A 72,089-nucleotide genomic window follows, 5' to 3' on the forward strand; every position below is an offset into this window, starting at 1 on the left:
GAACCCCGAGAGAAAGTGAGGTCGGGTGTCGTGGGGCGTTGTGAGGCAATGCCCGCTCGAGTAGGAGAGCCAGGAGTATTAAGAAGGGTGAGGTGGCGTTCCTGGGCCAGACAGTGCAGGAGGCGGCCGGGTTTGAGGGTTTGTGGGTAGCCCCAGAGTGTGTGAGGGGCAATAAAGTCACCAACCACCAAAGAGGAGATGGGAGGTAGAAGGAAGAGAGTGAAGGAATTTGCTCAGAGCAGAGAATAAAGAGGAAGTGACACATCTCCGCGAACAAAAACCGTGTTGAAAACAACACGTCCTGTTGGCAGTGTCGGCAAAATGATCTGGGAATCCTTATCTTCACAGTCTTCAATCCTGTTTCCGCGGCCGCCGAAGGCCGCTGTCGCCGCTCCGCTGAAGCCCATGATACTGCGATCCGATCAGCTCGGCTGCCGGAATCAGAATGCGCTACCTCTACACAACGTATGGCATGGCTGCTGAAGTGTTTAAATTGGTATAAATGCTTTCTTTATGAGTTTCGCAGCCCTTCATGCAGATGTTTCGTGCACTTCTGTCGTTTAATTACAGTGTTCTAGAAGATTTTGTAGCGGCAAAAGCGGCGCTCTGCCCTTGAGGCTTTACAAGCGGTTGCCGCGGCGCGGCACTAGCGTAGACTCCTGGAGCAGAAACACCTCGTCGTCGGTACGCGCGCTGCGCGGCTACGCGGGGCCGATAGGACAGTAGTTAACCTCCCTGCCTTCCCATTTGCCTTTCTCTCTCTCTCTCCCTCTCTCTCTCTCTCTCTCTCTCTATATATATATATATATATATATATATATATATATATATATATATATATATATATATATATATATATATATATATATATATATATATATATATATATAAGTGAAAAAAAATCACTTGGTTCTGTCCTCAAAAAAAAACTCCCTAATATTTGTGAGATTTCAGGCCTCACCTTGTCTGGTGTGCTGCGTGAATTTAGACCTTTTTTTCTTTTTTTTTTTGGTATGCGCCAGTGTACCTCGACAGACATGGAGATACCCAACCACGGAATGCCTTGTTTTTCGTCCCCTCGTACCGGGACCTGCACAGTTAATGGTGTTACTGAGCGCCCTCCTCACACCGACGCCTTTAAGTCACCCTCTTTGTGAGGCTATACTGGGAATGTGAACGCGTCCATCAAGACCGGCGCCTTTGTGTGAAAGGCAAACACTGGCTGCCGATCCTCCTGGACTGCAGAAAGTGAAAAAAAGTAAATGAAAAACGCGAAAATATTATCGAAGAATACAAAGCACCAGTGCAAAAAAAATGAGAGAGAAAAGAAATAATGTCATTTCACAACTCCGGGTCTGTTGTTAAGCAATTCGATAGGCCAAAGGGCGCTTTATATTTCTTTGAAAATGTCGACTACGGATTGGCCAGTTGGTAATAAGTTGACCTTTCTCGTGGGAGTTTGGAGAGTGTGCATTCGCTGCTGCAGGCTTCCCAATGCCGCGCCATGGGCAGCGGCGCTATCAAAATTATAGAAAAGGTCTCCGTCGAGGATCAGTCTCGTATTCATTTCCCTTTCTTTGTTGCAGTATGTGTTGCGGATGTTCGGTTCAGTTTTGTCCTCATCGTTTTGAAAGGACGATGAGTTACTGCTGTTAGTAAACCCGTCTCACTTGGTGATCCTTTCAAGCAACTCAACACAAAAAGGAAAAACACGACTACATTTTTTTGTGTACAGTGCTGCCAGTAAAAAAGAAAGAAAAAATCAGCCCCCGGTACCTGCGTTTTTACACGCACGTTTTACGGTGTAAGGAATCGAACCGCTCAACTTTTAGTAAACCCGTCTCCCTTGGTGATCCTTTCAAGCAACTCAACACAAAAAGGAAAAACACGACTACATTTTTTGGTGTACATTGCTGCCAGTAAAAAAGAAAGAAAAAAATCAGCCCCCGGTACCTGCGTTTTTACACGCACGTATTACGGTGTGAGGAATCGAACCGCTCAACATTTAGTAAACCCGTCTCACTTGGTGATCCGTTCAAGCAACTACACATAAAAAGAAAAAACACAACAACATTTTTTTGTGTAGATTGCTGCCAGTAAAAAAAAAAAAAATCAGCCCCCGGTACCTGCGTTTTTACACGCCCGTTTTACGGTGTGAGGAATCGAACCGCTCAACATTTAGTAAACCCGTCTCACTTGGTGATCCGTTCAAGCAACTCAACACAAAAAGGAAAAACACAACAACATTTTTTTGTGTAGATTGCTGCCAGTAAAAAAAAAAAAATCAGCCCCCGGTACCTGCGTTTTTACACGCACGTTTTACGGTGTGAGGATTCGAACCGCTCAACTCTGAGTTGCAAGTCGGATGCGCTACCTCTACACAACGTATGGCATGGCTTCGATAGTGTTTAAATTAGTATAAATGCTTTCGTTATGAGTTTCGCAGCCCGTCATGCGTACGTTTTGTGCACTTCTGCCATTTCTTTAGAGTTTTCTAGAAGATTTTTGTAGCGGCAAAAGCGCCGCTCTGCCCTTGACGCTTTACAACCGGTTGCCGCGGCGCGGCACTGGCGTAGACTCCTGGGGCAGAAACATCGCGTCGTCGGTACGCGGGGCCGATAGGACAGTCGCGCTGTTTTTTATGGCGTTATCACACAAGTATCCCATTTTTGGAATTCATCACCGCTTGACTATCAATGAAGATGCAAAAAACGAATGGATAATTATTTTTAACCTTTCAAACGGAAATCAGTGTCTGTGTTTCAGTGACGGCGCCAACGGGAGGCAAGGGACGGCGGCAGCTAACTCAAAAATTGCCCTGCTCTTTCTGTCACCAGAGGAATTGATTTTGTTCGCTCATAAGCACCTAAGCAGCTTAATATTTGCGTTGCGTTATGTGAAACCAATGTATCGCTGCCTTAATGCCGCAATTTGTTCTTTTTATTTTGTCTTGAAGAGGAACAATGCCCAAAAATTGACGCCCCCTTTTTAATTTACCACCGTTCGGACTAAAGCTTCATTCGTGAAAATTTTGTAATGCTATTAAAGTATCGTGCACTCTAGGCATTCATATAACGCTACTAGGAAATTTTACAGCTACCCTCCCATTCTTGGACATTTCATGGCTGATGGAACGGGCGGATGTAGTATCCGCTGCCTGGGAGTACGACGCTCACTATTTAAAGAAGGCCTCATGCATTAATTCGTGCAAATCGTCTTGTAGTGCGCGATTTTCCACCCATTTGGTGTCAGTGCTTATTCTTTGTTCAAGTTCACTTAAATAGGTTGCGCCCTTAATTATAATGGCCAACCCATACTTTTACTGGTTCTTCTAATACTCGCTTCTCAAAGCTTTGTTTTTCACTACTAATTAATGCAGACCTTATAATTGAGTTCCATTTCACTCCTGCATAGTCTTAGAAATGACTGTTTTCCAAATTTAAGTTTAATGTCAACGTAACCACAAGCCAAATAAATGCAATTTTAGAATTTTAAAATTCTAATTTTGATGCAGTTAACAACACAACGAACTTCCGCTTTTAATAGAGCATTCATTTCGGGCTTGGACGTGCATTCTCAGATGGGACATATTCACTAACGAAATAACGGCTGATATGTTCACACTATAAATAGATGCTGAAAACTGCCCCGTTTCCACTTTGTACGCACTGGTGCTCAAGCGATTCAAAGAGTGATTCAAAGGTACCATGGCGGACGCCTCAACGGTGTCACTGCAGGGACTGCGGCTGCCTGCCAGTCTTTGAGAGCTGCTCAGTGATCACGAATAGCGGCCGCCTTACCAAATAAATAATTCTGAAACCGTTCAAATTACTTCTGCCGCATCAGCGAGTCCTCTCTCATTCTCACAGAAAGGGAAATGTTTCTGTCCACGTCGGCGGACGTAGGTCTCTAACTTGTTTTTCTCTTCGCATGGCCAGTTTTATTTATTGCCTTCTTTTTCCTGCTTAGTGAACACTTGCTTTATTGTATTTTATTTTCGCGCTTCCCTTTTCTTTCGCCACCGTGATGACTGATCAATGGCAGTAGTGCGCGCTTGGCTGCTGGCCCTATAGATTCGGGTTGGATCCCGGCCACAGCGGTCGCATTTAGAAGGAGGCGAAGTGCTATATAGACACGCGTGTACAGTCCGATGTCAGTGCACATTAAAGAACGTACCCCAGGGGCTCGAAATAATGCAGAGTGACTACGGCGTCCTTCGTAACCCGAGTCACTTGTCCCAAATAGTGACTCACGTTTCGAGGTTAAACCCCCGACTGAACCCCATAAACCTATCCAAACGTTTCACTTTATATTCTCCAACACCTCCGTTCGTTCCTTTTACTCTTCGTCCACACCCTTCAATTCTTGCTTTACCGTCGTTTCGTGCTATTGCCGAGTGGTTTCACCAGTGCATTTCGGTCATTTAGCCAGCCTTCTTACACCTTCTCCTCGAGCTTCACTGCTCATAGCTTGTAATTGTTCGTCAAGTTTGCCCGCGTTCGCTGGCCGCCTACTTGCTCTGCAGTGCACTTTCCAGGCCCCAGATGGTTTTTGCTCTATGTGCCTTTGGTTGGCAATGCATCCTCGGGGTGCCCAACTCAGGCCAAATGTTCGCGGTCGGCTGGGTGTGGAGTAGTACCCGCGTTTTGTAGAGTTTTTGCATATGTTTATGTCTCCGAGGGACAAGCTTACCCGCTTTTATTATCCCAACGAGCTTAAAGCGCCACCCTTTACCAACGGCGGCTGTATATTATAAGGGCTGGCTGCTTTGGGGTGCTTGTCGGGTATACGAGTGCTTGCAGACGCGTAAAGGATTTCCTTCATGCGAAGCGCATGAATGTTGCCATTTCAAGCGATATTCTCACTCTGGCGTCAGTGCAGCCGCAAAGTAATAACAAGGGACCAAGCTCCTCTTCGTCAACGAAAACGAATACACTGGGCTACGATAAGAAAGCCGATGCCTGTAAGACTGTCACGGCAGGAGTGTTTGTCCGCCACTTTAATGCAACTGGAGCTAATATATTGTATCATTTTGTCTGGTGATGTGAAATAACCATCAGCACTTGTCTTGCGTCGGTAGTACCAACATCCTTATTGTGATCGAAAGGCACATTTAAACTTCGCTTCGAGGAGAAACAACCTGCACTCACTCCACCCTCCCCCTTCCCCTTTTAATTTTGGAAACCATGGTGTCTGTCCGCTCCAGCACACTGTCATTAACGTCGAAATTAGTCATATTGGTTTTGCTTCTAAAGTGATTTTCTGTGAACAGCTTTATTCAGTGCCTGCTCAGCCAAAATTGAGAGATTTACGGCCACAATATTTGGTACAATGGAAACAATCTTCAGCAGGATGTTCTTGGGTGAGCTGATGCATATCCAATTGAGGGGTGACCCCCTGAAAAATGAGCGCCAAGGCTTGGTCGGATGACGTGGAATACAACACAAAGAGCCCAACGCAGCGAAATGAAGTTCAGCAGGATGCATTCTTGGGCGAATTCGGGCATATTGAAGATAAGCCATTTTATATCTTTTTATGTATCAGTTCAGACATACCTACAAAATGACATACGAACCCCGAACCCTAAATAAAAACGAAATTCGGTGAAAAATACCAAATGTTGTTTTGTTTCTCTATAGACAGCGCTGAATGAAACACAACTTTGAAAAGCAGCATGCTACTGGATTTGCTTGTTTGAAGAACAAAATGAATTTTTGTTATGTTTACCACATTTCGTAAGGGAAAAAAAGGTAGCAAAGAAAGAAGGCGAACGCAAGAAAAGAGTGCACGTTGTTGGGCGAGTCGGTCGTACATACTTAAAGAAGGGAATTGCGCTAAAAAAGACATGGACGCCCGTCCTTGTCTTTTCTCGTCCATGTCTTTTTTAGCGCAATTCCCTTCTTTAAGCAAGAAAAGAATTCACATGAGGACGACTGGGGGACGGTTCAGCAAGCCATGCTTCTTTAATTGTTCGCATCCTTTGCACTCGGCGATCAGCACGTACTAAACCATGATTTTTTTAGATAAACATGAAAAAAAACTGAGTATTGGCTTTGTCTACGGTGATGAAGATTGTTGTGCAGTGAGCCTTGCTGTGCTTGCACTTCGCAGTTTCAAAAATAAATCTTGGAAGCTCATAGTTGTTAGAATCTTCTTGAAAGTACTGTGAACATATTGAAGGTATTCAACCACACATGGCTGCTTATCATTGATATTTTATCCGGAGAATTTTTCCTTTTAAGGATATTTAGGATCCATCTTTCACTCTAAGAACTAAAGCTGAAGGAGTACCGGGAACGCCTTTCGATGGAGTATACGCTTGCCCCATATTCCACTCCTTTTTCCAGAGTCGCCGCACTCGTTCGAAGAGTAACGCCCTCTGCAGGCGTAGATTGCCGCTAGTAAAAAACAGAAGAAAAAAATCAGCCCCCGGATCTACGTTTTTACACGCACGTTTTACGGTGTGAGGAATCGAACCGCTCAACTCCGTGTTGCGAGTCGGATGGGCTACCTCTACACAACGTATGTTTTTTTTTCTTTATTGCCGGTGACCAATACATACGCAGGAATAAAAATCTCTAGCCATACTTTGGCCGAGACAATGGGTTAAAACATTTTCAAATCAATCAGTTCATCCATAACTGCCACCCAGTCCTGCGGCTGGGGTTGACTGCGGAGAACCTCTCTCAGGAAAACTGCACTTTCTATAAAGTTTTCCCTCACTGGTCGCACATTTGCGTCGGCGTGCCTGGCCGCCATTCTCGTTTTCCAGATGCTGTGGAGGCCCAGTAGCATAAACATGTCGTAAGGAACTTCCTCTCTTTCTATAGGTAGAAACCGGATGCCATAAGGAGTTACAGGTAGTTCTTTCTTTAATGTTCTTTCCAAGATGTCCCAGTGGAAAACCGGGTCCCAGCAGTCGATAAACACATGTTCGATGGTCTCGGGTTTTTTGCAGAGTATGCAGTCGATGGTCCAGGGCACAAAGATGCCTTCATCGTTTAGCCATGTTTTCACCGGAAGGGTACCAGTATGAAGTTTAAAGAAAAAGGATTTGACACTCGGTCTTACCAGCATCTTCTTAACCCGCTTTAGCACATATTTGCCTGGGCCTCCGCAGTAAAAGGAACGGTATAAGGGAGCAGGTATAAAGATACCAAGCAAATCTTTGTACAGTTTTTTCCTGGGTACAGCACATATATACTGTGTAGAAAAGTGAGCGCTCAAAGTGCGAAAAGCTGCCACAACTTCACGCAAAAAAACCTGTTACAGCGCGATTCGTGGCCGGGTAACTGGCTACAACAAATTCCGGCAACACGTTGCCTAAGCGCACCTGCAACATTGCGCGCAAAAAAAGGATCGGTTTGATCACGTAGAAACAAAAATCTTGAGACAACTTGTTTCAGAGACAAATTAGAAAGACCAAGGCCGCCCCTTTTGACCGGAAGGAACAGATTAACCCGACTTGTTCGCTCCCAATTTGAGCTCCACATAAAGACAGCAAACACTCTATGCAGCTTCTGCAGGTTTGCTCGGGTAATGAGCACGAACTGCAATAAATACCAAATTCTGGCTATTAAAATACTGATGCAGATTGCTGGTCACTGGCCAAAGTCAAAAAATGAAAAGACGTTTCGGGAGCACTACGGCTCCCTTGTTCACTATGAAGCAATCGGCGCACGGATTCGTCCTTTTGTAGCACCCAGTAGCGTTTTTAATGATTTAGCATAGATAGGATGTAGAGTTCCGTCGTTCCTGTTTAATGTGTTAGACGATGTCTGTATGATAAGGGACTCAAGATTCTGCCGTGCTGATGTGTTCTTTTCTGTTGTCAATATCTTTACTTGATCCCAGTTAATCTCGTGGCCGGATTCTTGCACATGCTCGGCGATGGCGTTAGATGCTGCTTTCCGGTTTCGGACGTCGTTCTGGTGCTCTCTCAGGCGTCTCCTGAAGTCCTTTGTTTCACCGATATATATTGATGAGCAATCGGCGCAGTCTATCTCATATACAACACCTGGAAATCTTTCACGAGGGAGCTTGTCCTTCACATTCACCAGTTCTGTTCGCACCTTGCCAGCGGGGACGTGCGCGATGTTGACGCCATGCTTGCGGAAAATACGTGCAAGCGCTTCGCTAATTCCCGCCACGTATGGGACAGCAGCTCGTTTTTCTTTTGCTTTTTCTGTGCTCTCGCGTTCTTCGGAGGTAGGCTGATTCGCTGTCATTCTTCTTTCGGCGTTCCTGATGAAGGAAAGAGGGTAGCCGTTTCTTCGAAGATCCGACTCTATTCTTTTCATTTCGCTCTTTAGATCGGCATCTTGACTGCAGACCTGTCTGGAACGGTTGATCAGGGAGACAACCACAGACCGTTTGTGAGCGACTGGGTGCACAGAACTGAAATTTAAATATCTTCCAGTGTGCGTAGGTTTGCGGTAAACATTAAATACGAGGCCAGTCGGAGTACGGGTTACCGTGGTGTCCAGGAATGGGAGGCAGCCGTCGGTTTCTTCCTCAAAAGTGAACTTGATTGAGGGTTCAATGGAGTTCAGGTGGTCTAGAAAAAGGGCCATGTGCTTGCGCTCTAGGACACAGAAACAGTCGTCCACATACCTTAGAAATATTTTTGGTCGCGGCTGGAAAGTGTTTAGGGCTTTGTTTTCGATTACTTCCATCGTGATGTTCGCCGCTGTCACCGAGATTGCTGCGCCCATTGCTGTTCCGAAGGTCTGTTGGTAAAAGGTGCCATTGTAAGTAAAATAGGTGTTAGCGAGAGAGAAGCGCAATAGCTCGCAAAGCTCTGCTGCGTCGAAAGGGGTCCGATCTTGCCACGAGTCCTCATCGAGACGTTGCCTGCAAGCTTACGGCCAGATTGACAGGAACGCTGGTGAACAGTGAACAGACGTCGAAAGACACGAGCATGTCGTTGTCTTCAGGGACAATGGCTTTTACCTTGTCGATGAAATCGGACGAGTTCTTGACGTTCGTTTCTGTCTTTCCAACCAGGGGAGCCAAAACACCGTGGAGGTACTGCGACAGAGAGTGCACAGGAGACCTTCTGAAGTCTACTATTGGGCGTAGAGGGGTGCCTTCTTTATGAACCTTTGGAAGCCCGTATATGGCGGGTGCCGAGCAGTTCGTGCAAAGCAGCTGATAGTAGAGGCGCTTCATGGATGGTGGAAGGCCCTCGAAGATTTTTGCGAGAAATTTTCTGAAGAGACGTCTGCACCTTTGACGTGGGGTCTTTTGGTAGTCGGCGATAGGTATTCTCGTCCTGTAGCAAGGCTTCCATTTTTTCTTGGTACGAAGAGCGGTCAAGGATTACCGTGACATTGCCTTTATCCGCAGGAAGGATTGCAATTTCATCATTAGCCTGTAGGCTACGAATTGCCTTGCGTTCGTCTTGAGGCAGGGAGTAGTCAAGTGACGTCTTCTTCATACCAGACAGCACACCTATCGCCTTCGTCCTTACTTCGTCTTGAACGTCTCGGTCCAGGAGTGGCACCGCTCCTTCGACGGCACAAGCAACCTTTCGTGGGTTCGGAACTTTCCCTTGGTTGAAGTTCAAACCTCGGCTGAGTAGCTTGGCCTCTGCAGGTTTCAGACTGTAGGATGACAGTCTGCCAGACAGGTCTGCAGTCAAGATGCCGATCTAAAGAGCGAAATGAAAAGAATAGAGTCGGATCTTCGAAGAAACGGCTACCCTCTTTCCTTCATCAGGAACACCGAAAGAAGAATGACAGCGAATCAGCCTACCTCCGAAGAACGCGAGAGCACAGAAAAAACAAAAGAAAAACGAGCTGCTGTCCCATACGTGGCGCGAATTAGCGAAGCGCTTGCACGTATTTTCCGCAAGCATGGCGTCAACATCGCGCACGTCCCCGCTGGCAAGGTGCGAACAGAACTGGTGAACGTGAAGGACAAGCTCCCTCGTGAAAGATTTCCAGGTGTTGTATATGAGATAGACTGCGCCGATTGCTCATCAATATATATCGGTGAAACAAAGGACTTCAGGAGACGCCTGAGAGAGCACCAGAACGACGTCCGAAACCGGAAAGCAGCATCTAACGCCATCGCCGAGCATGTGCAAGAATCCGGCCACGAGATTAACAGGGATCAAGTAAAAATATTGACAACAGAAAAGAACACATCAGCGCGGCAGAATCTTGAGTCCCTTATCATACAGACATCGTCTAACACATTAAACAGGAACGACGGAACTCTACATCCTATCTATGCTAAATCATTAAAAACGCTACTGGGTGCTACAAAAGGACGAATCCGTGCGCCGATTGCTTCATAGTGAACAAGGGAGCCGTAGTGCTCCCGAAACGTCTTTTCATCTTTTGACTTTGGCCAGTGACCAGCAATCTGCATCAACATGATTCCTGACCAGACGGTATGCCGTCAAACCCTCGACTACATCAATCTGCGCCATCAGTTTGGACAACCGGTCATCGCCGGAATTCGTCGTTTTGTAAGCATCTCCGGCAGCCTCGCTGCATTTCGCACGCATTTGCACTTCAACCTCAATTGCAAGTCTTCTCAAGTTATACCGAAATCATTGCGTCTGAAGAAACCCGTGAAAACCCGCTTCGGGATCCAGGTCGTCGCAAAGGCCGAACGTCAACTGCTCCAAGCACGGATAGAAGAATGCAAGCTAACAAAGAAACGCCTGGAGACGCACTTGTTCTTCGCGAAACGTCAGCTGGAGTTCATCGCTCCGGAAATTCTCGCCAGCGTTCAATTAGTCGCCAACCAGGAAATGCGCAGAAGAATGGATAAGCACTCGAAATCGCAAGAACAGAAGATGCAAGCGTTACTTGCTGAAAAAGAAACAGGCACTAGGTCAACAACGATCTTCGAAGTAAAGAACCTGTCATCCTACAGTCTGAAACCTGCTGAGGCCAAGCTACTCAGCCGAGGTTTGAACTTCAACCAAGGAAAGTTCCGAACCCACGAAAGGTTGCTTGTGCCGTCGAAGGAGCGGTGCGACTCCTGGACCGAGACGTTCAAGACGAAGTAAGGGACGAAGGCGATAGGTGTGCTGTCTAGTATGAAGAAGACGTCACCAGACTACTCCCTGCCTCAAGACGAACGCAAGGCAATTCGTAGCCTACAGGCTAATGATGAAATTGCAATCCTTCCTGCGGATAAAGGCAATGTCACGGTAATCCTTGACCGCTCTTCGTACCAAGAAAAAATGGAAGCCTTGTTACAGGACGAGAATACCTATCGCCGACTACCAAAAGACCCCACGTCAAAGGTGCAGACGTCTCTTCAGAAAATGCTCGCAAAAATCTTCGAGGGCCTTCCACCATCCATGAGGCGCCTCTACTATCAGCTGCTTTGCACGAACGGCTCGGCACCCGCCATATACAGGCTTCCAAAGGTTCATAAAGAAGGAACCCCTCTACGCCCAATAGTAGACTTCAGAAGGTCTCCTGTGCACTCTCTGTCGCAGTACCTCCACGGTGTTTTGGCTCCCCTGGTTGGAAAGACAGAAACGAACGTCAAGAACTCGTCCGATTTCATCGACAAGGTAAAAGCCATTGTCCCTGAAGACAACGACATGCTCGTGTCTTTCGACGTCTGTTCACTGTTCACCAGCGTTCCTGTCAATCTGGCCGTTGAAGCTTGCAGGCAACGTCTCGAAGATGAGGACTCATGGCAAGATCGGACCCCCTTTCGACGCAGCAGAGCTTTGCGAGCTATTGCGCTTCTGTCTCGCTAACACCAATTTTACTTACAATGGCACCTTTTACCAACAGACCTTCGGAACAGCAATGGCGCAGCAATCTCGGTGACAGCGGCGAACATCACGATGGAAGTCATCGAAAACAAAGCCTAAACACTTTCCAGCCGCGACCAAAAATATTTCTATGGTATGTGGACGACTGTTTCTGTGTCCTAGAGCGCAAGCACATGGCCCTTTTTCTAGACCACCTGAACTCCATTGAACCCTCAATCAAGTTCACTTTTGAGGAAGAAACCGACGGCTGCCTCCCATTCCTGGACACCACGGTAACCCCGTACTCCGACTGGCCTCGTATTTAATGTTTACCGCAAACCTACGCACACTGGAAGAAATTTAAATTTCAGTTCTGTGCACCCAGTCGCTCACAAACGGTCTGTGGTTGTCTCCCTGATCAACCGTTCCAGACAGGTCTGCAGTCAAGATGCCGATCTAAAGAGCGAAATGAAAAGAATAGAGTCGGATCTTCGAAGAAACGGCTACCCTCTTTCCTTCATCAGGAACACCGAAAGAAGAATGACAGCGAATCAGCCTACCTCCGAAGAACGCGAGAGCACAGAAAAAACAAAAGAAAAACGAGCTGCTGTCCCATACGTGGCGGGAATTAGCGAAGCGCTTGCACGTATTTTCCGCAAGCATGGCGTCAACATCGCGCACGTCCCCCGCTGGCAAGGTGCGAACAGAACTGGTGAATGTGAAGGACAAGCTCCCTCGTGAAAGATTTCCAGGTGTTGTATATGAGATAGACTGCGCCGATTGCTCATTCAACATATATCGGTGAAACAAAGGACTTCAGGAGACGCCTGAGAGAGCACCAGGACGACGTCCGAAACCGGAAAGCAGCATCTAACGCCATCGCCGAGCATGTGCAAGAATCCGGCCACGAGATTAACAGGGATCAAGTAAAGATATTGACAACAGAAAAGAACACATCAGCACGGCAGAATCTTGAGTCCCTTATCATACAGACATCGTCTAACACATTAAACAGGAACGACGGAACTCTACATCCTATCTATGCTAAATCATTAAAAACGCTACTGGGTGCTACAAAAGGACGAATCCGTGCGCCGATTGCTTCATAGTGAACAAGGGAGCCGTAGTGCTCCCGAAACGTCTTTTCATCTTTTGACTTTGGCCAGTGACCAGTAATCTGCATCAACATGATTCCTGACCAAGACGGTATGCCGTCAAACCCTCGACTATATTAAAAGTACATTGCACACATTTGCGCGAGCGAAAACCGAAAGGTCACGTCCTTTCCATCCATGCGCTTTTTTCCTTGCACTCTGCGTTATCTCACCCCACAACTCCGTACTGCTTTTATAGTGCTCCAAGGGTACCCCCAAGTACTTCGCAGGGGAGGTCGTCCATTTCATGTTAGCAAACACGGCAGGTGTGCTGTCCCAATCACCGTGCCAAAAACCTATGCACTTATCCCAGTTAATTTCGGACCCAGTCTTTTTGCAATATTCCCTCGCAACTTTCACAACTTCTTTAACGCTTTCTTGATCCGCACAAAAAATAGCAATATCATCAGCGTAAGCAAGCACTTTTACTTGCGCCGACAGAAGAGTGAAACCGCAGATCCCATCATTGTGTAACAGTGATAACAGAAAAGGCTCAAGGTAGATCGCAAAAAGCAGAGGCGAGAGCGGGCAACCCTGCCTGACCGAAGAACACACAGGTACAGGTTCAGTCAGCTGTTTGTTCACTATGATTCGGGTAACACAGCTTTCGTACGCCATCTGTACACCTTGTATTATAACAGAGCCTACGTTGGCATATTCTAGAATGGCGAAAAGAATATCGTGCGACACTCGATCGAAGGCCTTTGCAAGGTCAAGCTGCATCATGGCAACTCGGCCACCGAAGGCATCGCAGCATTCGAGAACAGTTCTAGCAATGTGCACATTTGTTCCAATGGTGCGACCTTTAATACCGCACGTTTGGTGGGGCCCTACAAGGTCCTTTATAACCTTTTGCAGTCTGTGGGCAAGAATCTTCATAAACACATTATAGTCAACGTTGGTTAGGCTTATCGGCCGATAAGCCCCAACGGACAGAAGTTTAGCCTGGTCCTCACTCTTGGGTATTAAAACCACGTGTGCTGTTTTAAATGACTGTGGCATTTTCTTTGTTTCATAAATTTCGGTGAAGACGCAGTGGAGAGCTTGGGTGAGTTCGGCTTTGAACTTCTTATGAAGATTACTACCTAGGCCATCAGGACCGGGAGATTTTCCGGCACTCAGCTCTTCGATTGCTCTTCCCACTTTGCTTACGCTGATTGGTACCCTCCAGCTCTTGTTTTATTTGGTCTCCTAGTTTTGGCATACGGGACAAGAACGTGTTTGCAAACCACTCTTCTTCAAGCCGTCGCCGCCCAAGCAATTCCCGATACTGCTCAACAAACGCCAACTGAATCACTTTGCTATCATTCGTTACCTCGTTTCTGTGCCTGATTTGTCTTACTTCATTCTGAGTCGCGTACTTCTTTTCGTCACTAAGCGAGCGTTTAGTAGGTACTTGGTCAAGTCAGAGACGTTCAGCACGGGCCCGTATCATGGCAGCTGTATACTTGTCTTTTTCGAAAATCTCAAGTTTACTTTTTGTATCTCATTTCTTTCTTATATCTTCTCGGCTGGGAACTTTCCAGGCTTACGAGCAAGTCAAGTTGGCAATGTAGTTCTTTTTCTTTAACACGTTTATCGTGGCATATAATGCTTGCCCTTTCAATCGCGTTTATTTTCACTTGCTGTTTGAAATCTCAATTAATTACCCAGTTCCCAGGCTCTGTTGATAGCAATGCTTTAATGCATTCATTAACTTTAATGCCAAAGCGTTCATCCTCGAGTAACTGTGCATTAAACTTCCACAGGTCCCATGAGAAACGAGATTTCTTGTCTTTTTTTTCCAAGGGTAAACGTAACTAAGCTGTGGTCGGTAAATGACATGTGTTTCACCTCGTAGCTATTGCACAAAGGAATCAGATCAAGCGACACATACGCTCTGTCAAGTCTCGCGTGACTTTCACCCTGGAAGTGAGTAAAATGCGGCGCTACCGAAAGAACTTCAGCAACATCATCTAATCCATTTTCTTGCCCAATCGAATCCAACAATTCCGCACTTTTGTCACGAAGGAGTCTTTTGGTAATTCTATCCTGTGCTTTAAAAACGCAGTTAAAGTCTCCCAAAAGCACAATTAACCGCTCACAGCACACATATTGTTCAAGGCGCTCAAAAAATTCCTTCGCTCGTTCTCTCTGTTAGGGGCATACACGCATATGACCGTCCATAGCAAAGTGCAATAAAAAAAAATTCCACTACAACGAAACGGCCGGTTTGACACACAGTAAAATTCTGCTCGACAGTCCCCTGAGAATTCCTAATAAATACAGCACAACCGCCCGATGTGCCAGAAGAATGACACACACAAACATTGTAGCGTGCCGTAAAAGGCTGCACCATACGGTCCGCCTGTTCCTGTCTTTCGACTTTCGTCTCCTGTACGGCTATTATGCCTAGGTCATTATCAACGAATAGCCGGCTTAGTTGGTACTGACGCTTCTCGGAAGCCAGTCCCCTGAAATTAATTGTTGCAATGCGCAACGCTCTAAGAGGTGTAGAAGCCATCTAGTTTAGGTACAGGAGCCATATGGTGCATACCTCGGGACACAAGGCGACGGTGCGGGTGACTTGCCTAGTCTAAGATGTTCGATGGGTGCGGTGGCAGTAATCCAGCGTCTTTTGCACAAGTGCCTCTTGCGTATGGACTGGAAAATCAGCCCATGCAGTCCGTCATCGAAAAAGGCCATCTCACGCCCACAGAAACCACTCACAGGGCACTCACTCCAACTAAGGCGGTGGCTTAGCCGCCGCTCGTTGATCGGCCTGTACATTCGGCCGCGGTTTCAACGTCGTTCGCCTGACACCAACAGTCTTCTGCGGTGGCTCGTCGCCTTGGCTCACTTTGGGCTCTCCATTCGCACTGTGCTCGTGCGGTCGCTTCCCTGCTTGGTTGCTGGTTGATGCATGTGACACTTCCATCACCATGCTATCACCATGCTGGGGGACGGGAGCTGACGTCCCACTGCTCAAGACTTCGTCCGTTGGCGCCTTAACTTCTGCAGGCTGCGCTGCATGTTGCTGCCGCTTACTGCTGGGCTCCTCTGCGCTTGTGGATATTTCCGGAGGGGGCACAGCTGGGGCCTTCTTCTCCACCCTGTCCCCATGGCCTCTGCTGCAGCGTGTTCCGCGTCAGCCTCGTTCATGACAAGTTCGGAAGAAATGTCACTGTTGACTGGGACGGCAGCACTCGCGTACGTGCGTACGCAGCTGCCTTCTTCGTGCCCGTAGCGACGACAGGCGCCGCATCGTGGAACCTTGCACTCACGGCGAATGTGCCCAGTACCGTGGCAGCGCAGACACAGCGGAGCTCTGCCCGGTACAACCACGAGAGCCAGCTCACCGCCAACGCTGACTTCGTGAGGGAGGTCTTCCAGCTTCACGTCAGGATTCATTTTCAATGAAACCAAGCGTGTCGTCGACCCCTTGCTGGCGACACCCTGGACGCGCCACCGCTCCTTGGTGACTTCGCTCACCTTGCCGTACGGAGCAAAGGCTACCCTCACGTCTTCGTCGGGCACGTTGTGCAGCAGCCAGTGCAGCTTGACGCGGACGTCCTGGTTTGCCGGCTCGATGACGAGACAGCGGCGGTCCTTGACTTTCAGTTCGCCGGCAGAAAGAATTTTCGTCACCGCCTCAGCACTCGCGAAAGTAACAGCCCATACATGGCTCATGCGATACGCCCCCAAGGCGATAACCTCGGGGAGCAGCATCAGCTGAGCCAGCGCATCCCTGAAATCTTCGACCCGATAAGGACGGGCCCGCACGTCAGCGTGCAAAAAAACTGTTTAACACAACACGTCCTGTGGGAATGGAAGGCAGAACCACCTGATACTCTTCATCCGAGGCAAAAGCCCTGTTTCCGCGCCCAGACATGGCCGCTGTAGCTGCTCCAACGGAGCCCGTCATCGCACGTCCGTCACGCTCGGTGGCCGGAAGTCCCACTCTTTACACAACGTATGGCATGGCTGCTGAAGTGCTTAAATTAGTATAAATGCTTTCTTTATGAGTTTCGCAGCCCCGCATGCATACGTTTCACGCACTTCTGTCGTTTAATTACAATGTTCTAGAAGATTTTGTAGCGGCAAAAGCGGCGCTCTGCCCTTGAGGCTTTACAAGCGGTTGCCGCGGCGCGGCACTAGCGTAGACTCCTGGAGCAGAAACACCGCGTCGGCGTTACGCGCGCTGCGCGGCTACGCGGGGCCGATAGGACAGTAGTTAACCTCCCTGCCTTCCCATTTGCCTTTCTCTCTCTCTCTCTCTCTCTCTCTCTCTCTCTCTCTCTATATATATATATATATATATATATATATATATATATATATATATATATATATATATTTATATATATATATATATATATATATATATATATATATATATATATATATATATATATATATATATATATAAGTGAAAAAAATTACTTGGTTCTGTCGTCAAAAAAAAAAGCTCCCTAAAATTTGTGAGATTTCAGGCCTTACCTTGCCTGGTGTGCTGCGTGTATTTAGACATTTTTTCTTTTTTTTTGGTATGCGCCAGTGTACCTCGACAGACATGGAGATACCCAACCATGGAATAGCTTGTTTCTCATCCCCTCGTACCGGGACCTGCACAGTTAATGGTGTTACTGAGCACCCTCCTCACACATACGCCTTTAAGTCACCATCTTTGTTAGGCTATACTGGGAATGTGAACGCGTCCATCAAGACCGGCGCCTCTGTGTGAAAGGCAAACACTGGCTGCCGATCCTCCTGGACTGCAGAAAGTGAAAAAAAGTGAATGAAAAACGCGAAAATATTATTGAAGAATACAAAGCACCAGTGCAAAAAAAAAAAAAGAAGAGAGAAAAGGAATAATGTCATTTCACAACTCCGGGTCTGTTGTTAAGCAATTCGATAGGGCAAAGGGCGCTTTATATTTCTTTGAAAATGTCGACTACGGATTGGCCACTTGGTAATAAGTTGACCTTTCTCGTGGAAGTTTGTAGAGTGTACATTCGCTGCTGCAGGCTTCCCAATGCCGCGTCATGGGCAGCGGCGCTATCAAAATGATAGAAAAGGTCTCCGTCGAGGATCAGTCTCGTATTCATTTCACTTTCTTTGTTGCAGTATGTGTTGCGGATGTTCGGTTCAGTTTTGTCCTCGTCGTTTTGAAAGGACGATGAGTTACTGCTGTTAGTAAACCCGTCTCACTTGGCGATCCTTTCAAGCAACTCAACACAAAAAGGAAAAACACGACTATATTTTTTGTGTACATTGATGCCAGTAAAAAAAAAAAAGAAAAAATCAGCCCCCGGTACCTGCGTTTTTACACGCACGTTTTACGGTGTGAGGAATCGAACCGCTCAACTTTTAGTAAACCCGTCTCACTTGGTGATCCTTTCAAGCAACTCAACACAAAAAGGAAAAACACGACTACATTTTTTTGTGTATATTGCTGCCAGTAAAAAAAAAAAAAAGAAAAATGCAGCTCCCGGTACCTGCGTCTTTACACGCACGTTTTACGGTGTGAGGAATCGAACCGCTCAACTTTTAGTAAACACGTCTCACTTGGTGATCCTGTAAAGCAACTCAATACAAGAAGAAAAAACCCGACTACATTTTTTGTGTAAATTGCTGCCAGTAAAAAAAGAAAAAAAAACAGCCCCTGGTACCTGCGTTTTTACACGCACGTTTTACGGTGTGAGGATTCGAACCGCTCAACTCTGAGTTGCAAGTCGGATGCGCTACCTCTACACAACGTTTGGCATGGGTTCCGCAGTGTTTAAACTGGTATAAATGCTTTCGTTATGAGTTTCGCAGCCCGTCATGCGTACGTTTTGCGCACTTGTGTCGTTTAATTGCAGTTTTCTAGAAGATTTTGTAGCGGCAGAAGCGCCGCTCTGCCCTTGACGCTTTACAAACGGTTGCCGCGGCGCGGCACTGGCGTAGAGTCCTGGAGCAGAAACACCGCGTCGTCGGTACGCGCGCTGCGTGGCTACGCAGGGCCGATAGGACAGTCGCGCTGTTTTTTATGGCGTTATCACACAAGTATCCCATTTTTGGAATTCATCACCGCTTGGCTATCAATGAAGATGCAAAAAACGAATGGATAATTATTTTTAACCTTTCAAACGGAAATCAGTGGCTGTGTTTCAGTGACGGCGCCAACGGGAGGCAAGGGACGGCGGCAGCTAACTCAAAAAAATTGCCCTGCTCTTTCTGTCACCAGAGGGATCGATTTTGTTCGCTCATAAGCACCTAAGCAGCTTAGTCTTTGCGTTGCGTTATGTGAACCAATGTATCGCTGCCTTAATGCCACGATTTGTTCTTTTTATTTTGTCTTGAAGAGGAACAATGCCCAAAAATTGACGCCCCCTTTTTAATTTACCCCCGTTCGGACTAAAGCTTCATTCGTGAAAATTTTGTAATGCTATTAAAGTATCGTGCACTCTAGGCATTCATATAACGCTATTAGGAAATTTTACAGCTACCCTTCCATTCTTGGACATTTCATGGCTGATGGAACGGGCGGATGTAGTATCAGCTGCATGGGAGTACGACGCCCACTATTTAATGAAGGCCTCATGCATTAATTCGTGCAAATCGTCTTGTAGTGCGCGATTTTCTACCCATTTGGTGTCAGTGCTTATTCTTTGTTCAAGTTCACCTAAATAGGTTGCGCCCTTAATTATAATGACCAACCCATACTTTTACTGGTTCTTCTAATACTCGCTTCTCAATGCTTTGTTTTTCACTACTAATTAATTAATGAAGACCTTATAATTGAGTTACATTTCACTCCTGCATAATCATAGAAATGACTGCTTTCCAAGTTTAAGTTTAATGTTAACGTAACCACAAGCCAAATAAATGCAATTTTAGAATTTGAAAATTCTAATTTTGATGCAGTTAACAACACAACGAACTTCCACTTTTAATACAGCATTCATTTCGGGCTTGGACGTGCATTCTCAGATGGGACATATTCACTAACGAAATAACAGCTGATATGTTCACACCATAAATAGATGCTGAAAACTGCCCCGTTTCCACTTTGTACGCACTGGTGCTCAAGCGATGCAAATAGTGATTCAAATGTACCGTGGGGGACGCCTCAACGGTGTCACTGCAGGGACTGCGGCTGCCTGCCAGTCTTTGAGAGCTGCTCAGTGATCACGAATAGTGGCCGCCTTACCAAATAAATAATTCTGAAACCATTCAAATTACTTCTGCCGCATCAGCGAGTCCTCTCTCATTCTCACAGAAAGGGAAATGTTTCTGTCCACGTCGGCGGACGTAGGTCTCTAACTTGTTTTTCTCTTCGCATAGACAGTTTTATTTATTGCCTTCTTTTTCCTGCTTAGTGAACACTTGCTTTATTGTATTTTATCTTCGCGCTTCTCTTTTCTTTCGCCGCCGTGATGACTGATCAATGGCAGTAGTGCGCGCTTGGCTGCTGGCCCGATAGATTCGGGTTGGATCCCGGCCACAGCAGTCGCATTTAGATGGAGGCGAAGTGCTATAAACGCACGCATGTGCTTTGCGATGTCAGTGCACATTAAAAAAACGTACCCCAGGGGTTCGAAATCATCCAGAGTGGCTACGGCGTCCTTCGTAACCCGAGTCACTTGTCCCAATAGCGACTCAAGTTTCGAGGTTAAACCCCATCCAACCGATTCAAGCGTTTCAGTAGTTTATCTTCTCCAACACCTCCGTTCGTTCCTTTTACTCTTCGTCCACACCCTTTCATTCTTGCTTTACCGTCGTTTCGTGCTATTGCCGAGTGGTATCACCTCCATTTCATTTAGCCTGTCATCTTTCACCTCCTCCTCAAGCTTCACTGCTCATAGCTTGTAATTGTTCGTCAAGTTTGCCCGCGTTCGCTGGCCGCCTACTTGCTCTGCAGTGCACTTTTCCTGCCCCAGATGGTTTTTTGCTCTATGTGCCTTTGGTTGGCAATGCATCCTCGGGGTGCCCAACTAAGGGGAAATGTTCGCGGTCGGCTGGGTGTGGAGCAGTACCCGCGCTTTGTAGAGTTTTTGCATATGTTTATGTCTCCGAGGGCCGCGCTTACCCGCTTTTATTATCCCAACGAGCTTAAAGCGCCACTCTTTAGCAACGACAACGCTCAAACTCGCTGAAAGCGACGACGCAGCAACCCAGACAGCCGGCTTTCCCTTACAGTATTCGACGGCAGCGCCGCGCCCGGCCAACCGTTTTTTTTTTTTTTACTCCAGCGCCTCCCATCGAAACCCGCTTCGCTCTTGCCACTACAACTCCTTCTAGAACAGAGAAGCACAGCCGTCGGCGCCATGACAGCGCAAACGATGCGTCGCGTTTCGTACTATTTGCGACTTTGAGGCATTGCTTGAGTGCTTGTACGGCGGACACGTCTGAAGAAGAGCCCTTTCAATAGGAAGGCGAACAGGAGTGTGTTTTGGAAGCCAACGACAAGAATTACGGCCCGTCATCAATGGCGAGTTTCAACGGGTAAGCCATGAAAAAAGCAGTGCTGCCACGTCTTGTCATCTGGAAATGCAACGAAGACTCCTGCGCGGTTTTACTAAGCCTGGATGAATCGCGTGACCGGTGAGTCCTGCTCTGCGTTTCATTGCTACTGATCTGTATTCACATGCGCTATTTGTATGCGGCTATATAGGGATATGAGTGGAGGCAGTCTGCATGCGGTTGCCGCAGCTATAATGCGGCGCCGAAAAAGGAAGTATTGTTCTCATCGTCTTTATGTGCGTTTAGCACTCGTGTGCCGTTGTAAATAAAAATCGCACCAGATATCACAACATAGTTTCGCTGTCGCTTGCCAGCGCTGCGACACTCAGTGCGAAAGCATGGATTTACACTGCGTAAAAGACGTTGAGCGAGAAGCGCCGCGCGACGGAGCGCTCGCGCTAGGCCTGCTGCGATCGGTCAGCGCACTATTTTGCTCAGGGTTCGTATATCGGATTAGTGCTTTCGCCTTTATATTCGTCATACTAAATTGTTCTGAGACAGGGATCGCATGTGAAAGACTGCTGCATGTTCCTCGCCTTGTCATTTGTAAACCTATCTGCAGTGCTTCCCTAATGGAACAGGATTGGAGGCAGTGTTATGTCAGTTAGATCAATCTTGCGTCCTTCCTGAGCTGTAAGCGTCGATGCATCCTCTCCTTCTGAGCACTGCGAGCTGTCGGGGATGCAACTGCACACTATTTAGGATTTCTGCCCTTTTGCTATATCCCTCGCTTGAGCGGCCCGCATTCAAGTCGTTCGCCATTGTGGATGTTTTTGTTACTTATTTTCACTTTGTTATTTATTCTTGGTTGCGCGCCATCAGCTGTGCTGCCGGCGATTCTGCGAGCTCGGAACTCTTCCCAGGCACGGGATCCCACTCACAGACCTCGCTTCACTGCACTCACCAGTGTTCTTTGGTATTTTTTGTTTCTCTTGCCCTTGCTTGCATTGCCAGTCGACAAATTTGTGCAGTTTTTAAATGTATGCAGATTTGTTAAATGTGCTACCAATTTTTGTATGATGCTAAGCTGTGCTGTGAGATATCAAGCTTCCCGCTTCTTAAGGCATGCTTTTTTCCGTTCTCTCTTCTCATTTATCCAAGGTAGACTGGTCACAACGTTCAATTTATTGCCTAGACATTGGTGCAAGGCACCATGATAGGAATTAATGAAAACCTGCACATCCTATATTCAAATTGGTGTGCGGTATTTCAGCCAGCTCATCTTTTAGTGTGGTTATGACAGTCATTGTGACTCTTCTCAAAGAATGTATATGGCTGCATTACATAAAATCTGTTCATTTCTTTTGTCATGGGCTAGCTCATCGGTTTTTTATTTTTATTACGTCTCATTTTAGTTTTTAAAGCAGTAGACAATTTCCTCTCGTCATTTATGACATTGGTACAGCCACTAACAGCTGCTGCTCTGGATGTATTTATTTGCAGCTTCCAGCTGCCAGCATCTATTGGGCCATGCGTGCTTCCTGCCTTCGACTGTGTCATCCCTCTTGAGCCGTTCATGGTAGTTATTCTTTTTCAGTGATGCATATCTTGCCTGCCTATTTAGAAAAATATTTTCAACATAGGCTTGCAGCTAGGTTTAGAAATGCATGCAAACTCTACATGCACTTCACAGGAGTACCTCAGCTTATAATTACAGGAACTGTGGACTTCTACAAAAATATAGTCGCTCATGTAGCTCTTGACACAGCTGCTTTTATAAAGGAGTTGAGCCTGCTTCAGGTGCTTTGAGATTGCACACCTGTTGCCCGTCATGCATATGTGTCTTCGAAAAGGCCCTATATGTTCATTTATCCCTTTAAAAACATTGTGCTCTACAATGATGGTTTACCAGTATTTCCGATACAGAGACCAAAATGTCTGTCAGCAATGTAACATTTCATGATGACACCAATCCTTGTATGGAAGAGCATCCTTCCAATGCACTGGGCAAGCTGCTGGCAGGTAGGTATGTAGGTAAACTCTTTTATTGCGCCCAAAAACAGGAGACCAGTCAAAGGACCGGTTGCGCTGACTTAGAGGAGGTCGGCGGGGATCCTTTGGGATGCCGCGGCCTCCACCGCGCGCTGGATAAGCCAGCGTTGGTCTGCTGGCTTGGAAGTACACAGGAGAGACTCCCACGTCTCTGGGGTGTTTGCGTTGTCTGTGTTGTAATGTGTACAAGTCCACACCATGTGTATGAGTGTGGCCGGAGTTGAGCAGTGTTTACACATGGGGGCTATCTGTTCCGGAAAAATCCTGCTGTATAAGAGGGGGTGTGGGAAGCTGCCAGTTTGTAGTTTGCGCCATTGGACGGCCTCGCGTCTTGTTAGATCGCGGTGTGCGGGAGGATATGTGCACCTTTGGAGTCGGTAGTGCTGGAGTATGTCCGTGTAAGTGGTGAGTAGAGAAGCGCGTGGGATATTAGTGTCAGCGGAAGCAGGGTGGCTGATCATACTCTCGGCTCGGCAGCTGAGATCTCGAGCGAGAGTGTGTGCCTGGGCGTTTCCGCTGAGCGACTCGTGGGCTGGAGCCCAAAGAAGTAAGCGAGATGTGGAAGAGGGTGCTGTAGAACGTAGAATGTGTAACGCCTGGCAGCAGATTTATTGCTGGTTTATTGCCACGGCATATGGTTGTGCTGCACAGTTTGTACCTCTACCTTCTTAATACTGCATCCTTGAAAAAGTTTAAATTATTTGAAGCAAAATCCAAAGGTCTAGAAAAAATAATATGCCAGCGAATCACCAGTTTCTGTGATAAGCACAAGCTTTTATCTCCACAGCAATTCGGGTTCCGTCGAGGTATGTCCACTGAATTAGCTTTGTTGACGCAGAAGGAATTAATACTTAGAGGGTTTGAAAATAACAAAATGACCCTAGGTATTCTGATCGATTTCTCGAAAGCATTTGACAGAATTGACCACAAAATTTTATCTGCAAAGTTAGAGCATTATGGATTTCGAGGAGTTTCTGGTAACCTTCTCAAGTCATATTTAAACCACCGTAAACAATGCGTCGTGATTAACAAAGCTCACTCTTCCCTATTAAATGTCACGTCAGGTGTGCCGCAAGGCAGTATACTCGGACCGGTTTTATTTAATATTTACATAAATGATATAGTAAACACCAGCACACTTGCATCTTACATCATTTATGCAGACGACACAAGCATTTTTTTCCAGTCAGCCAGTATTGAAGAACTCACTGATTTCGCAAATGTTACACTTGAAAAATTCTCTCAATGGACTCAAATAAATAGTTTACAAATTAACGTTGCTAAAACAAGAGCCATATTATTTACTCCTGTACAAAAGGTTATCAGTCGGGATATCGACATAAAACTCGGTTCCGAACAAATAAAAGTCGTTAAAGAAATAAAAACATTGGGTGTGACGTTCAATCAACATCTAAACTGGAATTCCCACGTGGAACGCGTGGCGGGAAACCTGGCAAGAGCTTGTGGCGTACTGTGTAAGTTTAGAACGATGCTTCCGACTAAAATTAAGTTAATCCTTTATAATTCAATTTTCGCTCCCCATATTAACTACTGCAGTCTTGTATGGACGGACACAACTCAATCCAACCTTACCAAATTGATGCTATTACAAAAGAAAGCAATTCGTCATGTAGCAAATGCCTCATATGACGCCCATACAAGAGAACTTTTTGCTTCGTTTAATGTACTCCCCATACACCACATACATAAACTTAACCTCATTATGAAGTACAAACACAGTGTTCAAACTAACAACGAAACTTTCCTCAACTTATGTAATTTACATCGACCTTTAGAAGTGCCCTACATATTCAGAAACAGAGAACACTGGTCTATACCTTCTTCCCGCACTAATCAGGGTCGGCACATGCTGCAGTACCACATGCCTACATATTTGAATTTCCTACAAAATAAAAATATAGATATACATAACCTTAGCAAATACAAGTGGCAGAAATACCTTATTCTTGAAGACATATGAGTTTAATTATGTTTCTCCGACACAAACTGCTTTTGTATTGCGGATGTATTGTGTCTTTTTATCATCGTCTATTTTCCTGCTTCTATTATGTGAACTTGTGTACACCCGATTATATTTGACCCTTTGGAGCTGTTGACGCGATTTTTTTTTGTTTTCCTGCTAGATATGTTTCTTTCATTTTCTGTGCGTTGAATTGTAATCTTCATATGTATAAATAGTCTGCGACGAGTTAACACAGATACATGTTCATTTCTCACATCAAAACTATTTCAGATATAGCACCTGTCTTACTGCACATTCCATTGCATACTTTTTTTTTTCTCGCTAGTTCTAAGTCCTGCATGTATATATGTATATATATATATGTGTGTATGTGTGTGTGTATATATATATGTAATAACGTGACAGTCTGTTGGCCTTGTCAATTAGGGGTGGGAGCCTCGTCAAGCTACTGAGTTTGTGGCTTTTTGCTCCTACCCTAGCATTTTTTTTTCTGTTCTTCAGGGCAAAAAATGCTGAATAAAGTTGATTGATTGATTGATTGAAATGTCACAGTAACTGACTCACATTTTGGTGGACACTTAAACAGTGATGTAAGGGAGGGATATAGGAGGGAATTAGAGATGTGCCATAAAGGAGGGCTGACGCCCTTGTTAGAAGCCTCCTCTTTAGTTAAACTTACCTCGCAATTAACAGATTTGGTGCAAAACAAACATGAGACTTGCACGCTCACGAGGACCCTCATGTCAGTAAAACAAAAAGTGCCAATGCTGCCATACTTTAGAGCTTTGCACTTAAAAGCGCAGCTGACTGCCGCTCAAAGTTGAGCGCAAAAATGTCTCCTTTTCCTCGTGCAGTCCGCGGTGCTGGTGCTATTTGCAATGGTGATTGATATTGAGTCGCATGATGCTTAGCTCGTTCCTGGAGTTGGTGATTTTGTCTGTCGTGTGAATCTGCCGTTAAAATTAATGCAGAACAATGGTTCTCCAGTTGATCTTAGGCACCTGTATCCTGTGCCACCTGCTACCACCCTTTTTCCTCAAATTTCCTAATCTCATTTGGCCACCTGATTGCCACCCATTCATGCATTCACGTACTCTTGGAATCCTCCCAGTGTTTTAGTGTGGTATTGCTTATATCTTCTCTGCATTACACATGCATTGCGCTTCCTCTTTTTTGATTTATTCAAGGTATCTCTTTTCCTGTTTATTGCATAAGCAGCTGTGCTCGTGCTGTTTAGAGGGGAGGGGTACAGAATTTTAAACACTAACAATTAAAATTTTTTTTACTGGTCATAAACAGGCACATTCTTGCAAGTTTCAATCACAGGTACTGAGTGCAGCATAATATTGGCCTACCTAGAAGTCACTTCAACCTTCCATCCACATTAAGTGAAAGCAAGGGGCACAGCCTCAAATATTGGAACGTCGCTGATATCGCCTCTCAACAGTCACTGCTTGCTAGTGATGCTGATGAGGTCCTGTGGGCTAGCTAGCAGAACGTGTTGACATAGCACCAGTCGGTCATGCACATAAAACCTCTGTGGTCACTCTAGAATGACTACAGCAGCACTAACGATGGCCAGATATTCAGTGGTGTGAAAGGCCTTGTAACGAGCGATGCGGACGAGACTATGACAGTCGCCAAGCCAGGCCTTGGCAGAAAGCTGGTGAGCAAAAACTTGTCACCGACGAGACAACAAACTGAGTATCCTCTCTCGTCTTTGTCAGTATGTCGAGCGGAAACAGTAACGAAATGCACTGCATGTGTTCATGTGTGAACACTGACGAGATAAACACCACACCACAGTGCCAGCCTCCTTCTGTGATGAGAAAGCCTCATATGTTTGTGTGATGATGATTTTAGAAAGCGAATTCTTAAGTCCTAGCGTACGAAGTTTGTCATAAGTGTAGTTTCGGCAGCAGTGGCCTGAAATCAATGGTTGCTTACTGTGTAGAACACATAGAGTAAATGAGATGTGGCAATGCTAGATGAGCTGACCCTCTCTGTCTAACAATGGATTGGTTTGGGAAACGCAGACTTGTGGAGAACGGCTTAGTTACATCTGATTTCGTGATGCTATTGCTGTAGTATCAGTGATGAGGAATTGTAGTTCATCATTGAGCAAATAAATACTCAGTGTGCAAATGAAGAGAGCTAAAATACTGAACAATCTGGAAAGAGAACATTTTACGATAGGCAGTGAGGTACTGGAAGTGATAACAGAGTACATCTAGGCCAGGTCATCCGCACACCTAAGCCAGGTCGTGCACAAATGCACAGCATTTGAGAGAAATGGTTGCGAGTAGATTGGGGTTTAAGGCCTTTGGCATTCATGAAGAAATTAGGAACAGCACCTTGCAGTATGCTGAAAAAGAAAAATTTTAAACTCTTGCTGCTACAAATCTGCCGGCCAAAAGTGGTACGTAAAAGGTTTAAAATTGTGAACAGTGCAGTGAACCACTGAAAGAAAGATCACAGGGTTAATGCTAAGAAATGGAGGTGAGATCTGCGTCAGTTGGCGATAAATGCGAATCAAAACCTGAGCTGGAATCTCTAATAGACATAGGCAGGACATGCGTTTTTTTTAAAAGCTGACTGCCTCTTTTTTTTTGTACTGGAGTGGTTGCTGGCAGCAAGAAACTCTGCTCTTGCTTTCATTTTATGGTCATGTCGCTTTTTGCTTTAGGTCCCAGAGCCTGTCATAGGCAGCATATACTTGTAATGAATTATCTGTGCAAATATATGGCATTGGCAGACTAGACAAACTCTAAAACCTCATCAATGTTTACTCTCTCTGTAGAGAGCTTTGTAAAGCCTGTTATTCACCACTTTGTTGCATGTCACCCCTTCACAACAACGTCCCTCATAGCCTGAGTTGCTTTGGGATGTTAAACCCAAATAAACTAAACAAAGCATGTCACCCTAAATGGGAGCTGCGGCTATGGTACTCGGCTGCTGACCCGAAAGATGCAGGTTCAATTCAAGCTTCAGTGGCCGCATTTTGATGGAGACGAAATGCTAGAGGTGAGGTGCAGGAACCCTGTGATGTTAGCACACATAAAGATTTATTCATTTCTCTAATATCTAACATAGCCTTCACCACTTTGTGGTGTTAAACCTCATAAAACCAAGCAAAATTAGTGGCTGCATCATTTCTGAAAATTTCTTTAATAATTATTTTCTAAACATTAACAATTTTCTACACCTCTTTTCCTTCATGTTTGCTTCTCTTATTCCCTTCCTCGCTGAGTAGCAGATCAGTGGTTTTGAATGCCAGCTAAATATTCTGTTTTTCATTTCATTAGAAAAACCCTCTCGCTCTATTGCTTTGTTAGTTGTATCTGCAGTATAGTTTTATGCAGAAATATGGGAAGCTTAGATCCAAGAGCTATGGCCTGGATAGTAAGTTCTATATTCAAGGATAGTCAGTTTTATATTCAACCATGCTTGCATTACTTATTACACTATCTATGCAGACTTCTTTTGTAATGGGCTACCTGGCACAGAAGTGCTGTGACCTGCAGCGGTAAACATTTTTTCAAGGCAAATTTCTCTTTTACATACATAAATAGATTGGGCAAGCTCATGCACTTGTGAAGCTCATAAACTTGCATTTGTTTTCATAACCTTCGCTGTGATACACTGACTCACTGGAATACACTGCAATTCGGTCTGCCTAATATAGTGAGACATTCATGTACTCAAGTTTGGCTTGAGTGCACGGCAACTTGTCTTTACGAACCAAAGTATTTGCAGGTGGTTTTTGGAGTTTGTTAGCTGGCAAAGGTAACACAGTGTTTTGTAATGTCCACAGGGTATTCTTGCAAACTCCAGTATGCGTGTCATTTCTTTCTTTTCATGCAACATAAGCAGTATTCCCTTCACACTCATGTTTGAAACAAAATGCTGCACACTTCACCACTGTAAAATTGAAGGCCATTGTGCTGTTCCACAAAATGATATCTGGCTGCAGCTGTAATTGTGGCATGGAAAATTGGCTAGCCTATATTTACACCTATTCGTCATGTTACAAGCCACCTGCACACCACAAAAACGTGTTGATAGTACAATATCCAGCCGTTTTGCTATGGAGAGTGCAGTGCTAAAACGAGAATAATGATGGAAAAAGCAGACAATATATTTTGGAAGAGGCATCAAGAATGCTAAAATTTTTGGAAAGGAATTTTTGGGACGCTCCTCAGAAGGTTAAGGTGCTTCTATACTTCACTAATATCACACCAATTATGGAGTATGCCTATGCAGTCTGGGACCCTCTCGTCAGAACCTATTGTGATATGCTGGAACGTGTTTAAAATCGTGCGGCGTGGTTTGTTACCAACAAATATATTTTTAATTATCGAAGTAACAGTATCAAGCAGGACCTGAACTGGGACACTCTGGAGGAGTGCCATTTACAAATAAATTTAGAATTCCTTTACTGCATTTATTTCAAGGAAACTACTATTAACCCCGAAACTTATTTGCTGCCACCTCATTATGTATCCAGAAGGCACAACCACGACTAGATAATACATGAGATAAAATGCTGTACTAATGTGTTCAAACGGTTTTTCTTTCCGCATGCCATCAATGAATGTTGTAGGCTGCCTCAATGTATTGTTGAATCCCAGTCCAAGGCAAACTTCCGAGCACTGTTGTCGGAATTGTGATGTGCACGCATGCTCAGCTGCTGTTTTTCTGCTTTTCCTCTTCTTGTCCTTCCCTGAACAATTGACTGATGTGAATGTGCTGTTGATGCTGCAGAAATATAAATAAAAAAGAAACAGCTGATGATCTGCTAGGGCTGCAGGATTCCAAGAGTGAGAAAAGCAGTGGGAGGCCCTGAGCCAGGTAGTATAGTGAAATTTGACTAGTAGCAGACAGGGATCATGCAGCTTGTGGAGGACAGGAAAATTGGAGACTTATGGAAGAGGCTGTAGAGTCAAATGCACCATCTGGGCTTGTGATGCAATGTGTAGGGCCCTTCGTTTTTGGGTGAAAGCTGGTTTCTCCCTACTGTTGCACCCCAAAAACATTCTTGAAGATCACGCTCAACCCAATTTCTGTGCAAATGTGCTCGTAAGAAAGTGTGGTTTGATGGTGCACAAAGCTAAAGAACTGCTGGAGTATAGTGGATGTCACATAATTCTTCTGACAGATTTTTAAACAATTCTGGTTATTTTATTTCTTTTTAATGTTTATTGTTTGTCGAGTTGCTTATAATTTTAGGATAAATTGAAAACTACATATGCTGACTGGTATTTCATTGCAATAATTATACCCATAATTATGAAGCTATGTTTGAAGGTAGGTGTGCATTTAGTATGCGCACTTTGAATTTCAGTGACTGTTTCTGCACTGCAAAATGGAGGACAAGTCTCTGCTGTGCGAGTTTTTTGCAATGGAGTGAAAGTAGCTGTAGCAGCGTCTGTTACTGTGTCACCCAGCCAAAAGTTCTCCCAAAGTACCACCGAGCTTCTGAATACCTATGGCTCAAAGCTCGAAGCTCTGATTGCCCTTTCCGAGGTTTTCTGCATTAACCAGTGCAAGACCAAGTGCTCAGAGCTAACAAGCATTTGAAATCATAGAACTATACACAGTAGTGCTGGGACCATGCAGCAAGTCAGTGTTAAAGAGGTCGCCTGAAACGTGATGTACTGTCGAAAGCTTGTGTGAAAAAATAGTTGCGCTCACGGAAAACGCCGTTTTTCCTTAGTCGGTCATTGAAACAAAGCAATGCATATAAAATTTGATATCTCGCTGATCCCTCAATTTTTTTCCAGCTAAAGACCAAGAGTTGCTTGGAAGTTTTGCAAGCCACCAAGTTGCGTGCGATTTGCGCCAGCGACCTGGAGCAGGATGAGAAATTTGTGAATGGCCAGTGGTATTCACTCAGTAAAGCAAGCTTTTTATGTAAACACATTTTTTGGCATGGCATTGTTTAGGGATGCACGCATTAAACTGACTACTCTGCAGTGCCCATGCTTCAAGGACAATGAAGTACATAAAAAATTGATTTCCGAAAAAAATTTTCCGCTCCTGGTATGTTTTTTCAGGAAAGTATTTGCCATTTAAAGGGCTCAGTATGCTGTGAAAACCTTAAAATAATTATGTGCTTGTTGTGGCCTTTTGTCAAATTTCTCCTTCCACGTCTTTGTTGGCCTGACCTTGTAGCTTGTCTGCGTGAGATTGCATGAGATTGGCTGCTACCTACAGTTCGCTTTATTGTTGCTTTTTTATTGGTTGTCACGTTCTTTGTGTGGCGCTGTCATGTGGTTTGGGAAGTAATCTGATCTGATTTCTGCGTTGGCCTGAAGTGCAAGCTTTTGGATGTTGGGGGCAGGTTTACGGTGCCCCCCTTGTTCGCTGTAACTGCAGTTTGGCCATGAGGATTAGTCCTTTTTTATTGTGATGCGGTGTCATTTACTTCATGCATAAATTAATAAAGTAAGTTATTTTTGTAATAAATGAGCATTCATTATAATTGCGGCAATTATGAGTGCACTTGACTCTAAAACGGCTGTCTTCCGGCATTCAGTATTACATCTTAAAACCAGCCGGAAGACACAACACAGGAGAAGAGATGAGCACAAGACGAGACCGGTCGGACAACTGAAATTTTATTGAAGGAAAGCAGCAAAGGAAGACCTGCAAAGAGATGCACGCATGCAAACCCCAAAGCAGTGAGAGGGCAAAAAACAACCGAAAGGCACTGCTCGGCAGCATGCCAGCAATGGCCTGTGCTTACTTTCCCCGCTTCTTCTTGGTGCAGTTCGTCGGACTTTGGGGCTTGCAGCTGTTGGATCCCTCCAGCCACTGTGTCCCGTGCCAAGCATGCACCTTCGAGTCGGGTCCTGGTGCTACACTGCTGCTTTCTGGGTGTTCTGCGGTGGAGCCTTTCCGGTCTTCAAATCAGCAGTTCGGCGACAGCGCACCTCGTCCCGTGCAGCTTGTGCTACACCACCGACCGTATCTTCAAGCATCATGGCTTTCCCTGAGCCATCTGTACACCGTAACAACCCCTGCACATTCTGCGCATGCGTAGAATTCTGTTGAAAAGCCAGCGCGGAACGGTGCGCCCTTCAGTGGGCTCGGCAGCACGACAGCGATGGCCTGTGCTTACTTTCCCCGCTTCTTCTTGGCGCAGGTAATGAACCCTTATTCCCTTTACTCTAAGCCAAGTAGCCACCGTGCGATCTTGGTGCTGCCGGGCCCACGGCATTTTTGCTCTATTTTGTGTGACTGTGCGCATATGCTGTTAAAGCTTCTCATGCTAGCCGGTGAGGTTGAATTAAATCTCGGTCCTAACGAACAGAATCTTAGTGTTTTGAAAGAGCTGCAATCTGGGCAGACGGTAATGCTAGAGAGACTAAAGTGAATTGAAATGAAACTGGCCGATCATGATAAAACATTTGAGAAAATTAAGGCACGACTAGATCAAATTGAGACAGCTTGTGCTGGTATTGATGACATGAAGAATGAATTAGGAAAACTGCATGAGATAAGCACTGAAAATGCCGCACAGATCAGTGTACTGTCTGCCCGGATAAATGATGCAGAGAACCGATCTAGAAGAAACAATCTTGTGTTCTATGGCATCGAAGATAATGATAAACATGGCTTGGTTCTTAGAACGTCATCATATCACATTGCAATCAGTATTTACATATCCAAATACAACCCTGCGAAATTGAGCGTGCGCATCGTATTGGGTCTTTCCATACTGGCAAACACAGGCCTATAATCGTGAGGTTTGCTCACTTTAAAGACAAAGCGCAAGTCCTGTCTTCTTTTCGGAAATTTAAAGATACAGGATACGCCGCTGCTCAAAATCTCGCTCCAAGCACGCGCCTTGCCCAGAAACGCCTCATTGAGTTTGGAAAGGACCAAAAACTGCGTTACAAGTTACGACATGAAAAGCTTGTCACAAGTGAAAAATCAAACTATTTCGACCACACTTCCAACCAGGTCGTTGAGGAATGCTTGTAGCCATTATTAAAACCAAAATGTAGACCGCATTCACCAAACCGTCACCCTTTATCATTTCTGCTTGCTAACATTCGAAGTGTTATCCTCAAGCGTAATTCCTTGTGCAGTCTAATAGGTTCATCTTCATGCATTGTCTTGCTACTAGCTGAAACATGGCTTAACACATCCATTCACGATACCGAGATTCTTCCGTTCCTCTCAGATTTCGACATATTCCGAAGGGATAGACCCGATCATGTCCGCAGTGGGGGTATACCAGTCGCCACTAAACGAGATCTGCTTTGCTCGCTTATCAACCTTTCATCACAACTGTAAATGATTTGGCTTCGATGCGATGCTACACACCCGACCACCCTCATTGGCATTTGCTATAGGCCCCCTAGCGCTGATAGTACTTTCGCCCCATTATTCCATGACTCCCTGAATACTTTAACAAAAACATTTCCAAACAGTCCTGTTCTTCTGTTTGGTGATTTTAATTTTCCTACCATAGATTGGTTTGATCCTGCCTCTTCATTGTCTAAATGTAGCCTGGCTAGCGATTTCTTAAACACATGTATAACATTTGGCTTGACGCAGCTCGTCACTGATCCCACGCGCGTTACTAATCACTCGTCTAACATTCTAGATCTCGTATTAGCTACGCATCCTGATAAATTTACTCCTATCACACCATGTTACGTGGTTTGAGCGACCATCTGACTATACATACTTGTTTTCTTTGCAACGAACTAACGAAACAAAAAAATCTATAAACACTAACACTTTATGATAAAGGGGGCTACGTCAGCATGAATCACGAATTGTCAGAATACTTCGACAGATTCGCAGCTAACTTTTCACTAAATTCTCTCGAGTCCAACTGGTTGCGCTTCAAAACAGAGATGCATCGACTTATACGTATGTACAGTCCCACCATTACAATAACTGAAAGAATAAAGTCATCATAGCATAATGTAACACTAAAGCGACTAAATAAGAAAAAACGCCTGTTTCGGTTGGCCAAAGCAACTAACGCTCATTACACTTGACAAAAGTATTACGCAGCCGCGAAAGAATATGACAGACTTACCGCGCAAACTAAATAGAAGTTTTTTTCTACTACTCTACCATCCATGCTGCAGAATAACCCACAGCGATTCTTGAAAACTATCAGCCCTTATCAATGTAATGAGATCACACTTAATAATAGTTCTGAAATGCCGATTCCTAGCACTGACATTGCAGATTGTCTAAACGCAGCATTTAGTTCGGTTTTTACTAATGAACCACTTGACAGCTTTCCTGATCCACCATACATAATGCATCCTCTCATGCAAAACATCACATTTGATCCCATTGGCATTGTCGAAATAATTGAATCACTGAAAAACTCGTCATCCACTAGTGTGGACGGTATAAACGCGAAAGTGTTGAAAAATACTAAACATATGTGTAGCCTTTTCTTATCACTTATATTTCAGGAATCAATCAACACCGGTTCACTTCCACATGACTGGCAAGTGGGCAAGGTCATCCCAGTCTTCAAGAAAGGAAGCCGATCATCACTGAGTAACTACCGCCCCATTTCCATAACAAGCATCTCTTGTAAAATAATGGTACATGTATTATACACGCATATTGCTAACTTCCTAACATCCGTCAATTTTTTCACCCAAGTCAGCATGGTTTTCACAAAAATCATTCCTGTGACACTCAACTTGCTCTTTTCCTGCACGACTTACATTTAAACCTAGATAGCAACATCCCGACTGACGCATTATTTTTAGACTTCGAAAAGCGTTCGATAAGGTCCCCCATGGTCATCTCCTGTTAAAGTTATCACGTCTTAATCTTTATCCATGCATTCTTAACTGGATTCGAGGGTTTTTAACTAACCGCCAGCAATTCGTATATGCCAACTCACACCCCTCGTCGGTAACACCGGTGTTATCAGGCGTACCGCAAGGTACCGTACTTGGGCCGCTCCTATTCCTAATATATATTAATGACCTACCTTGTAATATTTCTTCTATCTGACTCTTCTATCTGATGACTGTGTCATTTACCGAGCAATTACTAACTCTGCCGGCCAATTGGCATTACAAACTGACCTTACTCACATACAGGACTGGTGTAGATCTTGGCTGATGTCGTTAAATGTTTCTGGAGCTGGAGTATGCTAATGCTATTTTTTACCTGCACTACAATATTCTTAAGCCTTCGAGTAGGTTCAGTATCGCGCGACACGCTTCATTCTGTCTAATTATTCCTACAATGCCAGCAGCATCTCCGCACTAAAAGCGCAAATAAAACTACCCCCCTAGCTGAGCAACGTAGAATAGCACGTCTTAACTTTTTTCATAAATTTTTCCATTCCTTGCCTTTTGCTAACCCCTACATAAAAAGAACCCATCGCATTGTCCGCTTTCACCATCAAATACAGTGTATCCCCCAAAAGCCCATACCGTCACCTTTCGGCAATCATTTTTCCTACGTACAGCAGGAGACTGGAATGACCTGCCCACCAAAGTTGCCACTATCATCAACCCACAAGCATTCAAGTGGCTCATCGAAAACCTCTCATCATAATTTATTTCCTTTGTTTGCCATAACCACCCACTCCCTCATGTTTTGTCTCGATTGAGACCTTTAAGGAAATAAATGAATGAATGAATACTAGTAAACCATCTAAAAAAATTCCTTAAGGTGAAGGTTTACCGATGGCTTAGCCACACACATGTCCTTAGCCTTACTGATGTAGTAAGCCTCAGCTATATCCAGACAGATTTATCACTTCCGTAAACCACTGATGTGCCACGGAAATCAGGCGTGCAAAGAGACAGGTCTTCCTCCAATTGCATTCACGAGATTGAACTTGCAGTCCAAGGTAAGAATTCGCCTTCTCCCCTATACAGTGAAAGTGCTCTCAGTCAGGCGCACATTCAGACATCTGCCTGTCTGCTCGTAGTAGTTTCAGCCACAAGGCAGTAGAATGCAAAAAAACCTTTTACTTTTGCAAGTGGCGAACAATTTTTATCTGCCACTGTGCATAGCGGACGATTACCCTAGTTGTATCAAGCCTAGTTTGAACGGTGGCACAAAGGGCTCCTAACTCGCTTTTAGCGGTCAAGACAACAGCAACATCATACTTTGATGCAACTTTCTTGAGATGGTGCGAAATGCCATGGAGATAAGGTATAGAGGCCGCCATTTGTGCTGCTCCACTACGTCAGCATCATTCATGTGGTGTTCCTTTCCCTCCAGTAAGTGAAAACACACTCTAACAGGGGCGCGAGATGGGCGAATGGGAACCCAGGTGCCATTGCCTTGGAAACCTGCTCCGAGAATGCATTCTCAACGCTGTAATGGCATGACTTCTATGTAGCGGCCGTGATGCATGCGACTGCCAACTCGTCTTTCACCAGCCTCGAGTGGTTCTTCTCATAGCTAAGAGGCTTTCCTGATCTTGGGCTGTGGCGCCGACACACGTGGCCATCCGCAAAGTTTAGGTATAAATCAAACTGCAAATGGTTCTGCTTAGTGAAAGTCGGACGTAAAAGATAGGCTTTGACCGCATGCCTTAAAGATTTCTAAAACATCTTGTGCCAACTTATCTGAGCCCTCCTTGTCCAAGAAAATTAGGTAGCCATTAACATAATGAAATGCTACTATGCGGAGGTCTTCCAAACGGCTTTGATGCCGTTTCGACTCTGGACAGAAAAATGTCTTGGAGTAACGGTGTGACCTGGGACCCTCTGCATACGCCTGATTTGTGATGTAAATACCGCCCTGCCAACTCACAAAAGTGGAGTTCTGTGTAGTTCTAGTTTGTTATGGACAGCAACCTGAGCAGGTGCTCTGCAGTGAGCATCGACATGGAGGACCTGTACTATTCATTGTCACATAATAGACTTCTGAGGCGTCTGCAATGACTGCTTCAGGGTGGACAATGAACAGCCTTTTACAGCCGATTGCGTGATTTCGGTTGCCAGCTTCATGGGGCTGTTATCCTTTTACTGCCAATCCGCATTTGTCAGATGGCAGGACGGTATATACACCCAGGTCGTACCTTTGCTCAGCAACATTTTTTTGTCTAGAGTCGATAAGGAATTAGAGCCCTGTTTGGAAGACCTTGGCATAGTAGCAATTTCGTTATGTTCATGACTACTTAATTTTCCTGGACATGGAGGGCTCAGATAAGTTGGCACAAGATGTTTTAGGAGCCTTTAAGGCGTGTGGTGAAGGCCTTTCTTTTACGTCAGAATTGTCTAAGCAGAACCGTTAGCAGTTTCTTGATTCAGACCTGCGCTTTGTGGATGACCATGTTTGCTGGGGCTACAGCCTAAGATCGGGGAAGCATCTTTTTAGCTACGAGTCGGACCACTCGTGGCTGGGGAAGGATGGTGAAGAGGTGTACTGGTCGCTGGCTAAGGTCTGTAAAGATGGAAACACTTCATGGGTGTCCAATCGCGTGCATGACGTCAGCTTTACTTAAGTCACGCCATCACTGTGCTGAGGACGCATTCTGATAGTAGGTTTCCAAGCTAATGGCAGCTTGGTTCCCACTTGCCCATCTCACCAACCTGTCAGAGCGTATTTTCGCTCGCTCGAGGGACGGAAACACGTACTCGGATGATATTGATATACCTTACCTCCACAGTATTTCACATAGTGTCAAGGAAGTTGCGGCAAAGTATAATGTTGCTGTTGTCTTATTGGCTAAGTGCGAGATAAGAAGCCTTTGTGCGCCATTCAAAAAAGCTTGATAAAACTATCTGTAATCGTCCACAATGGACAGTGTCACATAAAAAAAAGGTTCACCGCTTGCAAAAGTAATGGAGTTTATTGCATTCCACTGCCTTATGGTTGCAACTACTATGGACATACAGACAGATGTCTGAATTTGCACCTGACTGAGCACTTTCACTCTATAGGGGGAAGGAAAATTCTGATCTGGCACTGCACGCTCAATCTTGTGAATGCAAATCTGTCTCTATGCACGCCTAATAACGGAAGGGAGAAATCTGTCGGTAGATAGTTGAGGCTTACTACATGGCTAAGGACACGTGTGGCTAAGCCGTCGGTAAACCTTCACTTTGAGGAATTTGCTTTTTTAGATGATTCATTAGTATGCCAGTGACTTTCGATTGCATTTTGCCCTTCACTGCTTTGGGGTATTGTGTGCACGCATCTCTTTGGGGGCTTCTTTTGCGGCTTTCCTTCAATAAAGTTTCGGTTGCTAGTTCAGCCTCTTCTTGAGCTCATGTCTTTTCCTGTTTTGTTCTGGCTGGTTTTAAGGTGAGTCAGTACCAACTCGCCCAGTCGTGAGCCTTGTTCAGTATTACATTCTAAATAAAGCGAGAACTTTACTAGGCTATGTGCCGGGGATTATGTCTGCAGCAGTTGTGGGCAACTCAGAAGAGATAGTGTTAAATGAGTGGTTGTAATTGGAAGAGGATGATATGTGAGGATGCTGTGCGGAAAAAATATTTTCAAAACCGGATAATTATTTAGAGCCAAAAATGTCCAGAATGTGGCTGGGCCAGAGCAAAAGTGCCGCGAAATTTTAATACGCCGGAGCTACAGCATAGTGCCAAATTTGAAAAACCGGAAGTGTAGACGGAGCCAAAGCATGGCGCCAAGTTTGAAAACTCGAAACGGGCAATCACGTGACCAGTGATAAGTGATGGATACGTAACCAGGAGATAGAAAAAATATATAAATTAGAGGCAATTGGGTAATTAATGAGAAGCAAAAGGTAAATAGACTGGGCGGGTACTTAGTGAGTGGGCGGGAACGATGCATGGCGGGAAATTTGAAAACTCGAAATGGTTGCTGGGATGAAATAAGGGTAAATTAAGTTAATCGATAGCCAATCAAGTGAACGAGAAAACAACCATGGCGCCAAATTTGAAAGGCGACCAGTGTCGAGGAGGCGTCAATGCTTCCACATTCCTTTTGTGTGGGTAGCTGCAGTGATCTATTTTTTTTTCTTGTTTCAGCCGAGACAAAAGACCACTTTTCTTACCTCATGGGCGATGTAGCTAGGAACCTGCAGCCAGGACAATGCTGGACAACGCGCATCAGCAAGCTTTAAAAAAAGCACATAACTGTAAATAAAAACTGATCATTTTCATTTCAATTCTAGGGGATTTGTGCATGAATTACTCTGGAATGCACAAGGTTTGTGTTAATTGATAAGCGACCATTAACAAGCTGTGCATTCTGGTGCATTGCCTACTCCAGAATACACAAAGCCTGTGTTAATTGACAGGTGACACAGTAACGACTGCGACACAGTGTATGAGCACTACACAGGACACACATTGTAGAAGACATGACAAACTACAGAAGACAAGACAGACTACAGAAGATAGACTACAAAAGACAAGAAAGACTACACAAAATACAAGGCTACAGAGTATAGAAATTTTCTGTCTTAGAATCTTGTAATGTGCTTTGTCTGGGTTCAGATGCTGTTAACTGAATTCCTAACAAAAAAGGAAACCATCCCGCGAATAGCGATAGCATGAACTCATTATCTAGCATTTTAGCAACAAAGCTAATGTCAGCCCGTCATGAACTCACGATGGCTCGGTGGACTTGACAAGCTCGTCAGACATGCGGTCGAACACTCTCAAACAAGTAGAACCACCAGCTAGTAATCGACTGTGCCTGGAACAACGCAAGCATAGCTGCTTGACCGAGCAAGTGCGCCCGCCCATTGTGATTCAAAATACCGTCGCAGCGAGAAAGAGGTAGCGTGGCTGCGGTCAAAGGATGGCACCACCGTGAACGGCGGCGCTGGCATCGACGCACCCTAGTCTCGACTGTTTCATCGTTTACTTAGCTGTGCCAACTAAACCGGCAGCGATTTGTGAAGTTAAACTACAGTGTTCTAGAAGGAGTTGTATTGGCAAGAGCGAAGCGGGTTTCGATGGGAGGCGCTGGAGCAAAAAAAGCGGTTGGCCGCGCGCGGCGCTGCCGTCGAATACTGGAGGGGAAAGCCGGCCGTCTGCGTTGCTGCGTCGTTTCGTTCAGCGAGTTTGAGCGTTGTCGTTGGGAAAGGGTGGCGCTTTAAGCTCGTTGGGATAATAAAAGCGGGTAAGCACGTCCCTCGGAGACATAAACATACGGAAAAAGTCTACAAAACGCGGGTACTACTGCACACACAGCGGACCGAACATTTGGCCTAAGTTGGGCACCCCGAGGATGCATTGCCAACCAAAGGCACATAGAGCAAAAACCATCTGGGGCCGTGAAAGTGCAGCGCAGGGAAAGTAGGCGGCCAGCGAAAGCGGGCAAACTTGACGAACAATTACAAGCTATGAGCAGTGAAGCTCGAGGAGAAGGTGAAAGAAGATTGGCTAAATGACCGAAATGCACTCGTGAAACCACTCGGCAACAGCACGAAACGACGGTAAAGCAAGTATGAAAGGGTGTGGACGAAGAGTAAAAGGAACGAACGGAGGTGTTGGAGAATATAAAGTGAAACGTTTGGATAGGTTTTATGCGGTTTAGTCGGGGGTTTAACCTCGAAACTTGAGTCACTATTTGGGACAAGTGACTCGGGTTACGAAGGACGCCGTAGCCATTCTGGATAATTTCGATCCCCTGGGGTACGTTCTTTAATGGGCACTGACATCGCAAAGCACATGCGTGCATTTATAGCACTTCGCCTCCATCTAAATGCGACCGCTGTGGCCGGGATCCAACCCGAATATATCGGGCCAGCAGCCAAGCGCGCACTACTGCCAATGATCAGTCATCACGGCGGCGAAAGAAAAGGGAAGCGTGAAAATAAAATACAATAAAGCAAGTGTTCACTAAGCAGGAAAAAGAAGGCAATAAATAAAACTAGCTATGCGAAGAGACAAACAAGTTAGAGACCTACATCCGCCGACGTGGACAGAAACATTTCCCTTTCTATGAGAAAAAGAGAGGGCTCGCTGATGCGGTAAGAGTAATTTGAACAGTTTCAGAATTATTTCTTTGGTAAGGCGGACACAATTCGTGATCATATCAAGAATTTTAAAATTCTAAACTTGCATTTATTTGGCTTGTGGTTACGTTAACATTAAACTTAAATTTGAAAAACAGTCATTTCTAAGATTAGGCGGGAGTGAAATGGAACTCAATTGTAAGTTCTGCATTAATTAATTAGTAGTGAAAAACAACAAAGCTTTGAGAATCGAGTATTAGAAGAACCAGTAAGGGTATGGGTCGGCCATTATAATTAAGGGCGCAACCTATTTAAGTGAACTTGAACAAAGAAGAAGCATTGACACCATATGGGTAGAAAATCGCGCACTATAAGACTAGTTGCATGAATTAATGCATGAGGCCTTCATTAAATATTAGGCGTCGTGCTCCCATGCAACTGATACTACATCCTCCCGTTGCATCAGCCATGAAATGTCCAACATTGGAAGGGTAGTTGTAAAATTTCCTAGTAACGTTATATGAATGCCTATAGTGCACGATAGTTTAATAGCATTACAAAATTTTCACGAATGAAGCTACAGTCCGAACGGTGGTAAATTATTGCATAAGAAAAAAATCAAGGATCCGGTGTTCTGTGTTGTGAATCTCAACGAGCGAGCGAAACAGTAAAAGGCACTTGCAAACTGATCATTCAAGCGCTATCCTATTTCGTCTGGAAGATATTCCGCCTGACATTTTGAAAAACAAAATAATGAGACAAAACCCTGGAAAACAAAGCTTAGCAGTTGCTTTCTTTTTTCAAATACAACAAACTTGCAGCCAAAAGTTGTAGGTTATGGTTTTACCATTTCAAGGGCTGCGCAGGATATGCTACGGGGATGGCGTACGTCGAAAGGGGCGTCAGTGTTTGGGCATTGTTCCTCTTCAAGACAAAATAAAAAGAACAAATAGCGCCATTAAGGCAGCGATACATTGGTTTCACATAACGCAACGCAAAGATTAAGCTGCTTAGGTGCTTATGAGCGAACAAAATCGATTCCTCTGGTGACAGAAAGAGCAGGGAAATTTTTTGAGTTAGCTGCCGCCGTCCCTTGCCTCCCGTTGGCGCCGTCACTGAAACACAACCACTGATTTCCGTTTGAAAGGTTAAAAATAATTATCCATTCGTTTTTTGCATCTTCATTGATAGTCAAGCGGTGATGAATTCCAAAAATGGGATACTTGTGTGATAACGCCATAAAAAACAGCGCGACTGTCCTATCGGCCCCGCGTAGCCGCGCAGCGCGCGTACCGACGACGCGGTGTTTCTGCCCCAGGACTCTACGCTAGTGCCGCGCCGCGGCAACCGGTTGTAAAGCGTCAAGGGCAGAGCTGCGCTTCTGCCGCTACAAAATCTTCTAGAAAACTCTAAATAAATGACAGAAGTGCGCAAAACGTACGCATGACGGGCTGCGAAACTCATAACGCAAGCATTTATACTATTTTAAACTCCACCGAAGCTATGCCATACGTTGTGTAGAGGTAGCGCATCCGACTTGCAACTCAGAGTTGAGCGGTTCGAATCCTCACACCGTAAAACGTGCGTGTAAAAACGCAGGTACCGGGGGCTGATTTTTTCGTTTTTTTTTTTACTGGCAGCAATGTACACAAAAAAATGTAGTCGTGTTTTTCCTTTTTGTGTTGAGTTGCTTGAAAGGATGGCCAAGTGAGACGGGTTTACTAACAGCAGTAACTCATCGTCCTTTCAAAACGATGAGGACAAAACTGAACCGAACATCCGCAACACATACTGCAACAAAGAAAGTGAAATGAATACGAGACTGATCCTCGACGGAGACCTTTTCTATCATTTTGATAGCGCCGCTGCCCATGACGCGGCATTGGGAAGCCTGCAGCAGCGAATGCACACTCTCCAAACTCCCACGAGGAAGGTCAACTTATTATCAAGTGGCCAATCCGTAGTCGACATTTTCAAAGAAATATAAAGCGCCCTTTGCCCTATCGAATTGCTTAACAACAGACCCGGAGTTGTGAAATGACATTATTTCTTTTCTCTCTCCTTTTTTTTTGCACTGGTGCTTTGTATTCTTCGATAATATTTTCGCGTTTTTCATTTACTTTTTTTCACTTTCTGCAGTCCAGGAGGATCGGCAGCCAGTGTTTACCTTTCACACAGAGGCGCCGGTCTTGATGGACGCGTTCACATTCCCAGTATAGCCTCACAAAGAGGGTGACGTAAAGGCGTCTGTGTGAGGAGGGCGCTCAGTAACACCATTAACTGTGCAGGTCCCGGTACGAGGGGATGAGAAACAAGCCATTCCGTGGTTGGGTATCTCCATGTCTGTCGAGGTACACTGGCGCATACCAAAAAAAAAAAGAAAAAAAGGGTCTAAATACACGCAGCACACCAGGCAATGGGAGGGCTGAAATCTCACAAATTTTAGGGAGTTTTTTTTTTGAGGACAGAACCAAGTAATATATATATATATATATATATATATATATATATATATATATATATATATATATATATATATATATATATATATATATATATATATATATATAGAGAGAGAGAGAGAGAGAGAGAGAGAGAGAGAGAGAGAGAGAGAGAGAGAGAGAGAGAAAGGCAAATGGGAAGGCAGGGAGGTTAACAACTGTCCTATCGGCCCCGCGTAGCCGCGCAGCGCGCGTACCGACGACGAGGTGTTTCTGCTCCAGGAGTCTACGCTAGTGCCGCGCCGCGGCAACCGCTTGTAAAGCCTCAAGGGCAGAGCGCCGCTGTTGCCGCTAGAAAAATCTTCTAGAACATTGTATTTCGCGTCGTTGCAAAATTCCAACCCACAAAAAAGTCTGTTTTTTAGACCACGAATATTTATATTAAGTTCACAACAAAGGCGCTGCGTTTTTGTAATTTGTATTTGCATTATAAATATGAATATCAAAGCACTTTGAGTTACTTTTTCTGGCATGTCGTTTGCAGAAGCTGCGATCCTGGGATCCCCTGAAGTGACCCGGATGTTCAAGCAGACGACGGAGCAGACGATCGACGCTGTTGACGGAATGCAATTTCGTTTGATTCCAGATAAAATCACTAAGTTGCGACAAAAACAGCGAAGAAATGCGCCGTATCTCAAGCTGGTGGATATCGTGGATATGTTGAACGCGAGTGGCACGATGCAGAACAGCTGCGATGCATTAATTTGCGCGGCACTGGCACGCTCACCGGAGATCGTGAATCTTAACAGCTTAATGTGTGACCAGTACAAGCGGTTTGCTCTGATATCAACTGCGTTACGAAACTACGTCGATACTTGCGTCACAGTTTAGCTAATATGCAACAGCGAATCGCACTCGCCGCATCTTCTTCGCGTGTAATTTCGCAAGCAAGAGCCCACCAGCGCATCGGAGCACCCGTGTTTTCGAGTTCATATCGTTCCGATAAATACGAGGTGTTTTGGCACGTACTGGAATTGAAGTTATCAGCCTGTGCGTCATGAACGGTGACGATGGCATCGCGGAAGATTTTAATTAAGACTCGTCGCAACGCAGCCCATACCCCAAGCATTGGGCGTTAAAAGTTGTTCACTAGTACTGGAAACGTGGGCATAAAGTATCGCTCAGTCGCAGGCCAGTCGCTCGCTGCTCGATTTTCCAGCCTTCCTAGTGCAAGTCGCAAGCTGCTGAGACAATCAGTGAGCGAGCCGCAGTGAGCGAGCCGAGCTTTCGGCAACGACGCCGCCCGCGGGCGCGCCGGGCATTGAACTACGCGCTGCTCCCTGGCTGCCCTAGTCGTCGCTAAGCCTAGCCGGTTTCACATTGATGCAGCAGCTAATTCGCTTCGGAATTTGCTAGCGCTGAGGTGCTGCTCTCGTCATAGTTTTACTGTGAATCTCGTCTCATAGTAAAATAAAGATATGCTCGGTTTCCGCAACACCTTCAGGAGCGGAGCCAGCTGAGGCCAGGCGAGCCGCAATTGAGAAGCAGCAATTAAAGGCGCTATGGGAAGACATTTGTTTGTATTCCCGTTATCGCTTCTACCAATAACTCAATATTGGCCAACGATACTCCATCCGACGGCTTAGTATGGAGTTGAACAAACATTACTATCGCATTTTTCTGACGCTGACGGCCGGCATCCAGGCTGGCATGCCGGCCCCAAGAAGGGCGCCCTTACGTTATCATGACGCTTGATTTTATGGCCGTGGTGCACATCAAAACCACCAGAAATCCTCTTGTTCGCTCAGGTTGTCGTAGCACACAGTCACACTGGGCCTATGTTCTACTGTGACTGAACATGTGCATAGATGGTGATTTCTGGAGTGGACTGTGATGTGAACTGTGTGGATTGATTGTGTGCATAGATGGTGACTGCGGGAGAGAATGTGTGCTATTATAAGAGACTGTGCGCTTAGCGGGGTAGATGCGGCATTGTTAATATCGAAGGGACGCTGCGGTGGAGCAATTGCCGGCAGACAAAGCAAGGCTAACCCCACCTGTAGCATTCAACACCTCAACCTCAACCTCAACTGGGGACCAGAACACTTTAGAGGACCGAGCGCGAGAGCGCAGGAGCTAGACTGGGCCAAAGCAGACGAAACTCTCGAAAGGGCGCGACTGACGTCAGTCCCAAGACTTAATTCTCACCTCGACCGGTCATCAAACGAGAAGGAGGCCCGCAGGTCGCCCTTGCAGGTGTGAGCAATTGCGTTGTTGAGCTGCTGCCTGATCGCAAGCGACTCTTGGTCGCATGCCTTATGCGGCTTGCAAGTATGAATGGGCATTAAATGTGCGTTCACAGTAGCGAGCCCCAGAGTCCGCGCAAGTTAAGCCCATTGGTCACGGGGGGGGTAGCCCCTAACAAGTACACCCTTTTATGGAAGTCGTTTGTGACATCATTTCAAACTGCACACTGCGGTTCATAACCCGACAAGATTCGCTCAAGTGGGCAGTTATCAGCGACACAAAAACCGTGTTACATATAAAATTCTCTCAGCAGCACTGCTCGAGAGTGCTGAATGCTCCGATGGCGTAAGAGAAGCTTGAAGAACTTGCCAAGGTTACCGAACGCAACATGTTTCAGTCTCCCAATGGATAACAGCGTACTGTCTTATTCCTGGTAACTCCCGGCTTAGAAAGAGGGTAGATTATTATCTCTTGTATTCCATTTATGCGATGTGCAATGCGACATGGGATATATTCTACCCGTGTTCATATGAGCAAAATAATTTGATTTCAGCATTTTGCTAGAAGGCCTGACCAGTGTTATCCTCATTCATTAGTTCATTTTTTCGTTTTATTAACTCTGAATGAAAGTCTTGGCACACTCATTCGACGTTTGCGATTGACAACAGCCTATACGAAGCACTTTTACGTAGAAGCTTCTGTGTATACAGCCTAAACTGTATGTGCGACCGTGATGATAAGGAGGTTTATCGCCTGCTAATAAAATATCCCCTCTACAAATATTTTAGGACCCTACTTATGTTCAATATCACCCAGTTAGAGAAGTGCTTGAGTCCTGAAAACTTCTAGGCCCGTAGCCGACACGACGTGCCCTTCAAAAGCGCGTGATTACTGCGGGTTTCTTGTGGGCAGGAACTATAATTCTTGGCAACTCCTGTACAGGTTCACTCCATTCATGCACCTGTGTGCGTAATATCCATCGAATTTCGTCGTTTACTCAACCTTACTGCCTTGTTATGCGTCATGTTCAGTAGCTGTTTGTACAATGACACCGTCTTTTGTTCTTCTAGGGCCCAAGAAGGTGATTGTGCCAGAATGGTAGTTTTTTTTCTCTCTCTTCCTATTTTGCTATTCTTCATTGCTTGGTGATGCCCGCTCTTCTGTTTACTGTTCCTGTTCAAACTCTTTCTGCTAACATTGCTCACGTGTTGTGCTGCGAATCGTACTGTGCATTGCACATTGCAGCTATGTTACGTTGTGTATTATGATGTCAGTCCTTGTGCGTTTCTCTGCACCTTTACAAAAAGGAGCAGCGGGCGCCATGCACATCGGACACCGACCTCTCCTTACAAGTTCGTGTAATAAAATGAAAAGCCCAAAAGTAGGCAAGTCAAGCGTCAATTGCATATTTACATTGCTGCCAGCATTGGTCCGGACCCTGTAGAATATCTGATACTGGTCCCAATTGGACTTATTTTTGGAAATGTGGCGGAGTGCTTGAAGGTTGCTTCACTTCCGCCACCGGTTGGCCCGGTATTGCACTGCCTCCGGGATTGGCCTGGGTCTTTATACCGCGCGTCTTTACTATCCTGTCTTTCTATCCCATCTTTCAACTCTCCTTCTATCTGCACGTGGTAGCGATTGTGGCTCGTCTTGAGCCAGTGGGCAGGCCTGTGCACTTTCCTTTTCTTTCTTCCTGGCAACAACGGACAGACAGACAGATTTACATTGTATTTGCAAAATGTCAGCGAGAACGTTCCATATGCTCTCTTGCTGGCAGGCCAGATATTTTTTTCAGGCCAACCTCTCTGCCTTTCAAGTCAATAAAGCCTCTCTCTCTCTCTCCCAGCCGAAAGAAAGTTTCATCTTCACAGGCTTGTTTCACTTGCAAAGTGGTAGGCTTCAAACCCAGGTCACTTCCTTTAGTATCCATATGCTATGGGTACTTCTAGTCTTTTGCTTTTACTCGTGCCATAGATATATGGGCTGGTTTTGTGGCCCTTCTTTAAGTGTAAAACACATGAATCCGCACTGCAAAACTCTCTGAGTCTGAACTTGAGTTCAGTATCCCTTTTGTTCGAAACAAATTGCTGTTAGCGGCAGACAACCACTGAGATCACAGGAATATGGAGGGTGGAGTCAGTCGGCTTGATATGTGCCGGTCTGGTACACAGAGAAAAGAAGTAACTATAGTTACAATTACAATGACTTGATCTGAAATGTAACTGAGCTCAGTAGCCAACTAAAAAACCCCAAAAGTAACCGAACAATTACAATAGAGTAATTGATTACTATTACTTTGTCCCCCTCCCTCTTTGATTAGCACTAGAGAAATACACAGTCTATATAGGATGAGCTGGCTCGGCTTCCCTGATCTCTTGTCTGTTGCTATTCATACGTGCTTCATTTTCACCAGCAGTCGCTTTTCGAAGTTTTCGTAGTTTTTTTTTTTTCCACGTTTGCTTGTAAAAACACAAAGCAGCGGCGCTCAAGACCTTCTCGGTGTACGCTCTGTAGGGAAGGGCGAAGTTGTAACATACGAATACCGCGCGCACCAGGTCGCAGTTACACGAAGCGCCGCGCTTAGTTGTTCGCGCTCTGAGGGGTCAAAGCTCAAGGTCACTAAACATTGCATTCTGTTGTGCCGAGGTGAAGGGATGCGAATCGCGGAACATGGGGCTAAACTGCAGCCAGCTCCGGCTTGGATGCCTGGACATCCTTGCGCGTGCGGCTTTTGCGCTGCCCGACGATTGTCTCTTTATCGCGAAGGAATGCTCCACTCCAGCACTCGTGTCCAACATTTTCGGGAGAAAATTTTTGATATGAAAAAATTGTAAGATGCTGTTATGGAAATATTGATTGTAATGGTCCATTCTTCTGATGTGCAACAATATATGTCTTTTCGCGTGTTTCCATCGATTGCATCGTCGAGCAGAAAAGAATGGCACAGAAAACCAATGGAGAACGCTTTTAAAGGCAGCAAAAATGCTAATAGCAAAAAAAAAAATCAGGACTGCCGTCGGGTAGTCGGCCGATATACTGATTGTTATACCGAAATATTCAGGCATGTATACAAGGGGGGGCTTAAACTACCCCCCCCCCAGCAGTGTTCTTGTTAGGCATGACCCCCCCCCCCCCCCCCCCCCCCGGGCTTCGTCCTATACAGCTGCTTCGGGCCCCTCCCGAAAAATATTTCTGGCTACGTGCCTGGAAATATTACATTGTATGAAAAAATAAACACTTTCCCACTGAAAAATGCCTTTGTTCTGTATTGTCGGGTATGATAGCGTTTGCAACGAAGTTCAGGTTCCCGTAGTTATGCCTGTGGCTATTTGTTTTTCGAACAGAAAGTAACTGCTACTAGTAATCAATTCTGAAACACATAAATGGTTTACCGAGAACGTTACTCCTTAGAAAATGTAGTCGATGCAATAAAAATTTGGAAGAAAACGTAGTTCATTACAAGTAATCCATTGCTTGTAACGAGTTACGTACAGCTATGACATTTGCTGAAAATTGCTCTGGTTTTCTGCATGCTATCGTAGTGATTTAGTGCACGTAAGGGTCCAGTGGCCAATTTTTGTATCGTGAGACCCCCACACCGGGTTCGCGATCGCACTCACGGACTTGTCAAGGACTTCACAGGGACATACGATGTGAGAAAATGCGCCCGAAAGTAGAAGTGGGCATCAATAGAGAGCAGTGCTCTTTTTGAACACCAGACTATCAAGTTCACGCAGTCTCCGTCGATTGCGCCCTAAGCCTGTAAGCACATGGGCAAATACAGAGACTTATCCATTCCACTAGTGTTATAGCCCTAAAAGGACATCTTTCTGCGACCGCCTCTTGGCGCGCAGTGCTTAGATGGTGCAGAGCGCAGTCCGCGTGGGCAGTTCAGCTGTGACTGCTGCTGGCACGAGAGATCGCGTTACCAGGTGTTCTCACTCGGCCGTGTCCCCCGCGAGTTTCTTCCCCTGCCATTCCTTCCCAAAGAGCATAATCCCGTGTTTACATCGCTTATCCCGAGATTTCGCTGTAACAAAATCATTTTCCTTTGCACATTTGTGCTACGTGCAAGAACTACACGGCTATGGGCAAGCGCACGGAACGCTCCCTCAGTTCGACGCGCGGGGGGAGCGGTCAGCGGCGGCTGGTCGCTGCCGGCCCACGCAGAGGCGTTGCCAACGGGATGATCCGTCGTCCGCGTGTCCGGCTATTGTGTCTGAGGCATGATGGATTCTCGTCTTCTCCTTTTTGAACGTAGCCTGCGTCGTCGCAATCTCTCCCTTCTTTCACCGTTTCTGATCGCCATCCACACCCACGCCTCATCCCAGGCAGTGAAGCTCTGCGATTACTTTTCCTAGCATGTTTTACGGCAGCGTCAGCTTATTGGCTTCGCCCGTGCAGCAGGCATTGAATGCGCAGAACCTTCCCACTGCGTGTGACACACGACGTAACGTTTTTGCTGACAGCCGATCCTCACGAAGAGCCCACCAGCATGCCCTTGCATGCGCCACGATCATCTACGGCGTTGCGCGCTTGCCGCAGAGTCGTTCTCATGCGAGTACCGGGATTGTGAAGCGGACGCACCCGTCGCACAAAATTTTTGCGCATGGATTCTCGCGATCGGCGAGCACGCGATGGCGTCTTTTTCCCACTTTCTCTATCTTATTTTCGGGTATTGAACATCGCAGGTGGTCGAATGATTGCGTAGCACTTGTCCAGCGTCATTTGTTCGCTTATTTATTTTTCACGACGTCTAGGGGTTGAAGGAAGCAATCAGTCGACAATCAATGTCCGCTGTCAGGGGGTTTGCTTTTCTCTTTTCTGTTTCGCTTTAGTAACTATCAGCTTACAATCTAATCAGAGTCTTCTGGAAACGAGACGACAGAAGACTTATGGCTGTTTTCTTCTCAGTTGTTTTTACTAGAGAGTCGGATAAAATTACCGCATTTTTTCTCTGGTATTGGTTGTGTGTCCTGCGGCTCATGCGCCTATTTTTCTGCGCGTGAGTGCGCGCGAAATAAGCCTTCAAGGCGCGTGAACCAAAGTTTCTAAAAAAAAATCGAATGTGTACCATGCGCAGCGTGGTAACAGTAGACATTTCGCATTCCGGAACTATGTTGAACGGGCATTGTACGCACTGCAAAGACACACTTGCGACTTCCAAACACAGTGTTAGGCTTTTCGTCGCCAAATCAGGACTTTGTTTCTGAAAGGTTGCTTAATTTGCGACTGAAAACACCCCTTCAGTGCGCACGTTAGTACAGTGTACTGAAAGAAATGGCTTCCACGATCGAAATATTTAATCGAAGCGGAAAAACAATCGCGTCGGCGACGTTGCGCTGCTTACGTAGTCCGCATACAGCGACAAGCGTGCGTTCGGTTTGAGGCAGTTTGGGAGCGGCATTATCGCTCCTCCCGTAATTTCACGCACACTGAATGACTACCAGATCAGCACCTTTGTTTAGTTTCTCGTCACCGTTGGTTTGTGCAGTTGTGGTCGTGTGGAAGGGAAGGCGGTTTTCATTTCGTTTATCTATTTCTACTGAGGCGACGATTTCTTTATATTACGTACAGGTAAAGAAACTAACCAAAGTGCACATGAAGGTGTAAAAGTCTCGCGAGAACAAAAAAAAAGGTGGGGGCGGGGAAAGAAGTAACTAAGGCGATGGAGGACAGGATGCTTCGACGTATAGACATGACGTATATGTTAGGGACAATACAGCCACGAGGCCACTTTCTGGCCGCTCTAGTTTGGGCATATATGATCTGCCGCTCCTGTGGGCTCAGAAAAATGTAAAATGAGCTACTGGACTGGCGGGTTTCCAGTCACTTGGCTGAGCTCTGGGTGATATTGCAACAACTTGATATAAGTCATATTTAAGACATGCAGCGCTGGCAGACGAAGCACGACAGAGAATCGACACAACTGCGCTGAATTAACTTTATTTGAGAAGCGACGAACCGCACCTTTTGTACTCTGAGCAAAAGTGGACAAGCAAAAACTGGCAAGAGATGAGCATAATCAGGTCTATCCAATGGTATATTTTTTGCTGCATGGTAAGGGAATAGAATAAACAAAGCCCACGGGGAGCATGTCACGAAAGGGTGTTGATGCCTAGTTTTTCATTCTGGAAGTATTGCACCCGACCCATTCGCTAGCCTTCAGAGTGTATAGGAAGGCGGTGAGAGGCAGAGAAAATCATGTGTACTCCTGCCCATTTACCTATTTTCTTGAAGTTATGGGAAACGTCGCTGATATACGGAGCAATGGCCAGATTCTTTTTTCGAACTCAAACATTGGTCGAGGTGACGTTCTTGCAATGCTTCGTCCTTAACGTTTCTTCCGCCACAGGTGAGAGCAGTAAATCTGGGTACCCAGAATGAAGAAGTCTCTGAACTTGGCTTGGGAAACTTCTCTCAAGGCTGTGCTCACAGGATTTGAATACGGCCTTGTTAAAGGTACATTAGACTGTTTCTTTTTGCTAGCATGGAATACGCAGAATCATACGGCAAGACTGGCTTGTTGGCCCTTGGCTCGAAGAGGCAGCAAACGTACTCGGGCGAAAAGAGCAGCTTGAGTTCCAGAATGCAGATGGAGCCATTTTCGTGTACTTGATGTGTTATAACAAGAGGCTTGGTTTGGTTTATGGGGGGTTCAACGTCCCAAAACGACTCAGGCTATGAGAGACGACGTAGTGAAGGGCTCCGGAAATTTCGACCACCTGGGGTTCTTTAACGTGCACTGACATCGTACAGTAAACGGGCCTCTAGAATTTCGCCTCCATCGAAATTCGACCGCCGCGGCCGGGATCGAACCCGCGTCTTTCGGGCCAGCAGCAGAGCACCATAACCACTCAGCCACCGCGGCGGCTCATAACAAGAGGGGGTAGAGACTCAGTGAAAAGGGCTAGCACCTTGTGTGCTTCGGCCATGGAGGCGTCGTCGCGACAGTATATGAGGATAAGGTAGTCGTCTACGTACCTAAACATTTGAGCGCAGGTAAATTGATAGCACAGCAAATTATATAAGTGCATTTGCCAGTGGCATCTTGCATACAAACAACACAGGCGTGCGCACACGCACATTCAGGTGTACGCGGATCTACAGTACTTGCGCACACATACGCGCGAATTGCCTTGGAGATCTCTTATTAAATCGAAGGCCCTATATGAACATTTAGCAACGAAACTCGGCGCCATTGTCGGAGCATACGAAAAGTGGTCCAAAAAGTCCCCAAAGACGTCATCAGCGAAGACAAAAATTTCTTCCGAAGGGGCGGAGAATGGAACGAAGGACCTTAAGATTCCGAGGCGTGCACGCAGTCCATAGGCCGTACAACCGCGTTGCCTTTTGGGGAATAAATATGAACCTATAGTGCATGCGTTGCCTTACGACTGAATGCTAAAGAGTAGATGGGTCATTAGGAAGGAAGGAAAAAATAACTTAAGTAGTTACGTAAGTAGTCATAAGTGTCCTCTGTAATTTTTATTCCCTCGATTTTCATCACAGTTCTCTCGCATCCTCTTTCACTGAAAATGTAAAAAAAATTTCTTATGCGATGAAGACATTAGTGAAGGCTGCAAAATACAAGGACGGTCCGACGCGGAGAGTGCACCGATCGGCCCGGACAAAGGGCCTGTGACGCACCTGAGGCGTCGTTTTCGGCGGTCGCTGTTTTGATCAGTGTACTAAACAGTTAGCCTCTCTCACTTGACGGGACAAAGGGAGCCGAGAAGGTTCAAAAGCGAGGAGCGCACTTTCAACAATTGATCAAAGCCGCTGGCGCCTCGAAGAAGCACTGCCTGATGGGAGCATGCTTACAGCTTGCGCCTAAAAAAAAAAAAAGGCGGGGAGCTCTAGAAGCCTTAGGAGGCACAGCCGGGTCACGCGGGAGGTCAAGCGTTTGTTTGGGTGCACGCCCCCGCGTCCCCAACACCATCTTAGTCCCCCCCGCCACCCCTAAACTGGGTGGACTGTTTACCTCTCTGTGCACCTTCGTCTCCTTTCTCCGCAAGGGTGGCGTAAGGCCAATACACGGGACCGTGATCACTAAAAAAAAAGAAATAAAAAAGAACTGTCGGGCTGTTGTAGAGACGCTGACTGCCCTTAGGCTAGCGGGCATTGTCACCGGCAGACGATGCAAGGAGGGCTGATTTGTGGAGGATAAGGAGGAGGACACCCTGCGGGAAAAGCTGCTTAGGTAAGGTAAATAATGCGACGCCAAACAACGAACATGAAGCGTTGCGCTCAAGAACGAAAATATATGTCCAGAAGCGAGACGGGGCCTGTGGGGATTCGGGCGGGGTGAAGCGAGAGAGAGATCGAGCCTGCCTTTGCTTAGGCCGGGACAGACAGTACGGAGCCGCGGGGTCGCCCGAAGGAGTGGAGATTGCGGCCCCATCGTTTAGAGCTAAGTGACCGGAGCTTTGGCGTCGCTGGAGGCGTCTATGACGAGAATGGAGGACCCCCTGAAAAGAGAGACCGATTTCATATCGAGGGAGTCATGCTCTTCCGCGTCCTCCCTTACTCCTCTCCCTCTCCCATCCCTGTGTCTTCGTAGCCTCTTGGGCATTCCTTTTTGTTGTACGCGTGTGGGTGGGTGCGGTCTCGACTCGAGGAGCCTTGGGCTTGGATGCCGGGGCGGTAGCGGCATTTAGGCGTCAAGGAGACGGCCCGCCCTAGGCTCTGTGAAAAACGAGCTTCTTTCTCCCTGGCCGAGGTCTTAGCCATTCTTTCGCGCCGTGCCGGGACGTTGCGGGCTGCCGTCGCCCCCGCTCCAGCCGATGCGTTCCGACGCCGCACCTCCTGCTGCGTGGACGGAGAATAAAGCTACTGCGCTGCGACGAAAGGTAGAGGGAAAAGCAAGGAAGCAGTTTCTGGGTGAAAACCTGGATGGCTTGAATTTGTGCTAAAAATTTTTATACATCGACGCGACGGAGACATCCTTTTAGTTTCCTGAGAAGCTTATACCCAACGATTCTGGATAAAAAATATTTTTGAGCGGGAAGTCGTTTATTTACTCAATTTTTCTTATAATAGAAGGTTTCACTATAACAATCAATATATCCGCAGGGTACCCGACGACAGTCTTGCTTTTTTTTTCTATTAATGCTTTCCTATGGCAGTCTTAACTGTTGAATGCGATCGATGGAAACATTTTAAAAGAAAGATTTTGCTACATATCAGAAGAACGGACCATTACCTTCAATGTTTCAATAAGAGTGTCATACTATTTTCCAATTTTCAAAAATTTTTGTTCGAAAAGGTTGGACGTGTTCTTGTACAGTGCTTGTGTGTTTCTGCTGTTGTCTGCTCTTTTTGAATGTTTCCTTATCCTGGTAGGCGCAGGGGTCTGGAAACAAGATAAAAGAATAAGTTAAGTTCTTCCCTAAACCAACTGCCATGTCAGAACTCTATAGTTTATCCAAAGAAGCATGAAGCTGAACTCTATAGTTAACCCAAAAAAGCATGAAGCTGAGTAACGCTTCATTCTGCCTAGAAGTCTGAAAATTTGTACCACTTAGGCACGGTGACAAGTTTGTCGCTCATGCATCAAATTGAAGCAAAGCTGCTGTAATGAAAGGCGCAGTTCATGCACATAAATGCTTCGCTGCAGCTTCTGCCTGGTTCAAATCATGAACTAAAATGTAACGCCAAGGTTGTATTGAACAAAGTACTGAAAAATATTGACAAGTTGAACAGGGTGACCAGAGTTGCACAACAAGCTGCAGTAAAATACTTGCTACGGCACATCATGTATACAACAATTTCTCACCCTTAAGGGTGTAAATCAGCTGTCCCCAGACGAGCACCCTTTTCCAATTGTTCGGTGCTAAAAAAGGGTGCAGAGATCAGCACCCTTAAGGAAGGGTGCACTTAATGATACTTTAGAGGATGTAATGGTTGCACCTCCATTAAAGGGTATTATTTTTCCATAACACCTCTACGAATGCATGTTGGAAGGGTGCTCCACATTGATCCACCCATGAAGCAAAAGCCTTGGACTGACGCGCGCCCTCTAAACTTTCATGCTGTGTACCCTTCCTGAAGGGTGCTGATCTCTGCACCCTTTTTAGCACCCAAAAGGGTGTTCGTCTGGGGACAGCTGATTTGCACCCTTAAGGGTGAGAATTTGTTTAGTGTGTACCTATATCTTGGCGGCTGAACTTTCGATCAAAAGTGCACACAATGTACCGTTTTTTGGAATGGTAAGGAAAAGAAGCATTTGACTCCTTGTCGGCAAAAAGAAAAAAAAATGTACATATTTGTTCTGGGGAGTTCTTTTTGCACATATCTGGGCTCGTTATAATGTCTGAACTAGCAAAAGCCACGATAAAGACGCTCTGTTAAATATAGAAGTGGCGGTCGTGTACTGAAGCCACAGAAGGAAGACGATCTGGCGTCTCTGATGCTCCCTATGAGCGGTCTCATACCACTGGACTAATTCGCGCAAGGCGTGTTCCAGTTAATGCGTGAGACATTTTAATGAGAACCGCTATCATGGCTACTTAAGCGAAGTATATTCCAGAGAGCAGAACAATGGTCCTGCGCCATCGCAATAGTGTCTGAGCGCAGAAAGCGTGCTCGACGATGTTCTTAGCTTGCTCAAGTCGTCGATGCTGAACAAGGTACTCAGGTGGGCATCCTGTAAGGATTCGGAAGCAAGAATAAAAATAACCGAATGGTGGAAGCGGAAACATGGGACAGAGCAAAAGAAACCTGCAGAGATTCGCATGCACATGATTTATTGAGGCGGTGCTTTTCTCTCCAGCCAACGCACAGAAGGATGCTGTATAGGCATGTAAAAAAAGTAACAGCGAACTCTGACAGACTGCAAATTGCATGACCTTCTATGAGGTTTATTCAAGCACACTTGAACTTACGTACACGGTAAACACCCTTCGACAAAAGTTTATAGATCCCAGGGGGATTTACTTCTGGGCCGCACCGAGTGGCTCCTTATGAATTCTGAGCGCTTCAAATCTGGAAGGTAAGCTAACTACTGGTCCTTACTGCTTCCACGGATGCTATATAAGGGTCACACTGTGCGGCTCAGAAGAAAACCCGCCTGGGCTCTAAACTCTTGACAACCTCCTTTTCTTGCTGTCCTCAGCGATGTACAGTAACATCAAGGTGCTCTATGAGCAGACGTACTTAGAGCAAGGCAGACGTTTACGTTTGTTGATGACCACCTTGACGTTAGTGCAGCTGTGCACGGGGGGCGAACAGACAGCAAGGAGAGCAAGCGCCTGTGACCGTCTTCTGTATCTTGCACAGCTGCTTGTATAATGTCTAGCTTATGTTTTTCTGTTAGCTTGTTCTTCTTTATCCAGCATATATTTTTCCTCAGTAACAATGAGACGCAGCTTCTAAGGCGTGTCCCACTGGGCACACCGGCATGAATGCTTACAGTTGTCCACCACTCTTGCTTCACAAAGACAAAGCGACAACCGCCTGGGCCATGCTCGCAGGCGAAACGAGTATTTGTGCCCATTTGACTTAGCGGTAGTAGTTGTGATACATCGCTGGTGGTAATGAGAGAGGCACGAGATTACGCATGCTTAGCAAACATTGAAGGCGAAATTTCTGCATGGTTACATCAAAAGCGCGATCAGTCCCATGCTTCTCCAGGGCCAGAGCATACTATTGATTTATTGCTTTATATCCGTTAAATGCCTAGAACTGATTATTCGCTGCAGTATATCAGTGTTCATAGGTCGAATATTGGCGCTGTTAGAGCGAATGAAAAAAATTGCACGAAACATTAAACAATAAGAGATAAGTATGCAGCATGGTTGGGACCAAATTCACCAGAGAATTTATGCTTTCGGTTTAGTACACCCTTTACATGCTGCTGCCGGTTTTGGTACAAAGGTTGTGAGTATTTGTGACAGAACGAGGCAAGTCGGAAAGCAAAACTAGTTAGCCAAATTCTTTCCTTCCGCTCCCGATAGTCTGTGTAACATTGTTGTCTGTAAATTGAAACGCGCTTTCGCTCGCCGACAAAGGAAAGGCTGAAAACGGCGACCGGAACATGGGGCTCTCTGCTGTCGTCCGTGCCGTGGCAACACTTCAAAACCGGCATCCGGATGCTCTTCACCGCACGTGACGGCCCATTCTCAGCTGACGGAGAATAGGCCACTGTGCTCTTTTCACGACCGTACTTATCTTCCTCTATACAAGCGTCACGCGTGCCGTCGCTACACTCGGATCTGGCCAATGAAGAGATGTCATTTTTAGGTTCAAAAGATTTCACACATCGCACGGACGCATGGATAAAAGGCGCCAAGAAGGATGTATTTGTGGGCACCTTGAATAAGGGCAATATTGTGCGTTTCGAATGTATTTTTGTCTGTTTTCTTTTTGATATTTTTCTCTTGTCTGTCAAAAAACTTGGCCCAGATCTTCGTTTTTTTTTTTTTTTACTCGGATGGCAAGCATGGCAGCGTAGGAACTGAGCTATTGAAGTCGCTTGGATTGACGAAAGGGGAGAGCGCTTACCATTTGTAAAGACTGATCTCACATTACACACGACAGAAGTGGTCGCGCGCGAAGCCCACTCTAGCAATCCATTTCTCATTCAGTCGCGTCAAGTGTTCGTCATGCATTTCCGCGATGTAGAATGCCAATGAATGGATGGGTTAGCCAGAGAGAGTAAAATGAAGGAAAAAAATTCCTATTATTCGCTTTCAACTAAAGTCGTGACTGCAGTAAAGCGCGTGCATGCACCACATGTCCTGTAGCTTCGTATAAAACTGACCATATATCTGGGGGTTGGACTTTTCTGTTTAAACCGAAAAACACCGATAAAAGTGCGCCGAATTCATTTTTTTCTTAATTCGGCTTTAACCGAAAAAGGTAAGTTTTTCTGGGCTGCATTCCCCAGCTAGCTAGCTATTCAGTACCAGTTAAAGTAGGCCACAGGAGAAAATTATAAAAGTCTTGAAACTGCAGGAGCGCACTGAGACAAAGGATCTTTGGAATTCAGTGCCGTGGTTCGGTGGTTGTGAGTTTTGAGGCGTTGATCTTTGAACTCAGACACGCCGTTGCAGATCGGAAGGCTCTTGGTTCTATATGCTGTTGGCTAGCGTATATTCCGTCTACTCAAAGTTATCACCCGCTTGGTTAAGTAGGGTTTTCCACTGCATGTAAGTACTCTAACAACTTTTAAAACAATGACCACTGTCAAAGCGAAACTATGCATAAACGCCGCATAAATTTGATGCTACGACTTCCGCGAAGATTAAGCGGCAGTTCCATAGCTACCGTCAGCACGCGGACCATATGATGCGGGCCAACTTACATTTTTATCTCACGACCCGATCATTTAACTGCGACATTTTCCCATTTTATTACGACTGTACAACTCACTTCTGCAAGGATGCAACTCTTACCTCAGTTTGTGCGTTAATTAGTGTTAAAAGTGTAAAATAAATTCTACGTGACTTTAAACAGCACACGGATATTATATTTCAAAAAAAAAATATTCGTTCATAGGAAATGATATTCACCGAAAAAAAAAACCGAAAAGTTCCGTGCCGAAACAAACACTATTAAAAGTCCGCGGAATTTCCAAAAAACCAAAGCCGAAAAGTCTAGCCCCTAAATAATCGCATTTCCTGCAGCAGCAGCCGGAGGGGCGGCTGCATTAGCCATTGCACCAACAGCAGGAGCAATGAGTGTTGTATCGCTAAACGATTGCTTTTAACAGTCGCAAAATCAGCGGCGATCTAGCTTTAACAGCAGTACCGGGGAAGTCAACGAAATAAGTGTGAGTAGTAGCGTTAATTTTACTCACGCAGTGCGGTAATGCCGTAGCAGCAGCTGTAGTAAAAGAACGCTTGACTGAGAAGCCTTCCAAAATAATTCAATGACGCCCAATATTTTTGATTTCCCCTCAGCCCAGATTGAATGAGGTGCCACTAAGTTGTGCGCATTTCACAGTATATATACGAAGGCATCATCGTGCATTTGACTTCCGGTTGGAGGTCTAGTTGCGAATGAAAATATCATAGTAGAAGCCCGCAACGTGTTTGATGTATCGCAACAGCTGCAAAATAAACGCGCCTGTAACAAGGAACGTGTGACAACTTTTAATGAACCGTAAATTCCCATTCACAGTCCGCTGATTACACATGTTTAAATATTCGAATTTTCCGCTGTGCGGACAATCGCCTGTTATAATGCGCCATGCGCAACACAATCATCACATAACGAGGGGTTTTGACGTCACACTTACGCTATGTTACGCTTACGTTTCCTTCCATCGCGCCGTATACTCATTCTACCCGCTATTACTGGCGTTATCAGCTATCGCTATTAAAAGGCAAGTTCAACTTTTTGAACATCACTTTTAATTGCGAGGGAACTGTGGAATATTGTAAGATGCTCTTATGGACATATTGATGGGGATGGTCTAACCTTTTGATGAATAGTAAAATCTTTCTTTTTGAGATGGACTACTGCGCAGCGCAACACAAGGCACACATCAGATAAAGGTAGCTGGTACATGTGCTAAGAACTGTTTACTCGGAAAGAACACGTGTACATAAATACTCTCTTCTGATCATACATCATATCAGACAATCCCAACATGCCGCACATGCTGACAGGAAAAGTTGCTCTTTTGTTTTAGGCACACTGACGTGTCGCAGATATGTTGTTGATCCCTTTTTCGGATAAAAAAAAAAAGCTTCATGGAGTTGACGGGCTGGAGTGTCGTACCTTCTAAGATCTTTATATCGGTCAACTTTGGTTACCATTTTACAGCGAAAGCTGTAATAGATTTGTACAAGCCGTTTAGTAGAAGCAATTTAGGGTGTACAACGGCAGCCGTGCAACGCATTAGGTGGACGCCACCGCCACGTACCTCAAAACGCGATTGCGGTGTCCACTGACACAGAGAGCCAGTTCTGCGCCTTTCCTTTCCTCAAAACCAGCGGAGGGTTTAGACTGCGAATAAGACAACAGTGGGAACTAGACTCTCTGCTTCGTGCAATCGGGCCCCGGAGTCCGTGAAGCGTGCCGGGAACGCGATCGAACCGAAGACCGAAAGCGGAAGAAGGCCGAGTACGCATGTGAGCACACAGACGCCAAAACGGGCCTGTGAGACGACCAGCCGGAAAGTCGGCTTTGAAACGTTAAAATGGGCCTGCCACTCCAGGCCTCTCGGCCGCTATAGCTTTCGCTGATTAATGCGCTAAGCCGGTGAGCTCAGGTCTGACATTGTTAGTGCGACAGCTCTACTGGAGACGTACAAATACCGAACAAGAATATTTTCATCCTGTCTTGTTTTTTCTTGTCATGTGCTCCGAACTAACCCGAGCTTAACCCCGAGCTTACCCGAGTAACTGCGGTTAGTTACTCCCGGAAACGGTGTTTCCAGCAAATTGGCCGGAAATTGACCGGAAACACCGCCCACACCGAAGTGCGGCGGTCGGCCGGCATCGAAGCGAAGCTTGTCGCGTCCAACGTCGAAGGAATGCGCTGCTCTTCCAGCGATGAAACAGTCACGCGGAGAAAACCAGCATGAACAGCGGCTCATACATCGCCACGGCAGTGCTGCCGTCTCCATTATTGTGAGGCAATTGAGAGGCAGCTGAGTCTTATTCTACAATACTGTTATGAACATACTAATGGGAATGATCTAATCTTGCAGGTGCGTAGCAAAATCTTGCTTTGCAAATTTACCCTATGCGCGAACCCTGCAGTTAATACTGGCATAGAAAACCAGTGGGGTGCGTTTTTGACAATAAGTAGCAAAATACTACTTGCGTCCCGAGCGGGATCTGCGTATGTATTAATTGCTATTTGGAAATCTTACGCTAGGCGAAAACAGTGCGCTCATAAAGAACTTCCCGTTGAAAAGATGCACTTGTCCACAATTTCTGAATATTCTTGAATATTGCGTGTTTCGACCTCAATCCACCTCGAAATTAAAGTAAGTGCCTGATTATCGAAGCCTGTCTTCATGAAGCACGCGCATAGTCTTGCTGATGTCACAAGCGGACAACGCAATGTGCTGTTGTGCGTTTCGCCTCGCAGGAAGGAAGGCCGTGAGGTCAGTATACTGCAGACACCCGCTCCAAAGGAAATCAGAGCGAAGAAGGCAGTGAAGGCTAGCCTATTGTGGATACAAAAATGGTAGACCTTGCTTCCTCTAATAACCTGAATAATGATGATAATCGCGGCTTCTAAGACACCACAATATTTTGTAGCGATTAAAAAAAAGCCTACACTCGCCGTAGGAAACAGAAGGAAAGACGCGAGCTTGAGCCAAGAAATTATGAGAGCCGTTTCGCCAACATGACGAAGACAACCATAATCTGTCCGTGGCACGTTGGGCTGGCAACGTTCACAACATAGCGATACGCGTGGGTGCCTTCTGGACTGCGGCCTCAAAATGACAAGTGGTCCTAGAAAGCGCGACTCTTGTCACCAGTCTCTTGGTACAACCACGAGAAGCGCGAAGAGGGATTACAAAGCAATCTGCGGCCTATAGCATATTTCTTGGTGGGTGCAGAGCCCATCAACGTTTCAAGTGAGGCGCCTCCAAGCTCATTCACCGACCACAGGATAGCCAGAACAAGTGCCGACACCCAACCTTCGCGCCGCAACGGCTCCTGCGACACATTGAAGTCGCAGGGACCAGCGAACGTTGGCTTCTCCGTCAAGCCCACGATTCGTGTATGCAGCGCACTGAGAAGCACTCCAGGACGCATTCGAGCATTATGAATATGAAAGGCCCCGCATTCTCTCGCCTCTTCTTTGGCTTCGCCGAGAAGCCTTCTTTTTCGAAGTTTCCGAGGGCCGTCCTTTGAGGTCTAAGCGAGCGTGTATAGCACGCACCGGGCACGACAAAGAAGAGGTCCTTGACGCAACAAGGCGTGCCCAGTGAACTGAGCGAATGAATGAGGCGGAACCAAAGGGGCGCTGTGGGTGCCCGCAGCAGCAGCTTCGAGTCATGTTTGGCGGCCGCGCAAGTAGCACATCTCGAGAGGAGCACGCTGCTGAGAGTGCAAGGCCGAGCGCGTACGGAACGAGCCTTCTTTAAGAAGGCATGCGCTTCCGAGAGCGGCTGAGCGGGACCTGCCACTCAGCCGCTCCGATATCGATCGCCCGACCAGTCAACCCCTCGACAGCCGGGGTCGCCCACCGTCTTTGCCCGACTACACGGAAGCCCTTTGCAGTGATCGCTATCAGACTTATAAATCAGCGGCGGCCTGTCGGACGTCTGTTGCTTGCATCGCCTGTTCTCCGTTCACTCTTGGGGCTGCTGATCCTCCTTGGGAGGGTACGGAGCTGAGAAGCTTGGCACGCCTGCCCTGCAGCGAGCGACGAAAGTCCACTTTTTGATTGAGAGCTGGAAAATTTAAAGAAATCAATATACCTCCCTCGCATGATTCCTTCTAGAATATGGCATATTTCAGCATGAGGCCTGGGAACGAGCTTTGTATTGTTGGGCTTCGTTTTATTTCTTGCTTTTTGCTTGTCCGCTGCTAAACATTTTGGCGCTGTCCATTTTCTTTTTTTTTTTTGCGTTGACGTCTACCGACCCCATGACCACTTCTTAAAGGCTTTCTCCACCTCCTAAGCGTGCAGAAGGAAACTGTCACAATATCAAGTGCCACATTGCCCTAGAGCTATCAGTGACAGGTCTCTTTGTCCCGGAAAAGACGTACCTGTGTAGGGTGCTCTAGGTCACATCCGGCATGTTTATTATTTTTTTTCGCACACATGAACATCCTTAACGCTCAATATCAAGAGGCCTGCGGCCAGGTAAGTACCATATACGTAAGGTAAAAACCGAATGGCTCCAGCTATGAGCTTCTGTCTGACCGACGATGCTTATATCGTTTGCGCTATTTGTTTTTTAAAGGTTACCCGCAGCGCCACGAAGGCAGTATTGCAGGAGGGACGTGCACTGAAATCAAATATTACACGTGCCATAGTCAAATGATGAGACATTCCAACAACATGGAATAGCGATAATACACAAGAAAGACTCACGCACATCATCGCGTACATTGAATACGTTAATGTTAAGGTAAACTCAATTTAAGAAGAAATGTACGAAACGCTTCCACAGATGCGCTGTAAACCACGTTTTTTTAGCAGTTTTTTTCAGACACATGTGGCATAGGGAAGGAAAGAGCTGCTATAAGCAATAATTCGACATTTGATTCCTTGCCCCTTAAAGACGTGATAACAAAGTACAAAACGTGGTAGCTGAACATACAGTGCTTTATCAATCCCGGTTTCGTTGAAATAGATGCGATAGAACTTTTCTAGTTTACTGTGCGGGAGTCTGCCACTCGGTAGTTCCTAACCACCTGTGTCGAAAATCGAATGCATTGGCGACAAAGCGAACTAGACGTTTCTATTCCGATAACGGTATCCGATAACGTGGTCATGCGTAGATTACGCACCGCACTTACATATTCAAGAATGGGTCTTACGTGTGTGAGGTGCAGCATGTGTGAATGTTTCGTCTGGAGAAATTCAACACTCAGGATGATTTTCCTATTATACAGGGTGAGAGCTATGTCACTGTGGTCTGTGTAGATGAATTATACCGCAAAAGACAAATATATGGCTGAAATTAACTAATCAGCTTTGTCACTTTTTGCTTAAGGGCGCAAGATTATAGTGAGAAATTGAATGCCGGTAGCGTCGAAGGTGAGCCCAGCATAGAAAATTTCTGAATCAGCATTGTGGTTCGAAATATCGAGTGTGAAAAATGTGCTTCTGAAACCTCGTTGAGTTGTCTTTCTCGCGTTGAAAATTTATAATAAGACGTTGCTTTCCGTGGCATCATCACCGAAATCAAGTTAACTCCTCCCGCATCATAAGATACGCAAATTGCGTCAGTATTTGCTGAATTAGAAATGCGAACGGCGCTCTTTTTATAAATTCGCTATGAGGGGAAGCCAGCTAATCAATTTTAAAAGGCAAATTTTTCACCGTCGATATTTCGAATGACAATTATGATTTAGACAATATGAACATTCATCGTCGGTGGAACAGCGCGAAAACAGACAAAAGAACAAATGAAAGGCACACCACAGACGAGCGCTGACTCGCAAATAACGTTTTAAGAATATGAAAACAATATGACGTTATGAAAACTGGTTTCGCCTTCTACGTTCACGGCCTTAAATTACTCAATATAGGTAACCTTGCACCCTAAAACCAAGAATTAAAAAGTCGACTTGCTATGTTTAGTTAATTAATCTCAGTTTAGTCGAGCTATCAAGGCACGTACCTCACACTGTTTTATAAAATAAAAATGCGTAAAGGTTAAAAGAATCACCCATTATATTCAAAATGGGTTCTCCATGTAAAGTCATCTCTGAAATAAACACCATGGCGCTTACATTCTGTAACATTTAAAGCGCAACAATTAGGCGCCCGTTCTTGACTTAATTGGGTATCGTCGTCGTCGGCGTAACCGGCACAGCTATAGCAATGCGAAGAGCACGGCGAAGGATGAAAGCACGCTGATAACGAAGGTAATTATGTCAGGTAATTATGACTTTTCGAAAACATCTCGCGATCTTTCCAAAAAACCTGGGGTGGCCGGTGCTTGGAACCAGAAGAAAATACCTACGCTTGTCGCTATTTTATGATGTCTTTTACTCTAGAACAGGCATCGACAAAGATAGATATCTAAAGAAACCAACATATGTATCTGCACGAACGGACCATTCCAGAAAAGTGCGTGAATATGCTTGCCGGATAAACTTATTTAAGAACAGCTTCTTTCCTAAGACAATACATGAGTGCAATGGTTTGCCTGGAGAAATTGTTCACGGGACCCCTTCGTCCTTTATCAAGGATCTGAAAAGTATTCATTTTAATGGGTCTTTGCATTGCTTTTAACTTCTCATGCCTGTTTTTCCACTTACCATAATACAGTCTGATTAAGTGACGCAAATATCAAGACAACTACGTGTATACGTATCGTTTTATTTTTCACTGCTTGTTTCCTGCCTTTCAAATTGCAGCTGAATTTGTATTATATATCATCTGTGCACTCATATTGTTTTTTTTTTACCCCCTACACTAATGCCCGCAAGGGCGCTGTAGGTATGTAGATAAATAAATAAATAAATAAATAAATAAATAACGGGAAGGGGAGAATCAATAGGCGGAGGAGGGAGTGGTGATGGAAGGCAAAGGTGGACGCGTAAGGTGGAAAGTGGAGGAGGAGAGCACACCGGGGGGGGGGGGGGGGGGGTGTAGCACTAACTTTGCGGCGGCTGTTGCGTAATGGCGTTCTAGACGCGCTTTCTGATAGATGTCACCCTTGGAACGTGCACCGCAACAACCTGCGCAAAAGCGACTGCAGTGGTGGATGCGCTAGAAGGCAGATACCCCAGCAACCCATCTGTTTAAAGCTGCACACATTTGAGGGTCTGTGAAAAAAACAGCTCACTGCCTTGTCCAACTGAGGCGATTCCTTGCGCAAAGACTGTGGTCCCCTTAATTGTCGCATATGTTCGAATCAACGTAAGATCTACTACAAAACTGATAGTAGCAACTTTAGTCAGCCTAGAAGCAGCAGTCGAACCGTCAGCCTGCATGCACATTAATGGGTGTCTATTAACGCCGTTTACCACGGGAATGGGCACACGCCGCGGTGCTCTGAGTGTGCGGGCTACGCGCGTTTTGGTCCGCTCAGAAAGAAGGCACGCCCTTTGTGGCTTCAGCTTTCGTCCTATAAGCAATGAGACGCGAACGCTGCGACGCGTTCTCGCAGGGAGCAGCAAACGCGGGAGAGGACACCGCAACCGGGCTAGGGTTGCAGTGCGCCTCTCTACAACACTGAGAAGCGTTCCTTCAGTGCAATAGTTTGGAGGTCATGTGATAGAAAGCGACAGTGCTTCGTATTCTACACTTAAGGGCACATTAAACGTCGCTCATTTTTTTTTTTACCTCAATATATCGCAGAATCAAGCTGCGCTGAAATTTCGCATTAGGGAGGGCCGTAATCGTCGGCCAATTTTTCCAAAGGAGCGGAATTTGAGCAGTACGTTGAGTATGTTGTGTAACGCTTACTAGTAAAATAAAACATATTGCCATTTAATCGGCTTCAGTACCATTTTACACGTGATGCGCCATTCGTGGATGCTGTCTATTGAATTTATTGTAGAGCGCAAACATTGTACTCGCTGTTTATCAGGCTGTACACGGCGCGGTCGTCTGCGTATAAGAGGGTTTTGTATGAAATTTTCTGAGCAATATCGTCAATATAAATTAAAAGCAATAAAGATCCCAATGCACACCGTGTTTCGTCGTTAGAGCGGCCGCCAACAGAACCGGAAGACCCGAGTTTGAATCCCTGCCGCGCCGGCCGCGCCTCTATGCAGGCGCAACGCAAACGGCCCCCGCGTGCTGTGCGATGTAAGAGCGCGTTAAAGAACACCAAGTCGTCTGAATCCGGAGCCCTTCACTATGGCGTCTTCCTGCATAGGTCATGTGTCGCTTCGGGACGTTAAAGTCTGCAATTTACAATGTATAAATCCACGGCACTAAAGTCTCTAGCTTTCACTTCATTACCAAACGTTACATTTAGGGTCATTCCACACCAAATGACCAGATTTTGCGCTCGACCATTTTCGATTTCATTAAAAAAGGATGATGGTACATGATATGGTGGAGGTAAACACTCTCCCAGCTGAATTTTGTCGAAAAAATTTCTTTCGTGCTGTGACCGCCGTTTAAGTCTGCAAATGATAGCAAAACAAAAAACAACAACAAAAACTAACAAAAAATTGCTAAACATTACTTTTTCCAGCATGACTATGCAAACTTTTTCACACAAATAAAACATAGTGTGCTTTTTATTGGCAACGTGTTGATATGAATATCTGATTTGTCCTTAACTATGAAAGAACGAAAAAGAACCATGGTACTTTGAATTTCTTTCTTACTTTCTGTTCTCAAAAAAGAGATTCCAAATATTTTCTAATTTTGTAAAGAACCGAAAGAAGCCGATAAAGAGACTTCTGAGCGCATGGAATGTAAACCATGTCAGAAAAAAAAAACAATTGTATTCTGCGACATATATACGTGTAAATTGCATTGTGAGGAGGCCCAAGCAAAAATATAAAAGGTTTACTTTTGCACAATAACGCTCAATGACATTTATTTCAGGAATTTAATCGCAGCACTTCTCCGTTTAAAGCGAGGAAATAATTTTGCAAGGATAGAGCACGACCCCTCCGCGTGGTTTTCCCTTTACACTTGCTACCTTGCCGCAAAGTCAGCTTTTCGGCAGGGCAAGTTCGGATGTTGACATTACAAGCTCTGTACTGTTGGAGGAACGCTGGCCCCAGTGGTGGTGCTCGGACTGAAGGCGGCACTTCAACTTGATAGTGCTTCCGGTAGGTGAGGTGTGAGGTCTTCTGTCGACCTCTGTACAGTGACCACGAGGGGTGCCACGATGGTAGCGCTATGTGACGGCTTCGGGCTTCTTTTTTTCTCCATCGTGCCATTAAGCAGCATCGCATTTCGGCTTTGTAGTGCACGGTTTCCTTAGCTCCGGCGGCAGCGTGCACTGCAGTGAAGAGCGAGTACCCTGTATCACCGGAGTAGGGCACGGGCACTCTACGGAATTATTTTGTCGCTTGAAACAAAAAGTTTTAAGGTTTATGGGGGCTTAACGTCCCAAAGCGACATAGGCTATGTGGGACGCCGTAGTGAAGGGCTCCGGAAATTTCGACCACCAGGGTTTCTTCAACGTGCACCGACATCGCACAGCACACGGGCCTCTACAATTTCGCCTCCATCGAAGTTAGACCGCCGCGGCCGTGATCGAACTCGCGTATTTCGGCTCAGCAGCCGATCGCGATAAGCAGTGAGCCACCGCGGCGGCGAAACAAAAAAAAATGTTCCGATTAAGCTAAATGCCATTGAATGGTACAGTGTAACATAACAACTTTAACATTTTTCCACTATGAAACTGGCGGCTGATTATAAATAAAAAAGCATTTTTTCCAAGTGTAGAATTTTTTCTGAGGTCATTGACATTCCTTGCGCTTCGAAGCATTTTTATCGGGTTTTGTGAGTTTTGCAGAAAGTGAGAAAATACTTGGAATGACTCATGTGAGAACATAAATACTAATAAAAGAATTCGAAGTATCATGGTTCGGTACTTCTTTTGGTACGTGTTTCATATTTGGGGAAAATTAAAGAAATTCACACGGTTCTTCATACATAAAAGCGCGTTGTCTTTTATTCACATGAAATAAATTTCACAGCCATGAGTAAAAACTTAATATTAGAAAATTTTCGTGTATACAAGGTTTGCCTACGATTTGAGAACTTAAGATGGCGGCCACGGCACGGAAAAATTTTCTTCGCCAAAAACCACCTGGGAGGGTGTTTAGCACACCATGTACCATAGTTTTCTTTTTTTTAAGAAGCCACAGGTGGTCCAACGCAGAGCCTTGGTCGCTGGGCTTGGAACGACCTTTTTTAGCAGCTCGGTCAATAGAAGTTTCGGCGTCTTTGTCATGTTTTATTGTATTCAAACGTGCCCACGCAAAGCGACAAGGTCTCAGGACGACACATACGATTAGCAGTAAGCTTAGATATACCCACCAAGTATTCTCGAACCTGCCTTGACCGGCTTAGTTGAAGCTTTTCCTGCAGAGCAGCACGCATATTTTGCATAGGCAATGCAAGTTCCGAGATCCGCATCCAGCCTCTTTTGCGCCTAGCTCGTTAAGACTGCCCGACGGCGGCAAATTGACTTCATACTTGTTCAATATGCCTACTTACACAATTATACAAGTATGAGTTCATAGTTATACACCACTCACATGAGTGTCTCTGCCTTCCATCAGCAAGGCGGCAAGCAAATGATGTCTCCGCAAACTGCTGACTTTTCTGCAGAAAGTGCGAAGCCGTCTTTTTCTTATACGACATGGCAACAGCGGAGAGTGAGCATGGTAAAGCCCGCTGACTGTTAGAATTGTTGCGGAGAGTTTGTTCCAGTTTGTTCGGAGAGTGGAATTTGCTACATTATATGCTTCTGAATACACATTAGGCTCAGTTTCAACTGCCGGCAGTTGTTCTGCCGATTACTTATCATTTAGCATCCCAGCCTGACCGCGCATTTGCAGCCCTCAGCACTAGTCTGCACTCTTCCCTCTCCTTGCTTGCCTATAAATACACCTCGAATACCGCAGTCCACGTTCTTTCGGTTTCAACGCCTTTCTCATGTGACTCAGTCATATGGGCACGCACTAGGCACGTGATTAAGATGAAACAGACTCGAGAACACATACGACTTGAAATCGTATTTGAACCTTGCAGCAGGTTAGAAAAGTGTTGAAAGCGGCAGCTGTAATGCTAACTAGTTGAGTTGTGAGATCTTTATAGAAAGCGGGTAAAACTGGGAGACGTAGATCGGTTCCTCATTTTCTTGCACGTAACTGTGAGGCCTATAGGGGCAGCTTTTAGGAAGCAAGTATAAGAGCATCACACACTCGCCACCAAAACAAACCGCTTGTCATCATAGCGTTCCTGATGTGCACTTACAGTCGCCGCATGCAGGATGCACGTTCATAGACTTGAAATAAGCGTAATAGTTACAACACATCCCGCAAAGTTGTCTTGTGCGAAAAAATAGAGAAAAGAAATGATGCATAGAAAGGTGCCTGAAGGAATATTCTGCACAGAGCCTAAAATTGTTTTCCTCTTTAGCTTGCGCACGCTCCGGAAAATGAAGCAACTCACAGCGTCGGAAGCTGGCTCATATGCTCGATGCTAACCAAAGTAGCAGCCTATACATCTCCACGTGTTTTTGCACAAGTGGCAGGCTTTAGAGTACACCGGTAGTGAAAGCTAAAAGCATTTCCTACTTAGAAAGGAAGCACGGTATGCCGCAATGCAGTGGAGTGGTCGGGCTATTCCCGAAATTCTTCGCCTATAGTATACGTAGTAGTGTCGCTGAAAGGCGCGTGCACGGGGAAGTCCCGCTATACATTTCATCGGCGCGTGCGCACTACACAAAGCTGGCGCGTGCACACGCGGTCGCGCGGCAGGAGGTTCATTGCCGCCGCCGCCGGCCCTCCACCGCCGAATGCGTGGCGCCTGCTGCGCAGTGGCGGCCGTGCGCGGGCGACAGATGGCCGCGGCGGAGACACGGGCCACGTGCTGCCACGTGCCCACTTGGGTCGCCACCTCTCGCAGCGAGGATCCGGGGTGGTCCTTTGCCATCGCTCCATTTGACTCTGACGGGCCTCTCAGCGCGGCCGTTATTGGCGCCCTTTCTTGGAAGGCGCTCGGGCCGGAAGGACGGGGGTCTTTCGCGGTAAACTTCGGTGTTTACGCGACGAAGGAAGCTTGTATTGAAACACCAACGAGGTAACGCCATCCTAGGGGAATATTGAAGTGTGTTTGGGACGGGACGTGTAATGCCGAGAGGAGATAACCAACGATCTGCTGAGCTAATAGGTCGATTCTAAAGGAAGGAAAACGTGTACGGGGGGGGGGGGGGGGGGGGGGGGGCGTAGGCAAGAAGAGTCACACGTAGAGGAGATTGGATAAGATAGTTTTGCCAGGCCAGACACACAGCATGGCCGATTGGAGATCAATTGGGCGAAAGAGGAATTTTTTCTGCATTGAAGGTAACCTGCCTGGTGATGATGCGCCCAGCAACCAAATTCGCGCAAATACGCCGCTCTCCAGTGAGTGCGGCGGTTGGTGCGTGCATGCCAGAGCTCTTCTGGCGTCATGACGTTGAGGTCCTTTCCTGCCTTGAACATAACATTGCTCTGCATGATGGCGACGGTAAACCATCGCAGGCGCTTGTGCGATAAGGAAGCTATACAATATAAATGGTCTGGATGTCAGGCGACTGAACACACCTGTGTACGAGTACATAGCTGCTTTCGTCTACTCCGACCTGTGTACGATTTTTTTTTATTTGAGCAGAGCTTGTTTTGCTACTGAGGGTTGTATACGCGCACCTATAAGTTTCTACGACGGCCCTGCCTCGAAACGATGAAGTAGCAGTTATGTCCATCCGAGATACGGGTCGCTGAGTCGTGCGCTCATTGACAATCCTCGATATGATGCCTCTCGGCTCAACTATTGCCCCTTTATATTTGTTAGGAAATTG

At 45.8% G+C, this 72,089-nt stretch overlaps 1 protein-coding gene across 2 annotated transcripts; it reads left to right on the forward strand.

Moving 5' to 3' along the window:
* Positions 1-21,166: 21,166 nt before the first annotated feature.
* LOC144097345 (uncharacterized) lies at positions 21,167-39,443 on the forward strand. 2 transcript variants are annotated; one of them, XR_013306991.1, is made up of 5 exons: positions 21,167-21,453; positions 22,195-22,288; positions 22,816-22,891; positions 32,121-32,495; positions 39,322-39,423. XR_013306991.1 is itself a non-coding variant. In XM_077630088.1 (5 exons), the coding sequence occupies exons 1-5, from the start codon at positions 21,438-21,440 to the stop codon at positions 39,361-39,363; spliced, it is 468 nt and encodes a 155-aa protein (XP_077486214.1). In that variant the 5' UTR covers positions 21,167-21,437; the 3' UTR covers positions 39,364-39,443. The 2 variants fall into 2 exon arrangements, 1 of the variants encoding a protein (XP_077486214.1); XM_077630088.1 differs by having other exon boundaries at positions 32,121-32,360; positions 39,322-39,443.
* The last annotated feature ends 32,646 nt before the right edge of the window (positions 39,444-72,089 follow it).

The sequence above is a fragment of the Amblyomma americanum genome, chromosome 1 (genome assembly GCF_052857255.1).
Source record: "Amblyomma americanum isolate KBUSLIRL-KWMA chromosome 1, ASM5285725v1, whole genome shotgun sequence".
In the NCBI taxonomy this organism is placed as follows: Eukaryota; Metazoa; Arthropoda; class Arachnida; order Ixodida; family Ixodidae; genus Amblyomma; species Amblyomma americanum.

What these genes read in the sequence shown, in the direction of transcription:
- LOC144097345 (XM_077630088.1), top strand. An exon ending in TCCCTCTTGAGCCGTTCATG is followed by an intron (nt 22,892 to 32,120) that starts GTAGTTATTCTT and finishes TTCTTGGTGCAG; the next exon opens with TTCGTCGGACTTTGGGGCTT. An exon ending in CCCTGAGCCATCTGTACACC is followed by an intron (nt 32,361 to 39,321) that starts GTAACAACCCCT and finishes TTCTTGTTTCAG; the next exon opens with CCGAGACAAAAGACCACTTT.